The 65154-nt window shown below is 31.8% G+C and overlaps 6 protein-coding genes across 6 annotated transcripts in view; 4 read left to right on the top strand and 2 right to left on the bottom strand.

Annotated features, from left to right (window-relative positions):
- Positions 1-11316: 11316 nt before the first annotated feature.
- On the top strand, positions 11317-15797 carry LOC132946613 (uncharacterized). The gene is made up of 4 exons (XM_061016663.1): positions 11317-11768; positions 11989-12081; positions 13245-15699; positions 15770-15797. The coding sequence occupies exons 1-4, from the start codon at positions 11411-11413 to the stop codon at positions 15795-15797; spliced, it is 2934 nt and encodes a 977-aa protein (XP_060872646.1). The 5' UTR covers positions 11317-11410.
- On the top strand, positions 15720-17329 carry LOC132947485 (uncharacterized). The gene is made up of 3 exons (XM_061017791.1): positions 15720-16202; positions 16274-16378; positions 16452-17329. Exons 1-3 carry the CDS (start codon positions 15806-15808, stop codon positions 16943-16945), a joined length of 996 nt encoding a protein of 331 aa, XP_060873774.1. The 5' UTR covers positions 15720-15805; the 3' UTR covers positions 16946-17329.
- Positions 17330-18814: 1485 nt separating this feature from the next.
- LOC132946612 (uncharacterized) lies at positions 18815-24839 on the bottom strand. Its single transcript, XM_061016662.1, has 5 exons — positions 24388-24839; positions 24075-24167; positions 19951-22911; positions 19775-19879; positions 18815-19702 (listed from the first exon to the last, which is right to left on the bottom strand). The coding sequence occupies exons 1-5, from the start codon at positions 24743-24745 to the stop codon at positions 19209-19211; spliced, it is 4011 nt and encodes a 1336-aa protein (XP_060872645.1). The 5' UTR covers positions 24746-24839; the 3' UTR covers positions 18815-19208.
- Positions 24840-31608: 6769 nt separating this feature from the next.
- LOC132947149 (enhancer of split mgamma protein-like) lies at positions 31609-33639 on the top strand. The gene is made up of 2 exons (XM_061017356.1): positions 31609-32002; positions 32598-33639. The coding sequence occupies exons 1-2, from the start codon at positions 31943-31945 to the stop codon at positions 33237-33239; spliced, it is 702 nt and encodes a 233-aa protein (XP_060873339.1). The 5' UTR covers positions 31609-31942; the 3' UTR covers positions 33240-33639.
- Positions 33640-38742: 5103 nt separating this feature from the next.
- LOC132947214 (uncharacterized) lies at positions 38743-42433 on the bottom strand. Its single transcript, XM_061017456.1, has 7 exons — positions 42266-42433; positions 41333-41553; positions 41062-41237; positions 39501-39898; positions 39366-39416; positions 39165-39296; positions 38743-39073 (listed from the first exon to the last, which is right to left on the bottom strand). The coding sequence occupies exons 2-7, from the start codon at positions 41505-41507 to the stop codon at positions 38914-38916; spliced, it is 1092 nt and encodes a 363-aa protein (XP_060873439.1). The 5' UTR covers positions 41508-41553; positions 42266-42433; the 3' UTR covers positions 38743-38913.
- A 22385-nt stretch (positions 42434-64818) lies between these two features.
- LOC132946609 (uncharacterized) overlaps positions 64819-65154 on the top strand; it is a 1587-nt gene continuing 1251 nt past the window's right edge. The window contains exon 1 of the mRNA XM_061016659.1: positions 64819-65154. This exon is cut by the window's right edge and continues 1251 nt beyond it. Coding sequence (XP_060872642.1) covers positions 64819-65154 — 336 coding nt within the window.

Genomic DNA, 65154 nt, shown 5'->3' with positions numbered 1-65154 from the left:
ATGTCCGATATCTGCAATTGGCCAAATCCTACACTCCACTACTTCAAAAATTAAATCTTATTCAAAACCGTGTTAAAAAGTCGTCGATAATTCGATCAATCGAAACACGGCGAGTGAGTTAGGAATTTAAAACGTGTAACCAAACAATTAATATAGGCTACATTTATAGATATTATGTATTCATCGCATAACATGATATTATTATTATTATCGCACACGCATAAATATACAAATATATACAAATAATTTATACAAAAAACCTAATTTAAAAAAATTATATAATATCTAATATAGTATATTGATGACAACGTCTACTAAAAATTAATCGTTGATACATTTGTTTGACTGTACCAGGTACATACATATTTTATAATATTAAACTTATTTATACTGAAGTCATAATCGAATATAAATATATAATACACAATATAATCAATATCAATGTTATTGTATATTAATATTTTATATTGCTTACGTCAATATGTTAATATTATAATAAATGTGAAACCAGAAACTGGACGTGGGCTTAAATAGCGACAACAAATATTATACGTCCGTTATTATAATATTATTCCTTTTTTTTTTTTTGTAATTCGGTCTCTTATCCAATTCGAAATACTCGGTATGTCGGGATGTTATCTTCGTTTTATATTTTGTTTCATAAAAAGGTTAAAAAAAAAACACGCACTAGACCGGAGCGGTGACGACGATAATAATAATAATACGTATGACAACAGCAGCTATACCTATGTTATATGTGTGCCAAGGTATCGCCGTCAATGAAATTCGGGCAGGAAACCTTTCAGCGAATTTCACGACTGTAAAAAAAAATAAAACCTCGGTTGTCCTTGACTATAAAAGAAAACACGCGCGTATAATGGTATTATACCTACAACTGAAGCACATTATTTCGAGCCCGAAAAATCTGAAATCGTGTTTACCATTATAATATATTTTATTCGGACGGAAAAAAATAAATAAGATTCGGAATAAATTATTAGTTTTTTTTCTATATACCTACCACCTATATGCTATATCGGCGGCATATAATAATCATTATAGAACCAGAGTATAAACACCACACGTGAACTACAACAGTGTGGTACCAACACGTTATGATGACGTATATTATATAATAATAATAATATATACGCGGCGGCGGCGTCTATTTAATCGTTGGCGTTCTGCGGTTTTCGTTCCGGAACATTTGGCGTCGGCTGTCGAGCAGAAAATATAAAAAAAAATTCGCCCGGCGGCCAACCCGTGCGCGTTTCTGTATGGCGGCCGAACGGATAAAATCAAACCTATTGTCTCCTCGCGGGTCTCTAAGCACGCGTGCACAATGCGTCGCTATTTATTACCTATACATAACTTGTAAGTATATAATATAGCGCACCTATGTATATTAGCATGCCCCGCTGCAGTGGTCGCGTATTGTATCATACCTACACCTGTATAAAATTATGAGTTAAATTATATGATAACATTATCGACGAGACAGAAAAAGAAGATTTGCACGTGATCTCTATGTATGTATGTTGTATACTATAGCTGTCCTATACCTACTATAATATATACTATATTATTATACCCTAACCTTTATATAGAGTCATAGCAGAGACCCGACGAGCTAAGAGTACCCAAATACAATTTCACGCACCAATCGAACACTTTCAATTACAAATTTTCTTTGCAAATGCAAGATACATTTTTTGAGGTAGGTAATACATATACGATGAATAATTAATTTTACTTTTCCACACGAATATGATAAAATGATAATTATAATGGACATGGTATAATGATATATATTTTATACTATATAATGTACTACTTATACATATTATATATATATACTGTGTTTATATAACTACATGTATACCGTAGTAACTAATAATATAGTATATAAGTATATATACCTGTATGTGGTTTTTATAACTCTTTACAACAAAAAAAATTGTACTGCAACCGGTAAATTTAATAATATTTCCTTATATAATGTTCAATTTTTTTTACTAACACCGGTTATCGGGAATGAGAACTGTCAATTTACTTTTTTCAGTTGATGAGCTAAAATTGTCTATAGATTAATAATATTTGATTTTTTTAAAACTGTTACACATAACTAGTTAGGTGGTTTTCTATTCAACTTAATAATTCAACTAGTAGTAGATTGCGTCTTTAACAAAATATTAAGTTATTTAAAAATAAAATTAAAAGTTGCTAAGCAGTCATGATTATTACGCTATAATATTATGTGACTTAGGTGATGATTATAAAAACAATTAATTGACTTATTTCTCGTGGAGCCAAGTTGATATTATGTTCTACCTAATATACCTAATATAGACTTGAAATTTTTCGAGTTAAATATTATATCGTTTGTTAACCACATTAACAACTATTAACGTTCTTAACGTTGACTCGTGTCTCGCGTAGAACATATTATTATGCACTATAGATTTAAGTTAATCCGCCTATATACACATCATAATATCCAATATAATATATTAGGTGGGTAGTGTAGTTGTTGCCACTGCATATCGCGGACCCGACGACGCGTAGGCGATACATACCCGTAGGAAAAATCGAGAACGTGCGCCGAGCGGAAAAAAAATCCGAGAAAATAAAGTCGCGGGGGGATCGACAGGGGCACGCGTGCCCTCCGGGGCGCTACGATAATCATTATCGTAACGTATACACAGCACAACAATAATATAAACACACACGCACGCGATACACGTATATGGAGTAACGGAGCGACGGAGGGAGAGAGATACGCACTCGGATAACGCGCAGGGAAAGAGACGGGTAGACAGTGGTGGACAGAGAGGAACAGGTATGGACAGAGAGAGAGAGAGAGAGAGAGAGAGACGTAGAAAGAGAGAGAGAGAGAGACGCAGAGAGAGAGAGAGAGAGTGAGAGAGAGAGACAGGAGAGGAGAAATCACGAAGAAAATAATAATAACACACAACATTATGTATGTGGTGTGCGGTGTGCCGCCGGCTCGTCGTCGTCGTCGTGATCTCAGTGAAGGGCGGCGGCGAGAAGAGAGAAACGGCTGCTGCCGGTGTGTGTGTGTGTGTGTGCTCCTGCTGCTGCTGCTGCTGCTGCTCGTTGCTTCTGGTCGGCGGCAGCGTGGGAAACGTTTTCGGAAAGAGAACCGGTGCCCCGTGCCGTCGTCGTGTAGTCGTTACCGTGGGAATGCAGCGGGCTCCTTATAATAATCGTACACCTTCCCGCCACCCCACCCGGCCCGCATAGCGCGACCGCTCGCGCGCGCGCGCGCGCAATCTCCTTCGCATAATATTATATTATTATATACATTATATTATTATTATTATTATTATTGTGTGTGTGCCAGATGTGCACGTACCTATATTACGGTGTACACGTTAAGCGCGTGTGTGTGTGCTCACACGAGTGAGACGAAGACAAGAGTTGTTTTTTTTTTTGTTCAGCGCACGTACCGCGCGTGTATAATATATTACGACGTGCTTGTGTGTGTGTGCGATGTGTATACAACAAGCGCGTGCGAGACCGACTAAGATTCACACGACCCGACGACGCCGACGGTCCTTTTAAGCCTTTTCACTTTTTTTTTCACCGCTACACATATATAGAGAGGATATTATATTATATTATTATATTATCATATTATATAGGATTTTCTTCTTTCTCTCTTCCGTGCTATATATAATATATATTATACTATTTTCCGTTCTTTATTTCGATTGTTTGCATATATTGTTTAATATGCCTATATTATGTGCGTGTGTGTAGGTTGTGTGTAATAACAACCCGCAAGTCTTATTTCCACCCAAGCCGAAAACACTATAATATTACGCATCTTGCACACGGATTTCTTTATTTATATCTGCAGTTTATTGCACTTCTGCGCAGCTGTGTTATGCGTTTCCAACAAAACTCTGCGATCTAATCGATTATATTATATAATACAATGGTGCTAATTAGACACTATAATTGTGTATTATATGGATGAGGAACAACGGTTTTCGATCGTATCTCCACTAACTTCTCTATAAGCATAGTACATATTATAGTCACGTAGGAGGGGTCTATTTTTTTGTATTACACGGATTTACTACAGCCCTGCACAAGAACGTATGGGGGGGGGGGGGGATTCGCCCTTTTTATTTAGATAAAAATGACCATACATATTTTTGTAACCTGTAGCCTTGCTTACATTTTTAAATGATTTAAATTAGGTACACGTATACACCGTTGTTAGAATTAATTATCGGATAGTGCAGTGGTCTCAGCCATATAACTAATAAATTACTCTCATATATCACGGCCATCGAATAAACTTAAAAATATGTTATCAAATATTATTTATGTTATCGAATTATCATATTTTTGTTATTTATTAAAATTGTGTGAATATTGTCTGCAGAAATTAAATTAGTCGTTACACACTATCCGTACTACCCATTACGAACTCCGTAAATGTTACTCGCATAGAAGTAAGCCCCGATTTATTAATATTCATACATAGGTACGCTATTTTAATATAACATTTTGTGGGGGTCGTGGAAACGTACCTATATGGTACCTACTTCATATTTTGTAATCATATTTGTATATTAAAACCGGACTCCCCTCTCCGGACCGTTTTTCTTTTCGAAAAATACGATTACAATATTCTATGTTCGCTGCTGCCGCTTTCGGATTTAATGTCACTGCGAAAAACCACACTGAAACCCGTAAACGCAAGCGGGAGACGAGCGCCATAGTGACTCGGTGTATTCTTGTCCGTAGCGACTCCACTCGATAATCGCTCGGTATATTATTATAATATATTGTGACGTGTGTGCGCGCATAACGTCCTGTCTGGCTATTTATTTTTTTTTTTGGCCGTCGTGCAGCGACGACGGACGCGAATCGGTGAAAACTACCACGGCGGCACGGTCGGTAATTATGATAATATTATACTATATTCAGCGACGCGCGTATCTCGTTAAAACATTATTACCGATTATATTTCACGACGTGCAAACGGCGTTTGAGCGTACAGCGAACGGTTCGCCGCCAAATAATATCTAGTTTCGTGACTATATACATACAATAGCGCGCTATTCTCGTCGCCTTATCTATATAGTAATATTATTATGTGGGGTATACGCGTCATGTACTCATGTACATGGTATAATATTATGTATATAATATAATATTTTAACTGGGTCACGGTCGACGATATATATATAATATATATATATATAGTGTCCGAGCCGCGAGCTAACCGCAAGACCGCGAAAAAAGGAATTACACGCGTCGTTGACATTTTTATAACACAGTAACATCCATATCATAATATAGTAACAAAATATTAATTGTATATATATATATATTATATTGAAGACATACGCCTGTGTCGTAGATAAAATTTTGCTTTTTTCAGGGGGGGAGGGGGCTCTACACGAGGGCTGATGATTTGTTATACATGGGAGGCTTGTGTTAAGCCGCTTAACTAGGATATACTGATTCCATGGATATACATACTATTATTTTAATAATATAACATTTAGAAATTTTGCAGTAACCTTCAGTGGCACAGATATTTACAAAGGGAGGTTATATAAAAAAAAATTATATTAATTTTATTTTTTATACATATACATTCTACATTAATTAAAATGTCAAGGGGGAGGGTTGGACACCCTCTCCCCCGTGTTTTTACTCCATTGATAACCTTCATGCAATTTTAATACATATATATATAGTTACGTCATATTACGTTACATATACCTACGTTCACAGATCTGCACTGGAAGCATTTTTAAACTTTTTCAGACATTTCTGGGAAGGCTACAATCCTCTCGGTCTTCCCCTGCAGGTTACACCCCTGAGTTATATAAGCGTTACGAATGTATAGCCATATAAATAATAAGTTTTACGCCAGTGGTTCACAACGATCGCGATTCATTTGACTATGACGTGGACGATAATAATAAAATATTAATAGTGCGTGCGAGTCTCTAGTCGTACGTTAATACAATATAATCAATCACATTATTATTATTATTGTTATTTGTTATATATATATCATTACGATAGGTACAGTAGTCAATTATTGTAATATACCTTTAGGCAAAACTATACTACAAAAAAACTAGTTTGCGTATCCCATATATATATTGTAAGTATGGTAATAAATAATAATAACATAGCATAAACTCAATATTTCAAACATCGCGCATCGTAATGATTCGAAAGTTTTATTTGTTTTCAAATTATAAGACAGTACAGACACCAACATTATTTTCATATACGAAAAATTAACAATATTTTCTAGAGCGTCGCTTTTTTTTTCTATATACCTACTGTTTAATGTTGACTCTCGGTTATCGTTTTATTATGCTCATATATTACTATTTATTAGTTTATTACTAATAAAAGATAGGTTGCTATTAAATATATAATTCATCAGAACTACAAAGTATACTATTGATTGTTATTTATAAATTACAAGTGATATAAGTCTATTTTTCGAAAGAAATTAGTATCGATTTGTTCATGTAAACGTCAAATATAATATATATAATATAAAAAAGCGTAGGCATGTAAATATTACTAAATAATAAAAAAATGTTTTGCCGGTCATGACTATTTCATAATCTATATTGATTATATTATATATTAATCTAAATACACATTTTTATTTTATATATTATATTATTGTTAATCAAAAAATGTTAAAGAGTAGGCTTTGTTTCTGCAACAATTTTTTTTTGTCGTTATTTTGTAAGTCCTGTGAACACCCACGAAACGTGCAAAATAAAACGCCCACCGCGAATATGTGCCAACTGTATATAATTGTGCTACAACGATAATCCCCATACATGATACACGTATAATATTCCGTTAGTATAATGAGCAACATTGCAAAATTCCACTACGTAAAATCGAATTTAAGGCGTTCATGTTGTTTGTTTAAGCAGTGAACACTATTGTATAATATTGTGATCTTTGCAGTCCACTTTATTCTTGAATATGCAGCTCTGTCGCATGGAAAATATAAACAGCGCAAGACTGTATATTCGATTAGAACGTGTTCAACATACACTTTTTTATGATTCGTTGGATTCATATTAAATATTTAAAATCCACCCCACAACTATATATTAATAAATATATTATGATTCAGTCACAGCGAGAGACTTACACGACTGATTCATTGGTCGAACGTATATAGACCATACTATAACGTCGAACGTAGATGCGCGTTTCCCAAGTCATCGTTTACACATTCTATATTATTCTATTCATAGTACTATACGTGCACCTCAAATGATTTGAAAAAAATGAGCCAGCTAGACGTTCGCGACAGGTGACCATGGTTATGTCAATACTGGACCCCTAGCTCTTTCACCGTCTAATCGTTGAATTTAACGGGTAATTATATTTTTTCCTATGGGCCGGTCCCGTTAATGATATAAATATCAATAGTATGATTGAAATAAAAAATATAAAACATTGAAAATGTGGCATTATTAGGGGGTGCAGTGTGTCAAAAAAAAACAACTCCAAACTCCGCACACGACGGTTACTTTGATGCATAAGGGCTGTGTAGTGCATATTAAAATTTATATGATTACAGTAGATCGTATAAACTATAACGATCGAGCACAATAATGCCGTCGACAAACACACACACACACACACCGTCGTCGTGTCGTCATCGCACGCGCGCCCGCAAAACCGTCACGATAAAAACAAATTATTGTCGCGGCCGGTTCGGAAGTATAGAGGAGTGCCGCGGCGGCGCGCAGATCTACGCCGGCGATGCGCGCGGGGCGAGGCACTCGCGTCGAGTGTCCGTTGACGTCAAAACGGTCGCGGAAACCCGAGTGCCGGAGCGTGCTGGACACGTGCAGGACGCGAGTGAAGCAACAAGTACTTATCGCTTTACGTCATACTTACGCCGCCGCCGTCGAGTGCTCCTCGGTATATTATAATAATATATTATATTATGTTTATGTATAATATATTATGTTTATGTATAATATGTATATATATTATATAATATTAAATTATTATTATTATACTGCCGTGAAGAGTACGTACGTGTATATTAACGGGCGCGCACATAATAATAATGTATTATACACTATAGTTGATCCTGCGCGGCGTTGCCCGTGACAAATTGAATAATGCCAGTGGATTTACCCTGTCTCATGCTCCGTTAAATGTATAAATTGATTTTCATATTCTGCACAGTTTATTAACACTGCAATTGTTTGGCCGTTTAGGTTGTTTTTGAAAAACACAAAATACCTACAGGTCTATAATAATATCCAATCAAAATAACTATTTTATATTCTATATAACCAATATCTGGGAAAAATATATAAATTTAAAAAAATTATGGTTTTTCGCGAGTCGACTGTGTACTCAAAATGTATGTATTAAAAAGTGAAAAGTATAAATAAAAAGTAGCTTATGACACTGAATTTTTCCGAATCTGTTGACGAAAATCGGTGGAAAACTGTAAATTTTCATAAGGCTCATCTGATTTAGATTTTAGGTTTTTGATTTTAGAATATAGCAGATATATTCATTAACTATAGCTGATTTTGCAGCATGGTGTTGCCCATGACAATTTAAATAATACCAATGGAGCTACCTTGTATTAATCTCCGTTAAATGTAAAATACACATATCTTAAACTCAGTAATTTCAGTGGTTTTGACCAAGTATAAAATACTACATTCATGTCAAATTATAATCGTATTTTTCATAACCAATGGAAACTCAATAATTCAAACAAATAAATATTCGTTTTTCGTGAGCCAACCTAATTCCTGTGTAAGACCATTTTTTAAAATGCAAAATTAGCTTCGAGGTGCACAGGATAAGTATTATGTACTAAATTTCAGAACCACGAATGAGATAGACTCGACTATGGATACACAGACACAAACATTTCCTTTTATTAATATAGATATGTAATAATGTTATGAATAATATTAAAACAGTGAATAATAATATCATCACATTGTCATCACATTACGGACGTCGCCAGTTGACACAGTTCACTGCACAAATAACAATAATAATAATATAATATTATTGTGACGCGCGTTACCCTCACCTCGCAGTGTTTATACGCAATAGGTAAGTACGTATAATAATATACCATGTGCGATATATTATGAATTATAATGAATAATATTGTCACTGCGACACTCCCATATAATTCAGTTTAAAATTACTATAAGGTATGCGTTTAGCCGTTTAGGTATTGGATTACCTATCTGGAGTGTATTTTGCGTATTATAAGATGTCATATTTTATATCCAGTGGGAGATTTACCGTCGGGCAAAGTAAATTTTGTATTAAAATTATATTTTAAATTACTAGGTTGAAGTCATATATTTTCATAATCCAAAATTGTATTGTAGGTTTTAATTAGTTATTATATTATAGGTAAACCTACCATAAATACTACTATAATATACCCACTCGCATGTTAGTTACATATTATAATATATTATGCAACATTTTTATTGGGTATTAATATTATAAATTCGTCTCAAACAAATGCATGTACACATATTATATAGTATATAATATACTCGTCTTACTTGCGCTAAACTCACCAGACACATCTCCTTCCAGTATATTCTCTCACCAAACACCGCCCATTATGAATTATAGTTATAATTATAAAATTATTTTACGTATATTTGCTTATAGAATCGAAAATATGTTATCATTACAACACTATGTATACTAATCATTTTTAGGTCCTACCCAGGTACTCTTTTGCATTAAAAAAAAATCGTAAAAGGCGCATTGCACGTCTGCGCATACGAAATGTCAAATGATTTGTCGTAGAATAATAGATTATAATATACTATCGTCGCCGTATATAGATGCGGGTATACTTAAGTATATTGACAACAGTTGAAATTCATTCAACAAATAGAGGGACCGAACACATCGTCTGTACACTGAAATATTTCATAAACGCGTGTTGTTTGTTTGGTTTTCGTCCAAGTATTCACTTGCAGTATTATATATTATATAATAAGTAGTATATTTATGTAGGTTCTGGAGCACCTCCCCCTTAAATTTTACATGTAAAAGCATAGGCACCTCTGTATAGGCAATTCGAAGTACACGCACCTCCCAAACTTGTATTAATTACTCGATATAGGCAACCCGCAACACACATACACTCGTCACATACTACCCGATCCGACACGTGACCGACATATATTTTACCCCTTCCCCTTCAAATACATTACCTCCCCTTAAAAAAAGTATGTATAATATTCTGATGTACATTTGTATCGACTATATCGAACACTTGTCTGACATATATTTTACCCCTTCCCCTTCAAATACATTACCTCCCCTTAAAAAAAGTATGTATAATATTCTGATGTACATTTGTATCGACTATATCGAACACTTGTCTGACATATATTTTACCCCTTCCCCTTCAAATACATTACCTCCCCTTAAAAAAAGTATGTATAATATTCTGATGTACATTTGTATCGACTATATCGAACACTTGTCTGACATATTATATTTTACCCCTTCCCCTTCAAATACATTACCTCCCCTTAAAAAAAAGTATGTATAATATTCTGATGTACATTTGTATCGACTATATCGAACACTTATCCGACATATATTTTACCCCTTCCCCTTCAAATACAAGACAGCCCCTTTAAAAAAAAAAATATATATATAAAATATTCTGATGTACCTACATTTGTATCATACATACACATACATACACACAACACACATACATACCTATACATACACACACATACATACATACAACACACATACATACATACATACATACATACATACATACATACATACATACATACATACATACATACATACATACATATACATACATACATACGAACAAACATACTCATATAATATGAGATCATCATACATAATATCCAAAAATATTATACCTACAATTTTCAGATTATAATCACATTCGGAAAAAATGACTCGCTAAAGCATACGTTATACATCGGAATATATCACACACACACACACACACACACACACACGGAAACTCACACATAGTCACAATTATAAATATTGAAACATTCCAATCCAACAGAGTACCATCCTAAATTATATTTTACACCCCGCCACCCGTCCTCACGCCCTAACAATATCATCCGACTACAGACCTGTACAAGCCTGTAGTGACACGTCCGAGTATTGTCGATGAATTTCAGGCAGAAAGTAGTGCACACAGAGCAAAATTAAATCAGTCTGTTAACTACAGTTCAAGAAGTTCAAGTGTCAAGTCGTGTTATTTCAGAGTTCTTATGTGTTTTTAAAGTGTATACAAATATTTTACAAGTTTTATAAAAATCAAATTATTTATTTTACTTTAATGAACACCATAGTTCATTTTTTCACCACTAGTTCCGATATTAGCGCATACGTTAATATTCGCTTAGATAAAACTATTTCACACTGTTATTTAAAGTACAATATATTTTTCTATAATTCATTACCCATCTATTCGTTGAAGGTAAAGTCTTGTTTCGCGAGTTCGACTAGTGTTCTTCAGTTTTCATCAGACGTAATCATGTTCCCCTGTAGTATATGTGGTAAAACCTTTACTCGAATCAGTAGTTTACACAGACATGCCAAGTCACATGATGTTTCCAAAAAGATTTCATGCAATATATGCTCAGAAATATTCACGCGAAAAGATAACCTCATCAGACATACCAAGGATAAACACCGTAAGTATTTTTTAACTATTTACAGATTTATTAGATAAAAAATACATATATATATATATAATCAAGGCTACGTATATCATGTTTAATTATTTAATACAAGATATTATATACATTATACTACCTAAAGGCAATATATAATAATAAAGGTGTTAAATGAAATGTAATTTATTCAATGAATCATTTTTTTTAAGGATCTAATTAATAATAATACTATTTTCAGCTTCAAATATTGTAGTTCAACAACAACCAACCATAACCAAGCAAGAAATTCAAGATTTTTTTACACCAGCTGAACACATTTACGATTATAATGGTAAATATATTATTCATAACTTTATATGTACATATATATATATAACTTACTTAGGTAATTATAGTTAATATATTAGGTACTTATTTTATAAAAAATAGAACACTTCATGTAGAAATATTACTTTATCGATGAATTAAAATAAATATTGATTTATACCTTTCAAAATATTTAAAATAAAAAATGCTATTAGTTTTTTTTTCTTCAAAATCGCATAAAACAATACCCGTAAAAATATAAGCATCTTAGTGAAAGTATATAAAAACATACGGAAACATCATAATTTCTTAACAAAAATAGGAAAAAATATTCTAAGTTGTATAAAATCATGGAAAACATAAAATAATTTAGATACATTCCTGATAAATCCTATAATTATCATAGTTAAACCCGTTAAGATCATAATATGTATATATACATTAAAAATGTTCGTAAAATTGTTCAATAATTTTGATAAATTCATGTAATAATATATTAATTGAAAATATTTCCATACGATTATTGTCGTAACGCTATTAAAAACATATATAAATAATTTTTAATTTTTATATATATTTTTAAGTATAAACAGAAATTTTAATAAATATATTTGACCATATTATACAATATACATATATAACAATACAATATGAATATCTTATTTTTCTATGAAAAACATATTATACATATTTAATATAATACCAATAAAAACATAAATAGGCATACTATTTATCTAAAGATCTTAATAAATTATTACGAACGCTAGCGTATATACATCGTACTGTTACTATTGTTTCATGCTACACAAAAGAACGTTGTATATTATTACTATAACTGAGAGCTCTATATCATATTTGTTTTTGCTTTTACATATATAATATATATATATATATATATATATATATACCTACATTACATATACATGTGTGTAATACTAGAGCTTGATACCTACCTCATTTTATTGATGCATATTTTTAAAAATCGTATTTTCTATACGATAAACACATCACTAAAATTTTTTTAAATTCTTAATTTTTCTTCAGGTACCTACTTTTACTAAAAAACGTTTATATTTATAACAACAATTTATCTTTTCTATCTCATTAAAATTTTTTATAGATTTTCAAGCTGTAACATGCATTTCTATAATGTTTAGCAATACAATAGTAAAATTATTTTTTTTTCAGTTCAATCTCGCAATGGTCATAAGCGCTCATATCATACGGAAAATTCGAATGAAGCAGCAAATGCTAAAAAGACACGCATGAGAATCGTCAAGACACGAGGGTTCATTAAGACAGGCACATCGTTGTCGAATAAAATCAATTGGTATTACGTGAAAAATACAGATAACTTGACCAACTACAGAACATTTTTAGAATCAACAAAAAAAGACTTAATAGAACTACTCAAGTCACTATCAGCAAAACAACCAATTAAATATAATCTTAAATTAGAAGCAACATATGAACGCCCGAACGTAGAAAATTCAGCAGAGAATAGAGCATTTAAGACCTCAGCTAAGGAAATGTTTATAGATACAGATATTGAAGCTAAAATTAATCAAGATTTTGTCAACCTTTTGCTTGAAGAAGAAATGTATACTTCTAAAGGAAGTGGATTTACACTACAATCAATAGATGGTTTACTGTTAGGAGTATATAGTTATTTCCCTATGGGTGGTTCGTCTTATATTACACTTCCAGAGGACATAAAAAATAAAAAAGCAATTATCAATCCCCAAAACTCAGACCAACAGTGCTTCAAGTGGGCAATCATAGCGAGACACGTTTCGGGTAATGCCAAAAATCAAGTGGCTGAAAATTATACATCGCTCGAGGACAAATATAATTTTTCTGGTTTAACATTCCCAACACCTGTGAGGGAAATAAAAACATTTGAAAAAAATAATCCGAAAATATCAGTCAACGTTTATGGATTAAAAAAAGAAAAGAATAAGAAACATATTGTTTATCCACTTAAGGTTGCGGATGAAGAAAAAAAATATCATTTTGATCTCTTACTAATTACTGATGGTAATAAAAGCCACTACACCTACATTTCTAACCTTTCGAGGCTTGTGAGATCACAAAAAACATTACACGCCGAAAATGTTGTATTTTGCAAACGATGTTTTACCAGTTTTGACAATATACATACAAAATATAAGTTAAAAGGTCAGGCGGGACTTGAACAACACAAGTTGATATGTGGAGCACATAAGCCAATTCTGCCTAAGATGCCTGAGCCCGGTACATTGTTAGAGTTCGATGGGTGGAGTAACACTGAAAGACATCCGTTCGCGATATATGCCGATTTCGAGGCACTCCTTGTTAAATGCGAAGAAAAAAAAGGCAAAAAAACAGCAGCTTTTCAAAAGCACGAGCCAATGAGCTATGGAGTTTTCGTAAAGGCTTCAGAAAACGTCCCCATTGAGTTGCTTGAGAAATATGACATACCAACATCACCTATTATTTATCGTGGAAGCGAGTCACATCAGGATGTAGCCAAGCGTTTCGTTAATGAAGTAACAGAGATCGCGAGAAGAGTTCAAGATTTACTTAAAACAAATAAACCCATCATAATGACAGAAAAAGAGCAAATAGCACATGTCTCGAAAAGTACATGCAATCTATGTGAATGTAATTTTTCTATCAAAAACCAAAAGGTGGCAGATCACTGCCATCTATCAGGGACATTTAGGCAAACTTTATGCAATACTTGCAACCTGAAACTCCAAAAACCTAACTTTATACCGTGCTTTCTACACAATTTGTCTAATTACGATGCACATTTCATCGTAACCGAACTCGGAAATGACACTAAATCAATCTCAGTAATTCCAAACAGTGAAGAAAAATACATTTCATTTTCAAAACACGTTACCAACAACTTTTCAATTCGATTCATAGACTCTTGTCGATTCATGGCATCAAAGTTATCAACACTCGCAGAAAATTTATTAACACCAGGGTTCAAGAAGTTCAGAGAAACCGCAAAAGCATTCGCACCCAGAGATATGAATCTCGTCACACGTAAGGGTGTATACCCTTACGAGTTTACCGATAGTTGGGACAAGTTAGAAGAAACGATTTTGCCTCGGAAAGAAGATTTTTATAGCACATTAACGGAAGAACATATAGACGATGAGGAATACGAACACGCAGTCACAGTATGGAACCATTTCAAATGCAAAACCCTAGGAGAATATAGCGATTTGTATCTAAAAATTGACGTGCTGCTGTTGGCTGACGTGTTTGAAAATTTCAGAGACATGTGCATTTCTACATACAATTTAGACCCTGTTTACTACTTTACAGCTCCAGGTTTTAGTTTTGACTGTATGTTGAAATATACCAAAGTCAAACTAGAATTACTCTCTGATTTTGACACCCACTTATTTTTCGAAAATTCAATCCGCGGCGGCCTCACACAAGCAAGTATGAGGTACGCTAAAGCTAATAATGAAAAAACCCAAGATTATGACCCAACAAAGTCAAAATCGTGGATAGTTTACCAAGATTGTAACAATTTGTACGGGTGGGCAATGTCACAGCACATGCCATACGGTGACTTTAAATGGGTGGAGCCTAAGTTAGATGGATTAGATGCTTTGACGCCGACGTCAGATATAGGCAGAGTGTATGAGGTAGACATATCATACCCTAATGAACTCCATGACTTACACAACGATCTTCCATTTTTACCTGAGAACAAAATTCCTCCTGGTTCAAAAGTGAAAAAACTTATGGCGACACTTCATTCAAAAAAAAATTACGTAATCCATTATCGAAACCTGCAGCAAGCCATAGCAAATGGTTTAATTGTAGAAAAAGTACACAGAGTTTTAGAGTTCAAACAATCGGATTGGCTTGCAAAATACATTAAATTAAATACCGAAATGAGGAAGAACGCAAAGAATGAATTCGAAAAGGATTTCTTCAAACTCTTAAACAATGCAGTTTTTGGGAAAACTATGGAATCTTTACGGAAACGTTTTAAGATGGAACTAGTTTCATGTCCACAAAGATTACAAAAACTAATCAACAAGCAAACATTTAAACATTGTACGACATACAGTGAAAATCTTGCTGCTGTCTCATTGGAAAACAAAATTATCATGTTTAACAAGCCAATATATATAGGTAACAATTTATTTTACTTGCATAAAAAAATGTCATATTTTAGTATTTATAATTTTTAATTATTTGTATAGGTTTCGCAGTATTAGATATCAGTAAAACCATGATGTACGATTACCATTTTAATGTAATGAAGGCGCATTATGGTGATAATATCAACCTCATGTATACAGATACAGGTAAATTATTATTATTATTCAATTTTTCTATTACAAACATTATATTTATTTTTTTTTATTAATTTATTTCTAGATTCACTGATATATCACATTAAGACTGACGATTTTTACAAAGATTTGAAGTGCAATTCAAACTTACTTGACCGGATGGATACTTCAGATTTACCGATAGACCATCCATGCTACATTTCCGAACGAAAGAAAATTCCAGGATTGTTCTCCGATGAGGGAAAGGGACAGCTAATTACCCAGTTTATCGCGCTTCGAGCAAAGTCATACGCTTACATTTTGAACGACAAGGAGAAAATTAAGGCAAAAGGCGTACGAGGGCACGTAGTTAAAAATCACATGACTTTCAATGATCATTTCGATTGCCTTTTCGCCGATGACGAAAAAGAGAACTCTAAACTGTATACTAGGGAAAATGTATCCATCAGATCATTCAACCATAAGATACGAACAATCAAATCCAAAAAATTATGCTTCAACCGACAAGATGATAAGCGGATAGCAAAGACCGATAGAATACATACCTACGCTCATGGACATTTTAAACTCGATTGTTAATTGTATTTAAAAAAAAAAAAAAAAACTATAAACATACATATATATTTGTAAATTATATTTAATTTTATAAATGTTTAGGTTAATTTAATTTTTATTTTGTGAAATATCTCTGTAGATATTAATTAGTTTATTATTTTTGTAAAATAGCTGTGTAGATATTATTGTGTTTTGTTTTTTATTTTGTAAAATATCTCTATATATATATTAAATTGTTTTTTTTTTTGTAATAAAGTCACTTATCATAATTCAAATCTTTTTATTATTTTTGATATATTATTTCCTTTTCTCGCATGTATAATTCTTTACATCTGAACATACATTGTAAAGGTACATGTATGCTAGAACAATATAAGTATACTATCATGGCTTCATATTATTTAATGCTAAATGTTGGTGTTTGTATCAACATTAACTCACCATGGAATGCTGAGATGTGTCTTGTTCATAGTTACAGCTATAGATTTGTTAAAAATAAAACAGCCTGAGTTAATTGAATATAAGTTTTATAGTATGATTCGATAGTAAAAATAATATTAATGAAAACACGGGTACTTAAATTTCATAAATTCATTAAAAATATGTAAAAATATCATAATTATTTTAATAAAAACATCTATAATCAACAATAATTTTGTCAAATTTGCATGAAAATATCTTAAATTCATTGACAAATAACAAATATTAGCTATATTGTTATCAAATGTACATAAATAATTTGACTTGATTAAATATATTTATAAATATGTAAAATAATCTGCTCTAATACAAATATTTTAAACATAGCTAACAAAATTCGAAATATAAGCAAAAATAAATATCTCGCCAACAAAACCAGTCTAATGTGCACAGTTAAAATTGTTTTTTATTTAAATTTATAAAGTCATTTAGAATCATCGATAGATAATATATGCAATATAACTGAGTATGGCGAATTCACACGGTTTTTGTTTATCTCGAGCTACATTAAAGATCATACAATACATCAACACAACCACTCACAAACGTGCACGACTATATCCCCCCCCCCCTCACCATCCACCTGGATTAAGTTAGTTTTATGTAGGTTAGGTTAAGTTAGTTTCCCGTAGGTTCAAAAAAAAAAAGAAAGGTTACTTCATCTTCACCATGTGAAGATGTAGTCATGATGGATCATGACCTTTCTTTTTTTTTTGAACCTACGGGAAACTAACTTAACCTAACCTACATAAAACTAACTTAATCCAGGTGGATGGTGAGGGGGGGGGGGATATAGTCGTGCACGTTTGTGAGTGGTTGTGTTGATGTATTGTATGATCTTTAATGTAGCTCGAGATAAACAAAAACCGTGTGAATTCGCCATACTCAGTTATATTGCATATATTATCTATCGATGATTCTAAATGACTTTATAAATTTAAATAAAAAACAATTTTAACTGTGCACATTAGACTGGTTTTGTTGGCGAGATATTTATTTTTGCTTATATTTCGAATTTTGTTAGCTATGTTTAAAATATTTGTATTAGAGCAGATTATTTTACATATTTATAAATATATTTAATCAAGTCAAATTATTTATGTACATTTGATAACAATATAGCTAATATTTGTTATTTGTCAATGAATTTAAGATATTTTCATGCAAATTTGACAAAATTATTGTTGATTATAGATGTTTTTATTAAAATAATTATGATATTTTTACATATTTTTAATGAATTTATGAAATTTAAGTACCCGTGTTTTCATTAATATTATTTTTACTATCGAATCATACTATAAAACTTATATTCAATTAACTCAGGCTGTTTTATTTTTAACAAATCTATAGCTGTAACTATGAACAAGACACATCTCAGCATTCCATGGTGAGTTAATGTTGATACAAACACCAACATTTAGCATTAAATAATATGAAGCCATGATAGTATACTTATATTGTTCTAGCATACATGTACCTTTACAATGTATGTTCAGATGTAAAGAATTATACATGCGAGAAAAGGAAATAATATATCAAAAATAATAAAAAGATTTGAATTATGATAAGTGACTTTATTACAAAAAAAAAAACAATTTAATATATATATAGAGATATTTTACAAAATAAAAAACAAAACACAATAATATCTACACAGCTATTTTACAAAAATAATAAACTAATTAATATCTACAGAGATATTTCACAAAATAAAAATTAAATTAACCTAAACATTTATAAAATTAAATATAATTTACAAATATATATGTATGTTTATAGTTTTTTTTTTTTTTTTTAAATACAATTAACAATCGAGTTTAAAATGTCCATGAGCGTAGGTATGTATTCTATCGGTCTTTGCTATCCGCTTATCATCTTGTCGGTTGAAGCATAATTTTTTGGATTTGATTGTTCGTATCTTATGGTTGAATGATCTGATGGATACATTTTCCCTAGTATACAGTTTAGAGTTCTCTTTTTCGTCATCGGCGAAAAGGCAATCGAAATGATCATTGAAAGTCATGTGATTTTTAACTACGTGCCCTCGTACGCCTTTTGCCTTAATTTTCTCCTTGTCGTTCAAAATGTAAGCGTATGACTTTGCTCGAAGCGCGATAAACTGGGTAATTAGCTGTCCCTTTCCCTCATCGGAGAACAATCCTGGAATTTTCTTTCGTTCGGAAATGTAGCATGGATGGTCTATCGGTAAATCTGAAGTATCCATCCGGTCAAGTAAGTTTGAATTGCACTTCAAATCTTTGTAAAAATCGTCAGTCTTAATGTGATATATCAGTGAATCTAGAAATAAATTAATAAAAAAAATAAATATAATGTTTGTAATAGAAAAATTGAATAATAATAATAATTTACCTGTATCTGTATACATGAGGTTGATATTATCACCATAATGCGCCTTCATTACATTAAAATGGTAATCGTACATCATGGTTTTACTGATATCTAATACTGCGAAACCTATACAAATAATTAAAAATTATAAATACTAAAATATGACATTTTTTTATGCAAGTAAAATAAATTGTTACCTATATATATTGGCTTGTTAAACATGATAATTTTGTTTTCCAATGAGACAGCAGCAAGATTTTCACTGTATGTCGTACAATGTTTAAATGTTTGCTTGTTGATTAGTTTTTGTAATCTTTGTGGACATGAAACTAGTTCCATCTTAAAACGTTTCCGTAAAGATTCCATAGTTTTCCCAAAAACTGCATTGTTTAAGAGTTTGAAGAAATCCTTTTCGAATTCATTCTTTGCGTTCTTCCTCATTTCGGTATTTAATTTAATGTATTTTGCAAGCCAATCCGATTGTTTGAACTCTAAAACTCTGTGTACTTTTTCTACAATTAAACCATTTGCTATGGCTTGCTGCAGGTTTCGATAATGGATTACGTAATTTTTTTTTGAATGAAGTGTCGCCATAAGTTTTTTCACTTTTGAACCAGGAGGAATTTTGTTCTCAGGTAAAAATGGAAGATCGTTGTGTAAGTCATGGAGTTCATTAGGGTATGATATGTCTACCTCATACACTCTGCCTATATCTGACGTCGGCGTCAAAGCATCTAATCCATCTAACTTAGGCTCCACCCATTTAAAGTCACCGTATGGCATGTGCTGTGACATTGCCCACCCGTACAAATTGTTACAATCTTGGTAAACTATCCACGATTTTGACTTTGTTGGGTCATAATCTTGGGTTTTTTCATTATTAGCTTTAGCGTACCTCATACTTGCTTGTGTGAGGCCGCCGCGGATTGAATTTTCGAAAAATAAGTGGGTGTCAAAATCAGAGAGTAATTCTAGTTTGACTTTGGTATATTTCAACATACAGTCAAAACTAAAACCTGGAGCTGTAAAGTAGTAAACAGGGTCTAAATTGTATGTAGAAATGCACATGTCTCTGAAATTTTCAAACACGTCAGCCAACAGCAGCACGTCAATTTTTAGATACAAATCGCTATATTCTCCTAGGGTTTTGCATTTGAAATGGTTCCATACTGTGACTGCGTGTTCGTATTCCTCATCGTCTATATGTTCTTCCGTTAATGTGCTATAAAAATCTTCTTTCCGAGGCAAAATCGTTTCTTCTAACTTGTCCCAACTATCGGTAAACTCGTAAGGGTATACACCCTTACGTGTGACGAGATTCATATCTCTGGGTGCGAATGCTTTTGCGGTTTCTCTGAACTTCTTGAACCCTGGTGTTAATAAATTTTCTGCGAGTGTTGATAACTTTGATGCCATGAATCGACAAGAGTCTATGAAGAATCGAATTGAAAAGTTGTTGGTAACGTGTTTTGAAAATGAAATGTATTTTTCTTCACTGTTTGGAATTACTGAGATTGATTTAGTGTCATTTCCGAGTTCGGTTACGATGAAATGTGCATCGTAATTAGACAAATTGTGTAGAAAGCACGGTATAAAGTTAGGTTTTTGGAGTTTCAGGTTGCAAGTATTGCATAAAGTTTGCCTAAATGTCCCTGATAGATGGCAGTGATCTGCCACCTTTTGGTTTTTGATAGAAAAATTACATTCACATAGATTGCATGTACTTTTCGAGACATGTGCTATTTGCTCTTTTTCTGTCATTATGATGGGTTTATTTGTTTTAAGTAAATCTTGAACTCTTCTCGCGATCTCTGTTACTTCATTAACGAAACGCTTGGCTACATCCTGATGTGACTCGCTTCCACGATAAATAATAGGTGATGTTGGTATGTCATATTTCTCAAGCAACTCAATGGGGACGTTTTCTGAAGCCTTTACGAAAACTCCATAGCTCATTGGCTCGTGCTTTTGAAAAGCTGCTGTTTTTTTGCCTTTTTTTTCTTCGCATTTAACAAGGAGTGCCTCGAAATCGGCATATATCGCGAACGGATGTCTTTCAGTGTTACTCCACCCATCGAACTCTAACAATGTACCGGGCTCAGGCATCTTAGGCAGAATTGGCTTATGTGCTCCACATATCAACTTGTGTTGTTCAAGTCCCGCCTGACCTTTTAACTTATATTTTGTATGTATATTGTCAAAACTGGTAAAACATCGTTTGCAAAATACAACATTTTCGGCGTGTAATGTTTTTTGTGATCTCACAAGCCTCGAAAGGTTAGAAATGTAGGTGTAGTGGCTTTTATTACCATCAGTAATTAGTAAGAGATCAAAATGATATTTTTTTTCTTCATCCGCAACCTTAAGTGGATAAACAATATGTTTCTTATTCTTTTCTTTTTTTAATCCATAAACGTTGACTGATATTTTCGGATTATTTTTTTCAAATGTTTTTATTTCCCTCACAGGTGTTGGGAATGTTAAACCAGAAAAATTATATTTGTCCTCGAGCGATGTATAATTTTCAGCCACTTGATTTTTGGCATTACCCGAAACGTGTCTCGCTATGATTGCCCACTTGAAGCACTGTTGGTCTGAGTTTTGGGGATTGATAATTGCTTTTTTATTTTTTATGTCCTCTGGAAGTGTAATATAAGACGAACCACCCATAGGGAAATAACTATATACTCCTAACAGTAAACCATCTATTGATTGTAGTGTAAATCCACTTCCTTTAGAAGTATACATTTCTTCTTCAAGCAAAAGGTTGACAAAATCTTGATTAATTTTAGCTTCAATATCTGTATCTATAAACATTTCCTTAGCTGAGGTCTTAAATGCTCTATTCTCTGCTGAATTTTCTACGTTCGGGCGTTCATATGTTGCTTCTAATTTAAGATTATATTTAATTGGTTGTTTTGCTGATAGTGACTTGAGTAGTTCTATTAAGTCTTTTTTTGTTGATTCTAAAAATGTTCTGTAGTTGGTCAAGTTATCTGTATTTTTCACGTAATACCAATTGATTTTATTCGACAACGATGTGCCTGTCTTAATGAACCCTCGTGTCTTGACGATTCTCATGCGTGTCTTTTTAGCATTTGCTGCTTCATTCGAATTTTCCGTATGATATGAGCGCTTATGACCATTGCGAGATTGAACTGAAAAAAAAATAATTTTACTATTGTATTGCTAAACATTATAGAAATGCATGTTACAGCTTGAAAATCTATAAAAAATTTTAATGAGATAGAAAAGATAAATTGTTGTTATAAATATAAACGTTTTTTAGTAAAAGTAGGTACCTGAAGAAAAATTAAGAATTTAAAAAAATTTTAGTGATGTGTTTATCGTATAGAAAATACGATTTTTAAAAATATGCATCAATAAAATGAGGTAGGTATCAAGCTCTAGTATTACACACATGTATATGTAATGTAGGTATATATATATATATATATATATATATATTATATATGTAAAAGCAAAAACAAATATGATATAGAGCTCTCAGTTATAGTAATAATATACAACGTTCTTTTGTGTAGCATGAAACAATAGTAACAGTACGATGTATATACGCTAGCGTTCGTAATAATTTATTAAGATCTTTAGATAAATAGTATGCCTATTTATGTTTTTATTGGTATTATATTAAATATGTATAATATGTTTTTCATAGAAAAATAAGATATTCATATTGTATTGTTATATATGTATATTGTATAATATGGTCAAATATATTTATTAAAATTTCTGTTTATACTTAAAAATATATATAAAAATTAAAAATTATTTATATATGTTTTTAATAGCGTTACGACAATAATCGTATGGAAATATTTTCAATTAATATATTATTACATGAATTTATCAAAATTATTGAACAATTTTACGAACATTTTTAATGTATATATACATATTATGATCTTAACGGGTTTAACTATGATAATTATAGGATTTATCAGGAATGTATCTAAATTATTTTATGTTTTCCATGATTTTATACAACTTAGAATATTTTTTCCTATTTTTGTTAAGAAATTATGATGTTTCCGTATGTTTTTATATACTTTCACTAAGATGCTTATATTTTTACGGGTATTGTTTTATGCGATTTTGAAGAAAAAAAAACTAATAGCATTTTTTATTTTAAATATTTTGAAAGGTATAAATCAATATTTATTTTAATTCATCGATAAAGTAATATTTCTACATGAAGTGTTCTATTTTTTATAAAATAAGTACCTAATATATTAACTATAATTACCTAAGTAAGTTATATATATATATGTACATATAAAGTTATGAATAATATATTTACCATTATAATCGTAAATGTGTTCAGCTGGTGTAAAAAAATCTTGAATTTCTTGCTTGGTTATGGTTGGTTGTTGTTGAACTACAATATTTGAAGCTGAAAATAGTATTATTATTAATTAGATCCTTAAAAAAAATGATTCATTGAATAAATTACATTTCATTTAACACCTTTATTATTATATATTGCCTTTAGGTAGTATAATGTATATAATATCTTGTATTAAATAATTAAACATGATATACGTAGCCTTGATTATATATATATATATGTATTTTTTATCTAATAAATCTGTAAATAGTTAAAAAATACTTACGGTGTTTATCCTTGGTATGTCTGATGAGGTTATCTTTTCGCGTGAATATTTCTGAGCATATATTGCATGAAATCTTTTTGGAAACATCATGTGACTTGGCATGTCTGTGTAAACTACTGATTCGAGTAAAGGTTTTACCACATATACTACAGGGGAACATGATTACGTCTGATGAAAACTGAAGAACACTAGTCGAACTCGCGAAACAAGACTTTACCTTCAACGAATAGATGGGTAATGAATTATAGAAAAATATATTGTACTTTAAATAACAGTGTGAAATAGTTTTATCTAAGCGAATATTAACGTATGCGCTAATATCGGAACTAGTGGTGAAAAAATGAACTATGGTGTTCATTAAAGTAAAATAAATAATTTGATTTTTATAAAACTTGTAAAATATTTGTATACACTTTAAAAACACATAAGAACTCTGAAATAACACGACTTGACACTTGAACTTCTTGAACTGTAGTTAACAGACTGATTTAATTTTGCTCTGTGTGCACTACTTTCTGCCTGAAATTCATCGACAATACTCGGACGTGTCACTACAGGCTTGTACAGGTCTGTAGTCGGATGATATTGTTAGGGCGTGAGGACGGGTGGCGGGGTGTAAAATATAATTTAGGATGGTACTCTGTTGGATTGGAATGTTTCAATATTTATAATTGTGACTATGTGTGAGTTTCCGTGTGTGTGTGTGTGTGTGTGTGTGTGTGATATATTCCGATGTATAACGTATGCTTTAGCGAGTCATTTTTTCCGAATGTGATTATAATCTGAAAATTGTAGGTATAATATTTTTGGATATTATGTATGATGATCTCATATTATATGAGTATGTTTGTTCGTATGTATGTATGTATATGTATGTATGTATGTATGTATGTATGTATGTATGTATGTATGTATGTGTGTTGTATGTATGTATGTGTGTGTATGTATAGGTATGTATGTGTGTTGTGTGTATGTATGTGTATGTATGATACAAATGTAGGTACATCAGAATATTTTATATATATATTTTTTTTTTTAAAGGGGCTGTCTTGTATTTGAAGGGGAAGGGGTAAAATATATGTCGGATAAGTGTTCGATATAGTCGATACAAATGTACATCAGAATATTATACATACTTTTTTTTAAGGGGAGGTAATGTATTTGAAGGGGAAGGGGTAAAATATAATATGTCAGACAAGTGTTCGATATAGTCGATACAAATGTACATCAGAATATTATACATACTTTTTTTAAGGGGAGGTAATGTATTTGAAGGGGAAGGGGTAAAATATATGTCAGACAAGTGTTCGATATAGTCGATACAAATGTACATCAGAATATTATACATACTTTTTTTAAGGGGAGGTAATGTATTTGAAGGGGAAGGGGTAAAATATATGTCAGACAAGTGTTCGATATAGTCGATACAAATGTACATCAGAATATTATACATACTTTTTTTAAGGGGAGGTAATGTATTTGAAGGGGAAGGGGTAAAATATATGTCGGTCACGTGTCGGATCGGGTAGTATGTGACGAGTGTATGTGTGTTGCGGGTTGCCTATATCGAGTAATTAATACAAGTTTGGGAGGTGCGTGTACTTCGAATTGCCTATACAGAGGTGCCTATGCTTTTACATGTAAAATTTAAGGGGGAGGTGCTCCAGAACCTACATAAATATACTACTATAATATAGGTGCAGTGCGTCATGTCAATATTTGTATTATGGTTTATTAACCCTTTTTTTTCGTACAGGTATTTTCTATTGTTTCTTGTGACAATATAATATATAGTTGCCTGTTGTAGCCGTAAACGCTATGCATTATTATACTATACAAATTACCTACCATAGTACGAGAACCATGATCATGATTAGAGACCGTATTTATTTTATATGCGTTTAAAAGTAAGATGTTCATAAAAATAACCTTTTATATGGAAAAATATTCTTTTTCATAAAAATGTATTAAATACTGAAAAAACAAATAAAAGCAGCAGCTTATAACAATAATTATAAGATAGTTAAATTAAACCTAATCTTTTTTTTTAAAAACCGTTAGATTATACCGACCGACTCGTTTCGATAACTCAAATGTCGAGGGGTATAAAAATAAATCTGACTTGTGCATTTTTTCGACGAGTAGTAGTCATATTATGATATAGGCACATAGCACATATTGAGTTGTACTGCGGTCTGCAGCGTTCAGTGCGTATATATTATTATATAATATATACATTTTCAAGGGACATGAGAAAAACATGTCAGTTATCGAGACGCGACGGTTACATTATAATATACTGTACCATATATATATATATATATATATATGCATAACAATATTAATACGTTGTACGTATAAAACAATTTATACAATAAACGACACAACGGCATGTCACTGAATAATAGACGACGTATCTCGCATGTGTGCGGTGGTGACAAAGTGTAATAAAAATTAAAATATATATAGAGTAGCACGCTTATTATTAAACTCTTTTTTGTACTCGCTTTTTTCTTTCCATTCTGAAGAGAGGCGCGAACGTATACGGAAAAGAAAAGACACAGAAAAAAACGTGGTTAACATCCCCGTCGCCGTCGTCGCGCTCGGAGGGTTTGGTGTGAGAAATTTTTCCTCGAAAAATATAAGGTATGCGACGTATTATAATATATCATACGATGTACTGCACGTGTGCGAGAGACGCGTATCTGTGCAGCAGTATATATAATATTATAAATTATGTGTATATTACGTGTTGTATATATACTATACATATATATGGTTTATGTTATATACACACACACACACACACACACACACCGCAACTCACTCGTATATTATATTATTATACATAATATGTATACCTAATAGCCAATAGGACGTATATGGCCGCCGTACCCTTCAACGTGCAACACGTGCTCGTTTTTCGAAAATGATATTATGCGGCACATTAGGGGTCGACGTCGGTGGTTTTACTCGCTTTATTTTATTATTTTTTTTTTCCCGGGGAGGTTTTGACGGCCGAAAAAATATATTTTAATATATACACGAGTAGGTAATATAATAACCGTCGCCCCGTTAAACGCGTATACCTATATATCACTATACTTACTACATAATATATTATTATTATATATTATATTTGGTTTTTATTTTTCCGGCGGCACCGGCTGCTGTCCCACGTCACTCGTCGGGTCGCCGTGCATTACAACACCATATTATTATTATTATGAATACCTAATATAATATACACTGCGCAGTGTGCATATGTGTGATGTGTCGACTCGTTAATAATTGAATTTACGAGTGTCGTCCCGTCGACCGCATTGGCACTTGGCAGACCATATACTCGATGTGGTGTGGTGTATATACTTATAATTTATAAATACATATTATGGCACGCCGGTACCGCATATAACCTCCGTAAACAAATCGAAAAAATATTATTACAATACCTATATAATATGTTATACGAATTCGATGTGCACTCTGCACGCGTGACATCGACATTATTATTATTATCATTATAATTGTTATTATTCAGTATTATCATTACGTAATAATTATCGTGTGTCGTGTACATAGTGCACGCGAGCGCGATGTAGGCACACACAAACTTCTCCTCAAGCCACAACCACAATATACTTGAGATACTTATTATATAACAATACAATATATTACGCTACTACCGTATTTTGTATGAACCCGTGTCGGATATTTAAATTTGTTTTCGATTACAAGTTTTTCGCATAATTTTGATTTATTTCAAGACATCCGTTACCGCTTTGAACACACGGCGAGATAGTTGAATATTTTCAACTATATATTTGGTGGTAGCGTGTTAACCGAATTTGGTTACAAATAAAATTGGCCAGTTCAACGGGGACCACACGCGGTCTACACGGAGTATAAATTATAATGGTACCTCTATATAATATTATAATATATTATAATATATCTCAGTCCTTAAATAATTATAATATATTATACTCTCCAATTATATACGTATAATGGTAGGATCACTAGCCGCCGCCACGGTTCCACTGCCCGCCTACCGCATTTATTCGCATTTGTTCGATCGACACTCGAATGAGAACACTTTCAACTCGAACGGCAAACACCTCGTCGGATTTAAAATTTTGTTTGTTTGTTTTAACGCTTCTCGACATCATAATCGCCTCTCGTCCGCATAAGCGTCGATAATCGCGTCGGCTTATAATATACCGCACCCCCGCGGCCGACTCGACTCTTTCGTCACATATTATTTTCAGGACACCATACATAATATGATTCTATAATATTATACTCTTATCACTGAAGTGTCGGGATACTGATTTTGAATGAGAATTTCTGCTCGAGATATTTTTTGCGTTTCTCGATTTTAATTTGACATAATTTCGGCATCATTATTATCACAACGGCCACGGGACAGGCACAAAATACAAAAACGTGACTGCAGTACACTACCTTAACATTATATATAATATCCATGCCACCCCATTATCAATTTATCTTAATTCTTATCGGAATCAAAATCACTCAGCGTAGGTGCCCTTAGCAAACAATGTAAATAATATGTAAAAATCGGTTATTAAATATTGCAAGTATCAACAATAGTCTAAGCAATTAATTTTTTATTGTACAAAAAACATTTTAACTATAGGTGGCCTATTATAATAAATATTATAATATACCGTCCCGACGTCCCGTATAAGTGTATAACCTTACAGTATAATAATATGATATTATTATAAAGGGCTAGGTTAGGCATATAATATTATAATAATGACATTTAGATTGATGCAATAATGTATGGGCGCCGAGAAGGACTTAGATCGGGTCTAATATCGTAAATAATATACTTGCAATATGATATAGTTATGGTCATTATCTGTTTGAAAACATTTCACTTGCACTCATATATTATAAATTAACATTATGATATAGTCATATTGTCGTGCCGTTGTGTCGACGAAGATAATGACGATAATGTGTTTCCGTTTAAAACGTCTTAATAGTACCTAATAATTATTATTACTAAATTATAAACGCGATTGGCAAAACCGTACAACGTACATTAAAACAATTATCGCGATACGCTGATCGACTTTTGCCTTCGTCTACGTTTTTTTCTCTTCTCACTTACTATACTAACCTTGTGAAAATTGGTTTTTTTTTTCGCTCCACCGGGTAATTAATTATTTTTTTTATCTATTTAATCGGTTTCTCAATTCACGCGCCGAGAAAACAAACCTATTATGCCGACGACGTGCACGCATTTAATACACATATAGGGCGTATATTATTATTATTATCGATCGTTTAAACTCGACGATGCGTAGAAAACGAAAACGAGCCAATTTGTCGGCCAGCCACGGAGCCTGCGAACCACTCTACATACGTTGGACATGAGTTGGTAGTTATATAATTTAATAGGTACCCATCACACCACACATCGTCGAAAAAAACGCACCACGCCGACAATCTCGTGTTCCGATAAAGACGTGTATGCCGTATGAACGTACGGTAATAATAATTAATAAAAAATATTGGATTTATCGACACCGAGCGGATTCATTCACGAAAACCGTAAAAAAAAATCAAAAATGCCTACCATACAACAACAACAACAACAACAACAACAATATTAATAATAATAATAATTGTTCTTAGATTAATCATAATTATGAGTTGTGTAACGGCGTAATAGTAGTAGCGGAAAAAAATCGAGAGTATCAGCTATATAGAATATATTATTAAAATATTATAATCGCTATAATTATTGTTATACGATAACGAACAATCCAAGTATTATGTTATTGTTATAATAATAACATTACTTACCATGCTTTTCTGAAAAATCATTGTCGTCACCGTTATTACACCGTCATTATAAAAACAATTACCGCGGTATATTGTTACCATACAGTAATATAGTATGATATTATTATTGTTCTAATGTAATAGCAAGTATAGTGTGTAGTGTGTACCCACTACAATAGCATAATGTATAATTGTTGTCGTCGTCGTCATCGTATATTATATTATACATTATAATATCGTAACGCGCCTATGCAATATTAGTATGTACAACGGGTAGGTGTAGTTAGGTGTTAAAATAATAATAATAATAATAATAATAATATCATACGAATTACCGCACGTGTTTTATACGACAAAAATTATAGTATTATAATAATTATTTTTATAGGTTTACCTCTATAAATTCTTAACGACGATCGATGACGTACCTACGCACTCGCAGTTGAGTTGAAGTAATTACCGGGGGCATATGCTGGGTGTATTATGCTGGTTAATATAAAATTTATATAAAATTTAACAATGGAAAAAATTCAATCTATGTCTACGATTAAAATAAATTGTTCTGCGTTGCTTTTGTATTTGTATTTGATTTTGCAATATATTGTATATTAATTATAGTAAGATATGTTTTCAATTATTATTGTTATAATATCGTTATAGTGTTCCACATTTAAGTGTTGAAGAATTAAATGAATCATGTACCTACAATCTACATATTATAATTTCACTGAAATTTATCGAGTTATTACCGCACGGTCGTCCAGGAAATTTGATGAAAATGTTGATTTCCGTATCCCTCCCGCGGTGTTGGGATGATCAACCAACACCACTCAAGACATTACTATACCTAGTGATGATATAATATTATGAGAAAAAATGATTAAAAACGCGACACCTATAATAACGATAATATTATTAATATACCAAACAATAATGTAATAAATAAACGATTAGTAAATCGTTTATCATAATAATTATTTAAGTATTAAGTCGCAGGTAACGCATAGCTAATATTATTATTATTATTATTATTATTTACCGGCGAACGCGCGCGGTAGGTCTTGGACAAAAAGGAGTGGCGGCGGCGGTAGTCGTGCGGTCGGCCAGAAGGAATGGTAGTGGCGGCGGCAGTGGTGTCCGTCGCACGTGCACACGTACCTGTACGTCCCTATTCCGCGCGCGCGAGTGTGCGTGTGTGTGTGTACCAGCGCGCGCGCAAACGCGTGTAAACTCGTGTGTGCGTGTGCGTGAGTACATTACAATATACACGCGCGCGCGCACACGCACACACACACGCGCGCGCGCCCGCCGCGTAATAATATAATACGGTTGAAAAATGCCTATGGCCTGGCAGCTGGCCGGCTGCATCGTCATCCGTGTCCGCCGCCGCCGCCGCGTGTGTGGGAACGTCGCGCTGTCCCGAGTTCCCACGGGCCGCGCGCCTATAAAACGCCCCACCCGGCGCCCAGCACACCGCATTCCGACACCGTCCGCCGGCACGCACACGTCTCTCGCGCTCTGTCGCTGCGTACCGCTCTTTGCTACTGCTGCTCCTGCACTCGTCGTCGTCAACGATAATAATTTTTATATTTTATTATTGTGACTATTATTTTTTTAAATTTAAATTGTTCGTGTTACGATCAGTGCGATTTCGTTTTGGATCTACAACAGTGGTTCATTACAATAATACACTATATTATTATACTCTACGTCCGCAAACACGCAAACAGTCGTCATGTCTTCTGTCGCCACTGAAATGCAACAACCCGTCTCCAGGACTTACCAGTACAGAAAGGTAATTACGATTTTCCTATATTATACCGCTGTTTATTGTTATATATCGCTCCGCTGCGAAGATCAAATTTCAATTTTTTTTTTATTTTTACTCGCTTCTCCTCGCCGCCGGAGATTTGAACGTTTTAAATTCAGAACAAATTGACATTTTTTTACACCTTAACGTGTTTTTTAAAAAAAATTCTAACGCTTCAGTTTATAAACAATTATTATAAGTAAAAAATAATCGTATGTGTCCGGTCTTGTTTTATTTTTTAATTTCAAAAAAACATCAGCGCAATCATCGAATGCAATATATAATAATAACCAAAAAAAAAAACTACTAACATTTATTTTATTAGCTAAGAACGGGTCTATGCGCGCAAATATTAATAATAAAAAAAATAGCTTAAATTATTTGAAATAACCGTCGTTAACGAGAAACCGTGTAGTGCCGACCGCGGCGGCGCACGTGTATAGGCAACACAACGTGCGGACGGGCACTCCGTTAAACTGACGGTCGTCGCCCCCAAAAAAAATTTTGTTAATATATAATATCTTAACACTTTTTAAACGAACATTTTAACTAACGGCATTTTTTAATTTTTTTTAATCAGGTCATGAAACCCATGTTGGAACGCAAACGCCGTGCCCGCATCAACCGGTGCCTGGATGAACTTAAAGAATTGATGGTGGTCGCCCTGCAATCCGAGGGCGAGAACGTCAGCAAACTGGAAAAGGCCGATATACTCGAGCTGACTGTCCGTCATCTGCACAAGCTACGCCGGCAACAGCGGCTTTCCGGCAACCCGGTGACCGAGATGGACCGGTTCCGCGCAGGTTACACGCGCTGCGCCTCCGAAGTGTCCCGGTGCCTGGCCGCCACGCCCGGCTTGGACGTCACTCTGGGCGCCAACCTCATGACCCACCTGGGCCACAGGCTCAACTCGATCCAACCAACCGGGCCGGCAACGGCCGCGGCCACATCACCGGCCACGCCATTGTCGCTCAACACCGACACATCCTCGTCCTCGTCGTCGGCGTCCTCCTCGTCATCATCCTCGGCGTCGTCGTCCTGTTCGTCGCCACCACCACCCCAGTCGCCTACCGGCAGCACCACCTCGTCGTATCCGATGCCACTGACGCCAAACTCAATGATCAGCACCGGATGCAGCGTGGACGGCACTTCCACCGGACTCCTGCAAGTCGTTGACATGTCCCTGAAAAACGACAACGCCTCAGTATGGAGGCCTTGGTAAAACGGCCGCCGTGTAACTCACACCACCCACCCACACGCACACGGGCGCGCGATATTACCAATTATTTTATACATTACGATAGAATTATTTGTCTCGATTTGAATTTTTTTTTTTTTGTTATTGTCTACAATTTATATTGTATCGTTTTTCTTGTTATGTTATACATTCTCTGGAAAAATCAACCAAACGCCTGTATAACAGGACGCGGACGCAAACGGGTTTTATCGAACTTTTTACGCTTATATGAACTAAAAGATTTTGACATACGTAATATAATATTATATTATTAAATATTATTGTCTATGTATAGTTTTTGATAAATTATTATAAGGCATTTTTTTATTCGCACGCGTTCATATATATAATTACTATATTTAAATATATTTATAAACATGTTTAATTTTTTTTTTAATTTTTTAAAAATATGACCCTGTGATATACCATCGTTTAGATATAGACTATAATATATTATTATATTATGACGACTATATAAAAAAAAAAAACAAAACAAAAAATGGTATAATAATTAATATAATTTGTTCTCATATAATATAATATAATATTGTAATCGGTAGTCCTCCTACCTCATCATATTATCATTGTATGTGTATTATAGTATATTGTATGCTATTATTTATTATTTTGATTTGTGACAAAATACTGTGTACCAACACGCATTCATAATATTACAATGTGCGTATATGGTTATTTTTTTTATATAGACTGTGATATAATGATATAATATGTTTTAGTAAATACTATGATTATTTACCCATAACACCTGTTTGTTTTAATTTGAAAAACGTCGTATCCATTCCTATTCACCATACCTTAATAAATATAATGATTTATGTAGCAATAGGTGAGTTTATCGAGGTGGTTAAGTATATTATTATAGGCACTGCACTCGATTATGGTATACTATAATATAAGATATAGTAGATATAAGGTAGAGAAAACCAATGGCTCTGTTTTGGAATATACTAAGTATGAAAATAGATACTTACAACTTACACATTTTTGGGTATGAATTTGTAAAATAAAGTGTCATCTACAGCTGCAGTACTCGCCAGCGCTTGTATATGACGGGTAAAATAATTGGCGAAATCGACCAGATCAATTTATTACAATAATAGTATTATTTTTTCTTTCTCGTCGTCTGCACTGTGTGTAAATTAGAAATAATATTCCATTAAAATGTATATAACATATAGACATAGAACAATATAATTCTATTATATGAATCAATATTGATGTGCTGACTGCTGGCGGCGGCCGCTAATTCGATTCGGAATAATTTTAATCCGTTTATACGATTCCACCGCCGTCGTTATTGTGTACTTACATTATTTCACTATACAATTCATCGTATAGTACCTTAGTAGTTAGTACCTATGAGCACATAAATATTGAATCGAAATTATTTGCGAATTACGAAGATTTTTAATGACGGCTATGATTATATATTATTGTAGCTGACGTGTGTTCGTTATTCAGACTTCTCGTATCTACAGTCAATTAAAATAAAACCGAAGAATAATTAAAACATAAAATAACAAGTACGATAACTTATAATAACAACTGTCAATAATCCGATAGCGAAATTGTAGTTTGCAATTTATTTAAATAATTTTAAAACATGTAAGCCAAAAACACGATAATATTATTGTTTTCTCGAGTCGATTCATTAAATTTATTAATGTAAAAAGACATGCGATAAAGACGTCATATCTATAATAAATTATTTATCTACCGCCGAGAAGGCATTTCAGAGACAGAAAAAATAATAGCGTTTACGAATTTTGTTGAGCGTATAATATATTATGTGGATATTAATATTATTGTAAACAAAACAAAAAAATTAAAATATAATAAGAAAAAGGTCTTACTCGTACCTAATTGTTAAATAATTATATTGTAAGCGCATTTTATACAAATAAAATAAAATAATAATATTACTTAACTTTATATATGAACGGTACGTATAATATTTTTTAAATAAAACGAAATGATATTTTGTTTTTAAGAAAGTGTGTTGCGCATAAATAAAATCCTGCGTTGGTGTAATACATATAGTACATATAAGCTCACACATATTATTCTGACACATTTAATATTTATAGGACATAGCTGTCTGCGATTGCAAATTTTTGTAATCCACCGCCATTGCTCGCGGGTACAATCGATGGCCATTTTACGGTCAATATAATATTATATGCAAAACGCAATATATTATATTATGATATTATTAGATCCGCGCCGACTGCTGTAAAGTAATCACAGGAAAAAATGCTTACAGACGTCAAAAAAATATTGCGTTCAAACAAAACAATCAAAAAAACAACATACGAAATTATAAGCTCTATGTATTCAAGTAGATACAAATAGATTCTTTTAGAGGTACCTAAACACTAATTCTCTCGAAAAGTATTAAAGTTTTAGGGAATATTTTTTATAAGTGCTTGATGAATAATAAAGCACTCATTTTAAAATCAGAATTATCAAAAATAATCGAATTTTTTATTCTAACTATCTAATGTATTATTGTTCTCGTTGTTATAGTTATTAGTTTTTTCTATAATGGGAAACATTTTAAATTTCATATTGCTATTTTTCTGAGAATTCCAACTTGGTTTAAGTTTTAATAAGAGGAGTGGAGTTGTGCAACGGATCCAGCAAAATGATTTCCCACTATACCTACTCCACTAATCTAAACTTAAAATACGTGTAGCTTATAAGTTACATTCATAGGTGTGACTAATTTACGCGTTTTTATGCATTCAAATTTTCAGGAAAATGTTCTACTTACAGGAATATGATATTAAAAATTATAAGCCATGAAAAATAATAAAATTTATTATATTTTTTACAACGATTTTGTTTTGTCAAGACTTCAAACTATCGGTAGGTATGTAAAAAAGTTAAAACCTATACCACCACAACCTATTTTCAGTACCTAGCTCTATAAGGGTGTTTATCAAACGCACAAACACAAATTATTATGCATTAGGACAGATAAGGTATGTATAGGTTATGTAGGTATAATAATATAATGTGCGACCGCTAATGATTCAATTAATGATAATAAAATGAAAATCGAAATCAAAGACAACCGACCGAAACGCCGACGAGATTTTCCGACACCGCAATAAACATAATACTATATCGTATTATTGTTTCACTTTCCCGCAATCCGCGCGTATTGCCATGTACGTGTATAATAACATAATATAGTAGGTATTAAGTATTTAATAGATTAGTATGTTAAATAATATGTACATGCTTCATTATGTACATAGTGTTGTTTTATTATTGACGTAAAAAATGTGTTCCTGTTAGAAAACCGATGGTAATATTTACTTACATAGTGACATATACCTACTACAACTTAATCGCGGGTATTAATAATTATTATAGGTAATCTACGACGGTTGTGCGCGCTCGCAGACGATAAATATTATTATGTACTTCGTAGACATCAAACGAGTGGGTATAAATGTATAAAGGCAACGTACCTATACATGTAGTAACATTGTAGTTATATACTTATATATATATATATATATATATAATATATAGGTGTCTTGCACAAATATTGAAATATTCGTTGTGTATATACTCGACGTGCTTATACTATGTATATATATATATATATATATGTATGTATACGTTACGTAGGTAGGTATTATATAAATCTACACCTGCAGCACATTTTAACACTCTGTGTGGACATTCAAAATTATCCTTAAACCTAAGTAAATTCGATTAATAACAGGAGACCGTCTACATTACAATGTCGTATACCTATATAGGTATTCATAATATTATGTAAATGAGTCCAATCTTAATAATTGCCGTTTGTCGTATGTGTATACGCGTATTATGTATGACGCGCTTAACGTGTTTTATCGACATAATATTGTATTATATTATATCCACCTATACCTATGGATAATACAAGTTACAACACACCACGTGCATGCGCCTATAGATACTTTTGTAGCCATTCGATTGGCCGAATTAATTCCAAAACGTGAATCTAATACTTTAATAAAACAACGTTAAAACCAATCGACGTATTTTTCGACGAATCAAAAATAAACGATAAACACAAACTTCAAGAAAATAATTAGTTAGGCAAACTACTTATGAAAATATACCTGCAGCGGTATATAGGCGCGCCACACGTCAACCCAATAATCAACATTTATAACTATTTCTTCGTATATTATATACATATATAAATATAAGTATAATGCAATAACACAATTTGAAGTATATGAACAGTTTTTTTTTTTTTTATACATAAGTAGTATATAATATGTAGGTACCTGCTGCTGATCCAATACGTTTTATCAATAATATACTACCTGTATACTTATGTACCTACCTATGTGTTATATAACTAAAATAATATTGATAGTTCAAAACGCGACAAACACATTAATATAATATGTAGGTATTATTAATTTCTATAGGTACCTATATATAATGTCCTAATCCTTATTTAAGTATACAATCAGAAACGCCTTGTCGCAAAGGACCGTGCGTATTTTAATTATTTAAAAACGGTCGTTCGTATTTCATATATATGTATTATATTATTAGGAAATTAAATATAACGGTGCAATCCATTTGTGCTCGAACCCATATTTAATCATTAAATCATTTAAGACAAGTGAAAATCGTGCAACGTTGCCATTTATTGGGTAACTATAAAACCTTATATAATATTTTATCACTGCTATCGTTAGAAAATCGAAATTGTAAAATCCCAATTAATAAAGATAATTTTATGATAAGCTTAATAATATCTGTGCCTATTGCATCAGCACTCGATTAGTGACTATTGAGTACCAGAATACTACTAAGTAATAATGAAATTCAATACAACTATTTCAAGTAAAATAAACATAAGTTTGAGTCGTCACAGGACGTTTTGACCGTCGTTAATATTTCATTATGTTACTTGTGTTAAAACAGCCTATGTCTCTGATGCAGTATGATCAAATTAATTCAGGTTTTAGAGTGGGTACTTTTCGATACATAGAAATCGAATATTAGAGTTAATGAGTTATAACTTACAAGTTATAAGTTATAACTACTATAGTCGTTTAGGGCAGAGGTCAATAACCGTTTCCAACAAATGAGCTATGACAAGGTAATAGATGAGCAGAGTGAACATAGGTACCCGCAAAATGTTAGAACACTACTCCCGCTCCTCTAAACTTTAATACCATTAATTTATATGCTACTAGTCCGAAGTTGTATTTTTATATATTCTGATATTCAGATAAAAATACCTACTCTAAATATCATACTCTGAATAATATTCTGCATCTGAATATGAAATAAAGAATGTCTGTACTGTTATTCAAAATAGTAAAAAACTAGTAAAAAATATAATTTTTTTTTCCAAAAAAGTTGTTTTATAATAACTTAAAATATTACTATAATATCAAATATGTAAAAGAAATATTTTCAAAAACGTTTGTGCGTGTTCTGGATAATGTTAGCAATGAGTGTCTTACGTCGTTTTGGTATTATAACACTTGGGTATATAAGGAAGAATAACTACTGTCGAATGAAGCATAGATTATAAGCTGCCTAGAATCCCGGTGCCGACTATCTGTTTTTTTTTTTTGTATACGTCTTTGCGGTATCATCCTAGTCGTCACGATTGTCGTCGGTCAGGTGGGTCTGTAGTACCGACCACCTCAGCGATAAGACGTGGATCGACGACGATTTGAACACGTTCTGGATATATTTTGTTCGTCACGTTAATGGCTCGTTCGTCCAATTCTGGTTGGTTTTTCCCTTGACCACATACGTCCCTATAATTAACGAAATTATAGTCATATATACTATAATATAGATATAATGTATTACAAGTATAACAGTTTAGTATGACCGTTTTGTACGTACTTATCGGTACAAAATTCAGGCATAGGTCTCAAGCTGCCGTCCAACCGGCTGTGCTCGTACCACCGAAATGCGTTGCCCTCGGGTGACATTTGCTCCGACATTAAACCACGACATTTTTGTTCCATCGGAGTCCTAGAAGTAACGATTAAGATATTATAGACGTGATGATGGTAATTATTGTTATATATTTCATTTATTTACAGATCGGCTTCGCTGGTATTCCATTTCGGTGTTTGCCACGGTTTACCTTCACTATATATATATAATATGGAATGTACAGCACAAAATTAATGATATAATAGACGACAGTATTTAATCTATCGAGGAGAAACTTACTCTGGTAAGAAGACAGGCAAATCCCATTCTTTTTTGGCGTTTTTCTGCGCAGTTCTAGTGGAATCGGCCGTCCGGGCAGTCAGCGGGCAGTCGGTCGTCAGCGCCTTCTCCCATCGGGACGCCGAACGGCTGTGCACCGGAAACCGGACGCTGTCGGGCAGACGCCACGTGTTCACCGCGTGGTCGGACCTGGCGTAGAACGCTTGCACGCCACGGTTGTCGGTGAACGCTGTGGCGATGCTGGTCATGTCCGGCGACACGGCTGCGGTGTTCGTGCACACTGTTCGGCGGCGAGGGCGACGGGAGCGGGAACCTAACGGTGACCCACAGTCTGCTTCGTCGTCGCCGTCCGAGTCGGAGTCGAAGTTTGTCAACATGTCGTCGACCAATTCTCTGAGCTGCGCGCGCGATTTCGCGTGAAGGATCATCATAATAATAATATATATTATATAAGTAATAATTAATTATTATATTAGTAACTGTTTTATTTTAACCTAGGCTTTTTCATTTTTCAACGCCCTAACTACAACCATAACCATAAACTTTCAGATCAGGACTAAAAAAACGTAATTCAAACCTAAGAATTTAATAACACTAAAACGTTATTGAACATTTTTAAAACCCGTTTAAAAATTCCAAACTAAAACCTATAACATTAAAAAACCGGAACCGTATAAATATTTGAATCGGTTTCGAGGCCCTTCAGTTAATAGCACAAGTCGGCAGTGAAGCCAGTGATTAAAACCCAAGAGATAGGGGTATATCACCTATTGTTTATCCCAGTCGATAGCTCATATAATACCTATAATATACATTTACTACTCATTATCCATACCTATATTTAGTATTTTTGAAACATATTTATATTAAAATGTATCATATTTGTATTTGTTTAATCGAACTCAAAACGAATAAAAACAAAAATCGTTGTTTTCACGTTTAGTACTTACCACAACGAAGGTACCCCGCCTCTCGTTTTTAGGACAAAACCATGCCTCAAACTCTTAAGCCTCAGAAAATTATGTAATTCAAATTTCTTTTTTATATATTATTAGTTAATTTTTGTACAAGTTGCACTGAACTCCGATTTTCAAAATTCTTTGAAATTGAAAAAAACATATAAACAATATTTATATTATAATGTATTGTACATCATTATAATATCAGTTTATCACTATACAATATAGTATAAAACAAACAGCAGTTAGTATGTCAAAATATTTAACACGACCGCAACGACAGTACATTATTATACCATTTATACCTGTTTACTAGTTGGAAGATAAGGGAACAGTTTTATATTATTATCTATATTCAACGCATAAACTAATCGTGGTTAATAATATCAAATCGAACAGAGCCAAGATTATTTAACCAATTGTTTTTTTGGTGAATTATTATGAATCATAATATAAAAGTTTTTAAAAATTGTCTAGTACGACGAATAGTCGCTTTTGAGTTTTGACGAACTGTTTGGATACCGGAACATTTTATGTAAATATAGGAACTATTGTATTATAATATGTAGGTATTGGGTACAAATACGGATATTGGTACTCACGTAATTCGGGGTGTTTATCAGATATGGTAGGTTTTTCGGGGCCGAGTGTCTGAATAATTTCATGTTACCGCTGGGGTGCTGAAGCGACACCAGCATCAGTTTGATGATCCCGCATTTTAACGACTTGTCACGTTCCTCGTCGCATCTGCACAACCAAGTCGAAATCGCTCGTTGGTCTGCGTCAAATGACGTACGCCGTCACACAAAAACAAAATAATAGTTTAATAATATCATCGCGGTGAACATATAAATTGTATTGTGCCTGCTGTACCCGAGACGTTAGTCAATTGAAATATGTTGTTTTTGACCAACGTTCGAAAAAACTGATAATCGTTTTCCAAATCGTCCGATCCATGGGAGCTCTGAAGTCTCGGGTCTACAACGATTTTGGGCTGTCGTCCCTCGCTCTGAATCTTTTCAGGCGATTCATTGAGCTGTTCAGTCATGATATTCAACCATTGATTTGGTCTTCAAATAAATCGTAATTTTGAACTGTAAGTATTTAAGTCAATCTTTAAACGATCGTTATTTACCAAAAACTGTTTAGCTTGTTGTATGGAAACGCGTCTTATACGTGTATTAATTTTGTCTTTAGCCTGCAATATTATATAACAGTCAACGAATATTACTATAAAGTGTTCAACAGTCACGTTTCGATATAGATCGTACATTACATATTTCATACATAATTATAATTTTGAATTGAGAAGATAAATATACAAATTTGAAAATAAACTATATAAAATATAAATTAAATAATAATTAATACAATAAATATTACTTATAATTGCCTATGTCTAAGCCCAATAGATAAGGTATGTCTACACCAGCCGCATCAGTGTTTATAAATACTTCATATCAAATAAATTAATTTACACGTGAAACACATAGAATTGTTCGTAATTTTAATACAAACTCATTGTATATAATAACAGTAGGTACTTATAACATTATTAGATTTGTAATAATGTTTATAATTTTGGGTATACATTTAAAACATTTTATCTCATGCCAGGACTATTTAGATAGACTTATTTACATTAAAAAAATGTCAATACGCTAAATAATATTATGGTAAGTAAAATTTTACAATATATGGTATAAATAATTAAAAACTTAAATGATAAACATTTAACAAATTCTAATCGAGTTATTATATTATTAGTATATTTCATCATTTGTTCTCTTAAGTATTTTTCTTTACCGATCGTGATTTTCTTTTTTTGTATTGTACTTCGTAGTTTAATATGTGTCTCAGACTGTATTTGTAATAGTTTGTCCACAAAATTGAAAATATTAGGATGGGGACTATAAAATCAATCTTCTATAAAACAATAACTGTAAAATTGTGTAACTGTATATATAGCTGTAAGACACGATATAGTCACAAGTTGACGTTCAGCAGGCTACTAAAAATATAATGAAATAGCCCAGATATCGTACGTGTATCTGTACGTAATCATCATCAAAATCGATAATAACTACTAACTGATACGAATAATACTAACACTTGTATACGCTCGTATACTCGTATGTCTCGTATTAGGTTTAATCAAAGTTACGAGTTTACGACATTACGGTATTTATTTTTTGGAGAAAAGTGGCTACGGCCAGTGTAATAAAATCCGCGATAAGAATACCTGTATATACACACATTAACATCATGCGTAGAATTAATTGGTGTCCAGGCGGTGTACCACTGTATGCAATATGACGTATTATTGTAACATAATTTTTCAAAAGTAAATTACATAAGTATGAAATATTTAAGTTTTAAGTTTTGAATATTTTAGACCTAATTGCGCCAATGGTTTATAGCCGGGACCCAACTTACCTATTACCTTTTTATACCCGGCACTTAACTTACAGCTTTCAAAACGAACCCAAATTATCGCGGACCCAATTTACCTAGGTCCCTGAATAGGTAGGTAAGTGAGTTTATAGCTGGGACCCAACTTACCTACTACTTTTTTTTTACCCGGGACTCAACAACTTACCGCTTTCAAAATGTACCCAACTTATCGTGGACTCGATTTACCTAGCACCGTTTCTCAATATACGATACATTTTCGAACGTAATTAAAAATTTGTTGTAGTTCCGTATAGCTTATACTATACAATCTAGGGGTATAACTTGGTAGTTGGTATGTAATATGTGGAAATGTAATATCCACCCGGATTCGGGTGACGCCTAAGAATTTATCGTAATAAAATATTTGAAAAAATCAATTGGCTAATTGTGCAATATGATAGCATGCCATACTATTTAAATAACTCATTTATTTATATATATGATAAAAATTTCAATATAATACATTCTATGCAGAATTCCGTGTGCTGATTTAATTTCGGGTTTTGTAAAAGAGCTGTTGAAAGATTTACAGCTGGTGTTATAACTTATAATATTATCAATATTATTACTATCGTAATACATACAGTGAAGACGGCGCTTTGAGTAGGCAATTTAGGGGCACAAATATATTTTATTTTATAGAATATTATTTTTGTGTTAATATACATTTTTTTACTGAATAATAGTAGACCAACATAATATTTAACTGTTTTTATCTTCTAAAGTTTATCTTTTTCCACACCAAGTAAGATATTTACCACGTTTCCACAAAAACAATTTCGTTACTATTATAAGCTTTTAATAAATTCAGGGCTATATTTAAAATTTTGTCACCCCCGAGGTTGCTTATGATTTAATTTTTCCAATTTCAGTATATAATAATATTAAATATTATAAATATGTAATACATTTTATAAAATAAAATAATAAAGATAGTATAGCATACTCCTATACATGGTATAAGCCCCAAGGTATAATTATAGGGACTTGTAATATCCAATTTAGTATTTTGTAAAAAAAGAGATAATTTAAAAAAAAATGTTCACTCCGCTGAAAAGATATTCCACGGTTGTGGATTAGGAACCAATATTACACATATGTACCACATATGTACGTCTTATATAATATGTATTAATAATTTGTAATTCCCCGATGACAATAACAAAGACTACGACCATCGCCGTCGTGAGATTGTCTGATTCACGAAATATTTACTAAAACTACATTTTGTTTTCATATTTGAGTTTATTAACTATAACTTAATGTGTTCAACATTTAGATAAGTTTGCACATATTCAGTTAATACGATTGACCTTATCAAAGGTAAAAAGGTGGGTAAGTGGACGTCGCTCTGCTGTACAATAGGTGACAAGTGGGTCACTGTAATGTATGGTGTTAAATTTGAATTCAATGATACGTATAATATCATTGTATAAGAAAAACGATTCTGAGCGAAAACGGTCAGTCAGCCTATGATATTACCAAGTATATTTGATGATATTATTGTGAATAAAGTAATTTATATTATATAACCTATTTACGTGGAACCTTGTTTTAAATTTTCAATTCTTAGCTATAAAATTTGAACATTTTATAAATTTTTAACTACAAAATAATTATTACATTTTAAATTCGATACATTTTGTCAAAATTTGAACTTTTAATCCTTATAAAAAAAAATTGTGCATATGTATTTTTAATATTTTTCAACTGCTATTGTAAAAATATATCAGGAGCCTTGCATTAAATTTTCACGCTTTTTTACCCAACAAATAAAATGTTATTGATATAGGAAAAAAAACAAAAAAATTGAAAACTGACAATGTCCATAAGCATCTCAAAAAAATCAAAATATTTTAAAAATTTGATAGTGTATAGCAAATGAAAATATAAACATTCAGTAAAATGTTCATGTATCTACAGTTATTCATTTTTGAATAACAATAAAATAACAAAACCGCTACATGAGGAAACGAGTGAATATCCAATATTGTGAAAATATGAACTTCAAACGCTCGTAAAAATTTAATTTTACTTTCTTAAAGACATTTTTTTTTTGATAAAGGTAGATTATCTTATAAGAAATTTTGTATTACATTTTAAAATCTTAGGTTTTTTTTTTTATTAAACGAATAATTACAATCTATACAAACATTTTATACAATAAGTAATTTTTTTGATGGAGAATAGCGTTGATATAACAGAGAGGGAAGGTACTCAGTAGTACCGCCCGACAGATCAAGCAAGGAAATCTCTAGGCCAAGATCATTTTAGTCTTCTTCTAGAATTATCGGGAATTGTACAAGAAGACAGGCGTTTAATTAATGGATTAGTATGGTGATTTAGCTTAGAATGGAATGAGAGGAAGTGGGATTTGGTTAGCTGAGAAAGTGTGGGAACGTTTAAGTCTTTGTGAAGATTGGCGTTTTTTATATACCAAGGGGCAGAAACGATTTGACGGAGACATATTGTAAAATCTTAGATTTAAAAAGAAAATTCTTTATGAATTCTTAACTCAAAATAATTTGGTAATTTTCGTGATTTTTCCATAGTTTATCAATTTTTGAACTTTAAATGCTTATAAAAAAAAACTGTGACTTAAGATTTTTAATATTTTTCAAATTTCATTGTAACAATATAGTAGGAGCCTTGTATTAAGTTTTCAAACGTTTTTACCCAACTAATAAAGTTTTATTGACATCCTTAGAAAAAAAGACTAATACAATTGGAAACTGAAAATGTCCGTAAACAGCTCAAAATAAGTCAAAATATTTGGAAAATGTTATGGTGTATAGAAAATGCTAATATACACATTCAGTCAAAATTTCATGTATCCACGGTCTATAAATATCAATAAAATTTTATTTGTTGGTTAAAAAAGCTTGAAAATTTAATAGAAGACTTCTAGTATACTGTTTCAAAGCAGATGAAAAAAATTAAAAATCTTTAGTCACAGTTTTTTTTATAAGCATTTAAAGTTCAAATATTGACAAAATACGTAAAAATTACGAAAATTTGCAAATTATTTCAAGTTAGAAATTCATAAAAAAATGTCTTTTTAAATCTAAGATTTTAAAATGTAGTACAAGATTTTTCATAAGTTTTTCTACCTTTATCAAAAAAAAATTTCTTGAAGAAAGTCAAATTAAATTTTTATGAGCGTTTGAAATTCATATTTTTACAACATTTGATATTCACTCGCTTTCTCATGTTTAAAATAACATAAATACAATAAAAGTTATTTGCTTCTAAACATTTAATTTTTTTGTTTTTTTCATTTGCTTATAAAAAATGATTTTATAGTGCTATTACAAAAATATAAATTTTCACAGATAAAGTTCTTTATAACGTGTTGTGAAAATTTGGTAGTTATAAAACAAATATGGTGCGAGAAAAGTTGTCCCGCGCAAAACTGTATTTGCTATGTTGTACATTTGTAAGACGGGGACAACACATGTGGGTGTGACGTCCTCTTAAGCTATATTGCAGTATTTTTATATATAATAATAAATTATATTACTAATAACTTGTAAATATGTGTATACATTATTATTTAATTTATAAAGTTTTAAAAAACCTAAACATTTTATAATTACCTGTTTTTTTATCTAGATAAAAAGGAGATTATCTTATCTAGATAATTTTAGAGTAATTACTTAATTACAGGGTCATCAAGCTCATTGGATAATCTTTTATTATATCCTATATAAATCGTATACATTTTCTTTGTACTCTTTCAATTTTCTCTGAGAGATAATTGCAGCGTAAAAAGGACGAAACACTGATGAGTGCCATCGTTGAGCAATTTACAGAAAAAAATCTCAAAATATAAGACAATGTTTTTTGTAGATTTCTCAAAATTGTAAAAAAAAAAAAATACAAAATATACATACATAATATATCCTTTTATTTTTTTATAAACACTTAACATTGAATAGCATACTTTTAACAATGAGCATTTTGTTTAGTATTAAATCATAATCACAATTTTAAATCATAGTATAAATTGTTCCCATTCTACACCATGTACATCAAGATATTTTCTGGCAGTTCATTCGCTTCACGTGAAGAGTTCCTCAATCGATCTGTGGTTATAGCAACAAACAGCAGTATTCCTTGGAATATAAATTAAAATGTTTTTGAAAAGAAAAACTATATGTCTATACATTTTTCTAAACTTTGGTTTAGAATTTTTTTATAATAATACTACTTGAATATTTTCGATAACTAAAAGTTACAAGTTATAGATATGAAAAAAATAGTAAACCAATCTACACCAATGTTGTAAAACATATATAAAATAAAAAAAAAACAATGAACTCACAAATATTGCCATGATACATAGAGGGTTAAATAAAACAAAAATGTATTTTTTTAGAATAACGGTACATTTAAATTTGCATATTATTAGTATACCTACGTATATTTTTTGTTATATAAAATAGTCTATAGAAGATTTATTTACTTAAGAGCATATATTTTCGTGCTTTTAGATACAGAATACAATATAATATAGAAAATTACTTTATTCATTTCGATACTTATGTTTGTAGTTAATACTAAATAGGTACTGAACAAATATTTGATTGAACTCTGTATTCATTTTTGAACATTTAGGAACAGTTTACTAAAATCATAAATCGTAAATAAATGCACTAAAATATTTCCCCACGTCACTTTTCTGATCCATTTAAATTTAAAACACTTAGAAGTTAGAAGTTACTTGCCTATAGCCCTCTTTACATCATGTACATTACATAGAAAATTAAACTAAGTATTTTTTTTGTTATAGTCGAATTTTTTGTCATGATTTTCACAAATTTGTATTATTACCCTATAGGTACCACACATGTATAAAGCTGTATTGGTGTTATACTGTTCCTTGGGAAGTCGCCATTAATGTATGTAAAATAAAATAATATTTGTCGTCTTATAGATAAAAAATCAGCCCTCCCCCTTCAATTTTATACATCCGCGCCTGTCACTAAGATATTATTTTGAATCATATAAATAATACCTATATTATAATAGGTATTTATAAGTTATAACCAGTAAAATAATTAAATAAATATCAATAATATGTTATGAAAAATATCTGACAAACACTTTTCTTACCAACGAACACTCCTATCCACGCACACGCACTAATGATTGATATTAGATCCATACGACGTACTGAAAAATGATTTAAAAATAATTATTATTGTAATAGGTCTGATAACTATTAAAAAATGCATACGTTCAATCATCAAATAACATGCCCACTTAGAAACACCGTTCATAATATTATCAATTATTTTCATGAACTGATCTAAAAAATTATTTAAAAATAATTATTACCTATTGTATGTACTAATAATTATTAAAACATTCATACTTTTGATCGTCGAAGTGTAAGATATCCAACTAAAAACACCGTTTAACATAGTATCGATCATTCCTGTAGAATGTTCTGAAAAATTATTTAAAAATAACTGTTATTGTACAACTGATATAGTTATTAAAAATTCATACTTTCGACCATCACATAAGGTTTGGATAACTTTATAACATGATCAACTATTTCCGTAGAATGTTCTGAAAAATTATTTAAAAATAATAATTATTTTATTGATAATTAGGTATTAAAAAATCCATGTGTTTCATAATGATATACTCATTTAATGTTGACTTAATAAAGTGTAGCATTTTTTTTATTTCATTAGAATTTTCTGAAAAATAATTATAATCATATTGATTACTGATAATTATTAAAATATGCATACTTCTAATCGTCACATAGTCTGGCAATGTACACAAAATGTATAACACATTATATAATTTACTGTTGTAACTTACATCAGGTAAGAGGATCATTAGACAAGCAAATACTGCTGATGGTCTCTTGACAAAGGCCAACTTAACAAAGTCGCCTCATGACGTCTATAATAATACAATTAACTCAACAGCTTCAATACAACTCAATTTCAAAACAACTAGAACATTTTATAATAATATATTATAAGCACCTAATTATTATTTTAATTTTTAATGTTATTACTTATTAGTATACCTACCTAAATGAGTTTGTCGCTACGACAGTTGTCATGGCACAATATTTTTCATGATTAATCTGAACGAAATAACAAATTGTAAAAAGCAAAAGACAAACATTTTAACTTAAAGTTTACCTGTCTGCAACTAAAAACCCATATACTATAATAAGTAATAACATTACAAATCAAAATAATAATTATTTATAATATATTATTATAAAATGTTATAGTTATTTTGAAATTGAGTTGTATTGAAGCTGTTGAGTTAATTGTATTATTATAGACGTCATGAGGCGACTTTGTTAAGTTGGCCTTTGTCAAGAGACCATCAGCAGTATTTGCTTGTCTAATGATCCTCTTACCAGTATTCGGGTCTGGTATTTGGGTCGAAGTCTCATAAAGGATCAGTGGTGCAACTGTACTTTTATTGACTATAAATTTATGATCAAGCGGTTTATTTGGAATGTCCAACATTTTAATCGATGGATCAAAAAATGAAATTAGATTATCCATCGGAATTAATTTTGTCCCAACAGAAAGGACAACAAAATCAAAATTTTCTTCAATTTTTCCATTCTTCAATTTCAAACCAATCTCATTCGTTAAGCCATGACAACAAAACAAAGCTATAAATAACACATATTATTCATAATGATTAATAAATATACATAATATAGAAAAGCTTCAAAATGAACAATATTGTAAATAAAAATTATATTGTAATTACCTATCAATGATTAGTTTTTAAATTAAATAATAATCAATTGGACCAAAATGTGTAGTTAATTATAATTATAATTTTAACTCTATAATTTCTACGTACAATATATGTAATTAAATGATTAATTAACCCCAAATAGGTCGATTATTATATTCAAAACATTATAAGATAAATAAAATACAATATTATGGTTACATATATTTGTCATTGTCACCTTAAAGGAATATTTGCCCATTCCAGTCGTTTAAAGTAGGTATTTAAAATTTAAACATAGCATCACGAGAACTGTGAAGCTGTTCTGAATAAATCCTATTATATAATTGTAAATAATTGAGATAAATACTAATAATAACGCATTAAATTATATAGTCCAAAGTTTATACAAACATAAAATATAAAAAATAAATACTATTATAGTGTTATATTTATTTGAAAAATTGAATGACCTTCTTTCACTTAACTGTGGAGTGTCATGGCCCGTAAGTAGGTACCCATCGATGCGCGTTAACATTCCTTATAGTTGTTACTAGTTACCTACTTATTAAGTTACGAACCATTAAAAACTAAACAAAATGATTTATAAAAAATGAATAAATAATAATAATTATAATTAATAGGGAAGAGTGAATATATATAATTTATAATTGTATTGCCTACTCTGAAAAATATTAAGCCAAATTGGATTCAACCCCTCCCTCCATTGGTCGTATTTTTTGTGCATCGATAGCCCCCCTACATATGTTTTTTTAGAAATTATCCACAACCCCCTCCTCCTATTGAAAATTCCTGAGAACGCCACTGTACCTAATAAGCCGCGTAGACGCGTAGTTTACTATAAATAATAAGTATACATATGATTTTACTTACTGACGAGAACAAGCGAAATTCTGTTAACCACAATAGTCTTCATTTTAATAATGAACGATCAGCAAAAGTGAACAGCAAAATACAAAAGTTTTTACTTTAATAATCGTAAAAAACGTTTTAGAATGCAAGACACGATGTATACTGAAGTACTGTAACGTTTATAGTAGATATATAGAATATTCGAATGAATAAGGTTTAATATTTAGTTTACAAAATGGTCGTTATGGGAAAACAATATAGCCAATAGGTATCCTCCGCATAAATACATAATATATGTTATTTATTCGGGAAAAATACTAAATAGTAAGTAGATAATATTTCAATTGGTACGATGTTAAATGATTTTATAATGAAGTACTTATACGTGCTTACTTCACGGCGGTGATCTTGGTAAAAACTGCGTCTGTTGAGATCCAACCGATATTTTTGAACGGCTGTCGGTTATAAAAATATGGTTAAAATATCGGAATTTTGTAAATCTAAATTATTCTTAAATTCCTTATTTCCTCACCTCACTAAAAACAGTCAAAACCGAAATTAACTAAATAAGTATACCTACTATACACGTCTACACTTAATATTTTACTATTCCTCTTATTGAGACATGGGTGATGGGTCATACTGAGGCGCAAAAAAGAACTCTGAGACAGTTAATGTCATATTGTCATCAAAAGATTGTTTTCCCCTATTAAATAATCAAATGCGCTATTTTATTTTTATTTCTATGAAATGATACTTTTGAGCATTTGGTTACATTAAGACTCAAACCATTTTCGGTACATAATTGGGAGGGTCTATCCAGATCGTCTTTCAGCATTAAGCAGCATAGGCGCAACTAGCCGTATATTTTTGAGGGTGCACAAATTATAAAGAATTCTCAGACCCCCATACCCACACTCTTTATACATTATACAGTATATAATAGGAAGATCTGCCAAAAAAAAATTACGCTACTTAAACATATGATAAAAATTGTGAAAAAATATTTTGAAAAAAAGTTATTACATTCTAAATTAATTTTTTAATAAACTCAAAAAAAATATTGATATCTTAAAATGTTCTAAAAAATTAATTACTTGACTAAGATAAAGGTTTTAACCATTAAAATTATTCTTATAATCACTATTTTGAATTTTTCCAAAAAATTTTAGTTAAATTTGAAATTTTTTATTCTCTATATTAAAAATATAAAACTGAACAAAATTTATATTTAAAGCTGGAAAGTCTAGATTGTCAATTTCTTGTATTTTCTTTTATTTTTAAATAATATACGTTCTATAGGTCTTATTATTTGTTTAATATTATAAATAATTGAATAAACATTGATATATTTAATTTTCATAAAATAACACCATGACAGTTTTTTGAACAACACAAATTAACTGAAATATTATTGGCTATTTTACGCACTCCCGCTTGTTTTATAAATTATAACAAATTATAAACAAGTAAACAATATAAACGCGCTCACATTCATGAATCATGGTCTTGCTAAAGATAAAGATAAATATCGTTATCCTGTTTTCTAATTTATTTTGTTGATTTATAAGAAAATATTATTAGGTATGATCATTGTTACATAAATAAGTAATAACGACGTAACTGTGACCTGTTCTATACAACATCAAATACCTACCTAGCTTAAATTTTATAATACTTAGGTATTTTTACTCTAGAACCAAAATTGAGCGATTTATACTCAGACTGCGTAAACGCGTTTGTCTACATCGTATACGTGTGTAAGGCGGAGACAACCACATGCGGGTGTGACATCCTCTTAATTGTTAAACCCTTAACTTTAGAGTGTGTACCAGAGTTGGCCCAAAAAGTACCAGGTAAATTGAAGTCAGTAATTATGTTATTACTTATTACTTACCTACAACAATTAAAAATATTAAATATATACCTTCATAAGCACGATTTTTTTTTTATAAGCATTTGAAATTCAAATTTTGCCGTCATCCGAAGTTTTTTGTAATTAAAAATATACACGTTAAATTTGTATGGCTAATGCTTGAAAATTAAATACAAGATTCGTTGTCAGGAGCTTATACTGAAACCAAAAAACCCTAAAACCTAAAATATACAACTATAATAATATATTGTATCGTTGAATGTAATTATTTGTTTGCTAAATAAATAATATATTATTATTATATGCGTAATTATTATGGTATTATTGGTGTATTGTTTTTGGGTGTTCGCGTAACAATACTTAAAGGACTAATTAGTATACACATTGTTGATCGCCGCACAAACGGACATAATGATATGAAGAAAAATAATATCGGCAAATCTAGGATCCATTTCTTAGATTTACAAATTAAGATATTTAAACATGAAAAATAATAAATACCCCACGAAATTATTAATAACTATCCAAGTTCTCTAACTGCAGATAATCGATAGGTTCGAAAAAACCAGCAATGATAACAAAGAATATATTGACACCTTTTAAAAGTACCAATTAAATGCAAATGCTATTAGAAATCGGCCGAAAACTCGAAGTCCGAACTACTATAAAACGTGTACGCACGTACTCAAAAAAAAACACGTCGTTGTAAAACAATTGATACATTCATCGTTCCGCCCAGTGAATGTAAAAGACTTCACCTAAAAGTATAAGACGAGCACAAATACAATTCGAAAGACGAATCCTCGTTAAAATAATATTATATTATAGGTACTTACCCGTAGGCATAAGTACGTATCGATAATAATGATGTTTGGGAAAATAAGCTGTTAAATAAACGACGTGGTCGTACTCACGCTGGCTAGCAATAAACGACGTCGTAACCGTCGTCTGGGCAATGTTTGTATTTTTCGGTGACTGCTTAGACCGAAAATGTTTTTTATAACTCACTTACAATTTTGTCTCCAACAGTATTAGATACTTGTTTCATACTATACCGGAAAAAACACTGTAAATAAAATAACATGGCCACGACGGAGATCGATATAGACGCAATCCTGAGGGAGATGATTAACAGGCTTATTGACGAATTTTTCGTCGACGAAAATCAAGAGCATATCGATGAAGAGCAAGTCCCAGAGGATATAAACGACAGAAAAGACCCAGCTTTAGATGACGTCGTGAACACCCTTTTGGGTGAGATAGTCGAAGCTGTCTGCGTCAAAGTCGACGAAGGGCAACATTTGGATTACGACAAAAATCAAGGAGATATTGAAATCGAGAACCATCAAGAGCCTATGGACGAAAAGGAAGTTCCAGGGGATATCGATAACAAAGAAGACCCAGATGACGTCGTGAACACCCTTTTGGGTGAGATTGTTGAAGCTGTCTGCGACGAAGACTCATCGGAGGCTATGGCCAGCGGAGACGCAGAGACAGTTACAGTTCCGAAACAGATGATAGAGACACCGGCCGAGGGCAAAGAGAGGGATGGAAATGGACTGGCCAGGACAACTGAATTGGAAGTACCAAAGCCAGCAGACCCCACACCTCCACGTGGACGCGCAAGGCGAATAGTGGCCACCACGTGGAAGGGTGTGAGGCGGGTCACACGCCTGATGCTGTGCGGATGCTTCCGAGGAGAGTGAAGCCGCAGTCCACCCCTCCCTCCTCCTCGGACCGAAGAACACCAGACAAGACGGCGGCGACATGAGGGATTGATACGTGACAGAGCACTTTACGGTGTACGGCGGTAAGTCACCCTGTACGTTTTCCGGCCACCCGCGGAAAGACGAGGTCGTGGTCGATGGCGTCGCGAGCTCGCGGTTTCTGACACGCGAGACCATCTGTGGCTGCTCGGCGATGACCCAGCAGCGTAGGTCGTGAGAGGAGCGACAGACGGACGACGACGATGACGACGACGACGACATACGACGGCTAGCTAGACCAGCGTGGGCAACGATACCGCCCCGACGGTACTTTGCCGACAGCTGCAGGTTGCACGAAGGCGACTCGCGACGGCGGCGGCGGAGATCTCAGAGCACGATGGGTGAGCGATAGAGCTAAGGTAAGCTATGGGAACACGGACGTCGCTGCATCGCCTGACCCGCAGAAACTGATCATGTTTCAGGGTTCGGCAGTGCGCGACTCCACGGCGGAGGGGCCATCGGCGCGGCAGACACTGTGCCGACGGGACCCCAGGACGAAAATCACGGAGAGGATCAGGACCGCGCTGCGTTGCGGTGTGGTCCGCGGATTCTCTCCCCTTTTCGGCCTATGGTCATCCCGTTGGCCTAGTCTCGGGACTCCAGGACGAAAATCACGGAGTGGATCAGGACCATGGTGCGTTGTGGCGTGGTCCGACGATTCTCTCCCCTTTTCGTCCAGTGGTGGTCCCGCCAGCCGAGTCGGAAAGCCAGGACGAAAATCACGGAGGGTATCAGGACCGCGGTGCGTTGCGCTGTGGTCTGCCGATTCTCTCCCTTTTCGTCCAGTGGTAATCGTCTCCTGGTCGCCGCTGATTCCACAGCCCCAAATAGCTGTCTTTGCTCGCTCAGTGCTTTGGTGTCTCCGTCGTCGCTGTCACAACAGTCGTCTTCAGCATCTGCGCATCGTCGACGCGCATGACATCGCGCACTAGCCGCTCGCCGTCAATCGTCGTCCAATGTCGCTCCCGCGGCCTTCGCAGTCGGGTCCAGCCCGCCGTCACGATGGTCGTCACCCGCGAGCAAACGCGCCAGCGATCACACTCGTCCGCCTTAGGGACCGGCCGCGAAAACGTATGGAGGTGACCAGTGGCCTTTGCATCTGCACGCACCTCGCCATCACGTATCAATCCCCCTGCTTTTGTGTCTTGTCTGGTGTTTTTTTTTTTTTTATATTAATATTTTTTTCATGTTCAAAATTGTTAAATTTTCCGACCATTTTGCGTCAAACCTTATCTTTCGGCTCAAAAAACATAAATTTTTTTGTATACATATTATCATTAATTCAGACCATTTTGCGTCAAACTACTTATCCTTCGGCTCACCAGAAATAAGTTTTTTTTTTATATATGTCATCATTAATTCAGACAATTTTGTGTAAAACTTCTTTCGGCTCAAAAAAAAATAAAAATTATGTGGTTAAAATATTGTTTCTTTTTTCATATTAATTGTGTATTTAAATTTTTATTTATTTAAACAGAATAATAGGTAGAAAAATATTAATATAAAATCGATAGATTACACTAACTTTGAAATTCTACAACTATTAGCTAACTTTTGCTCTTTAAAAATAAATAGGTATACTTATTAAGATTATACATGTACGTTGCATTGAAATTTTGTAAAATCATAAAATTATTTATTGCTGTCTAAGATAACTCAAATACACACATGTATATTAGTTATTACTTATGAGTTATGACAATAAGTATTGTAAACAATTTTGTAATTTAAAAATATTATTCGTGGGTACATTTAACGTATTTTATTATATTTTAATATTTTATACACACGATAACGTTTTCAAATGCAATGTTTTCGGCAAAAATTAATTCAACTTACTGTACTATATACTACCTAATACTTTTTGAGATACTTAACTAGCTGACTACTGAGACGTTGAGACGCTGGTCGCTGATTTACATAATTACTTATTCGGCATTCGCTTATAGTTTTATTACTTATTGTTACTATTCGGCATTCGCCCTATACATGGGTAGGTATGAAAAGATTCAACTGGCATTAATTTAGTTATAATATTTTGTTTATTTCCATCAAATTAATTGTTATGCAAGTTTTTGATAATTTAAATACACTGTTAGTACATTTAGTAATTACTCGAAACTATAGTGATTCATTTATACAATTTGCTTTACTTCAGACGACCGTTCAATTCGTAGGCCCATTTTCACAAAGTCCGATAATGACAATAATTGACAATAGTCGCTTACGCAGTACCAAAGACAAAAAAAAACAATAAAGATTTACTCGTATGTAAATTGAAACATCAGTGTGATTAAATCATTTACCGGAAGCCCGAAGGACTTTCAATCACTCTGCGCGTACGGCAACTGGATCTTCTAGACGAGCCGATGCTTCGGAGCTCCACTGAAATTTATTGAAATAAAATTTAAAAAAAAAAATTACAAGATATAAGCATAATGTGTCAACACAATGTCGTTTACAAATGTTGTACCGTAAGTAATTCGGACTTCCATTTTCCACGCATCAATAATGTACACATATTATATTCCACTTGCGACTTTACCAAGTGCATAATATATTGTGATTTGTGGTAATGTGGTTACATGTAGAACCACGTATAGGTACGTGAGACCTACTAAACATATGTACAGGGCGTCCAGTAAAGAGCAAAGCAAACGTTAACCAAATATTTGAAAATTGACAATTTGAAAGAAAAGTTTAAATGAAAGTTATATATTTGTTTAAAGTTTGGCCATCTCTTTATTGAGCGTTCTGTACAAATATATATTATTATGTACACTTAAAAATGTAAGTCTTGGCTAAATCGTGCTCTGGACCACATAGGTACCAAGTGCAGGATACTGAATAAACTATACGACCTGACAAATAGTGGTGTGTTGATTTGAATAACCTGCACGTACACAATTTAACCTACACAAAATATATGCAGGGCGTCCAGTAAAAAGCAAACACTAACCAAATATTTCAAATTAAAAACTTAGTCGTTATTTTTAAATTATAAGTATTTCTGTATATTTGTTTAGCGTTTGATAATTTTTTAATTGGGCGTCCTGTACATATATATATTTACATAAAAAAGAGAGTCATAAACTTCTAGAAAAACTGAGCACAGGACAAGGTACTAAAAAACTATGCGACCTAACCAATAGTGCATATAGTGTCAGTGTGTTGACTTGAAGAACTGTGTACATAGGTAATAGTTAAACGATGAACCTGCAGAAAATATATACAGGGCATCCAGTAAAGAGTAAACATTAACCTAATATTTATATAGATTAGTTTATTTATTAATCTATTAATATAAATAATTTCGTTTATGTATGAAGATATCAATTTCTTCAGATTTTTCATCTTTACCCACTTTGAGGACTTCCCGCGTCCTCGCTCGGATACCTTATTCGCGTTCCCCACGAACGTCTCTCCAGCACCACCCATTCAAAAATTTTACAATTTTTTTTTACAGGAAATTAGCATGTAATTAGCATGAATTTGCATGACTATCGCCAAAATTTGCATGACAAAATATACAACTCTATGACAAAAAATGATGTGCGGTGCTGGAGAGACGTCTCACCAGCACCGCCCAACGTAAAAAATTAAAAATAATAACAAACTCGATATACCAAAATGTAGCACGCGATTAGCACGAATTTGCACGATATACCCCGAAATTCGCACGTGTCTGGTCCGCGAACAAACCACGTTCGACTATTTCGCGCGTCTCGCCAGCACCGCCCAAAATGGAAATTTTGCGAAAATCAAAAAAATGTTTATGCCAATATTTATTAAATTTTCATTTTCCATTTTTTTTTAGTTTTATTTCTAGAAATGTTAATAAAATTTTATTTGTTGGTTAAAAAAGCTTGAAAATATAAAATAGAAGGCTCCTAGTATATTGTTTCAAAGGTAGATGAAAAATATTAAAAATATTTAGTCACAGTTTTTTTTTATAAGCATTTAAAGTTCAGAAATCACGAAAGTTAGCAAATTATTTTGAGTTGAGGATTCGTAAAAATTTTTCTTTTTAAATCTAAGATTTTAAAATGTAATACAAGATTACTTATAAGATTATCTACCTTTATCAAAAAAAAAATGTGTACGAGAAAGTCAAATTAAAGTTTTATGAGCGTTTGAAATTCAAATTTTTACAACATTTAATATTTACTCGATTTCTCATGTAGCGATTTCCTTATTTTGTTGTAATTCAAAATCGAATAACTGTAGATACATGAAAATTTCACTGAATGTTTATTATATTAGCATTTCCTACACACCATACAATTTTAAAAATATTTTGACTGTTGTGCCAAAAAGTGTAAAAATTGTATACAAGGCTCCTGATATATTGTTACAATAGCAGTTGTAAAATATGAAAAATACATTGGCACAGTTTTTTTTATAAGCATTTAAAGATCAAATCTTGACAAAATTTATCAAAATATCGAAAATTATCAATCATTGTAATTAATAAATTATAAAATGTTCAGTTTTTATAGCTACGGATTCAAAATTTAAAACAAGATTCCATGTAAGTAGTTTATTCTGTTACCAAAAAATCAAAATAATACACAAGCACAGTTTATTTTTATAGTAATTTTAAGTACAAATTTGGACGAAATTACATATTAAAAAACCTAGAATAACTATTTTAGTTATTTTGTTGTGATTGTATAATATTATACGTGGTTACTTGAAACTTCTAAAGTGTACTATTATATATCTATGATAGTATCACGGTTTGTTGTTGATGTATAACGCGTTATAAGTACCTAATGGATATTGTGATATGATTAATTTGGAATTTAGTATAGGTACCTATTATAGGTCAATTTTTTTTTTAATACCATAAATATGTATAATATGTCTTAAACCTAGACTGACATACCGTCTCCGCTCAGAATCGTTTTTCTTATACAATGATATATCATTAAATTAAAATTTAATACCATGCATTATACAGTGACCCACTTGTAACCTTCAGTACAGCAGAGCACCTTTTTATTAATATTTTCACTGTAGATTGAATAATTGTTAAGTTGATAGAGCTAATTATTTAACAGTGGTAGACTTAATATAATGCTCATGTTGGATCCCTTGTTTTTAATTTGGTTAGCTCGTAGGTAGTAAAATATTTGAATGTTTTGATTAAAATAGGATATATTATATCTAAAATAGTTTAACTTGAATCATCTCTAAGGTTTAATACGATCATGTTATTGTTTGGGTGTGATTGTAATATGATTTGTACCGTGGTATGACGGGTGAGCTGGGGAATTCCAAACAGAAGTTCATCGATATCCCATCGTATTATTGTTATTGCTCATTGCCTATTGGCCAATAAAAAATAAACTGCGCTACTAATATTGCTACTGTATTATCATTAACCATTTTTAGTATCCAGGATTTTTTTAATTCATTATTCCGATTTCACCGTTGTTGAAATAAACGTTGTTTCCACGCCGTTATGAGTTTGGTTATTTAGTTTGCACCTAATAGTTAGTTTATGTATAATTTTTCTCTATTAATTCATTACTACCTGAATAATGGCGGGTCGAAAAACAGTTATCCCGTCTCATCAAATTGTGGAAGCAGTTCTTAAGTTTAAAGACCGTATAATAACTGAAGTCAATGGTGAAAAAAGTAAGTAGACCTAAATTTTTATAAAAACTTACAGTAATAATCAATTTAATACTAAATTAAATTAATTGACGTAGTAAATTATAACTTTATTGTGTGTATTCACTAATATGTAGGGCTCGGTAGTTATATAGATGTTAAAAAATTAAAAATATGCTTGAAAAAATGTGAAATATGAAAAACAAATTTAAGTATTTAATATAGAAATTTAAAATTATTCAAAATTCCAAAAATACCACTTTTTGTAATTAATTTTCACTAAAAGAAATAAAAGATTGATAAATAATTAGGTATATAATATTCAAATATTTGAATTTTTAAATTTTTTTGTGCTGAACAAATAGTTTTCATCGTCGTGGCGCGAGCTAACCTTAAGTAAAAAAAAATAAAGCGGCGGCACGACAGTGTATATTATTATCTCGAAGCAGGAGTTGCCCATTTCAACATTGTACATTTTGGTGTTTTTTTTAACCGGACCTAACTAATTATCTACTAAATCAATATATTTCTAATAAATTGGAAAAATTAGAAAAATCGTGCAGATGATCTTTTTGAATAAATCATCAAAATAGTACTGTTAGAAATTACGTTATTAAAGGAAATGTGCAAACTTTTTAATGAGAAATTATAATGAAATCTGGAATCACGGCGGCCGCATCTCGCATTGTCGTGCCGACTGATTCCCCCACTCAATTTCATGTACGCGACGCATTTCATTATTGCTCTTTCACGACTTCACGTATATTTTAACTTAGATTCTCGCCACTACCTATACGTAGCTATGGATTATTTGTTTCAATTCGTTATAAACTATATCGCTTCATTGAATTACATTATAGCTTAAATTTTTTATATTTTATTTAATGTAGTTTGTTAAATTGTAATTAATACTATAGTATTACACTATTACCTAGTGTGTTATACTGTTGATAATTATTCCTATGTTCGTACCTATATTATGTTCGTACGATAATATATTGGTATTATTTAATTATAAATATGCCAAACAAAGTGTACAAAGAAAGAATAAAAAATAAAGAAAAGTACTTATTGAATAAAAAAAAGAATCTTAGTGATAAAATAAATTTCCCAAAAATACTGTTGTTTTGACAATTTTCTAAATTAATGGTTATATCACAACTCAGTGCAAAAAACGGAAGAGTAAAAAAAACAGATCTTTATGTACTGTAACGATGTGATATCATAAATAAATTCTAAGTAAATTGAATAAAAAATATACTTATTTTGTTTCAATAATTTATTTACTCGGTGAGAAACTATATGACGTAAACTTTATACGACACAGCACACGAAATAACGTGAATAAAATAAACAAAATGCATTAGAAAATCAATGTAATTTAAAATATTATATTATAATGGACATTTCTGCTCAAAATAATTTCTCGCCAAGTAAATAAATTATTAAAACAAAATAAGTGTACTTTTTATTAAATTTACTCAGCATTGATTTATGATAGCCGATAGGTATCACATCCTTAAAGTGCTTAAAGATCTATTTTTTTTTACTTATCCGTTTTTTACACTGAGTTCGACGTAATGTATAATTTTATTGTATTCTCTTAACATTTTTTATTCAAATTACCTTTTTCCATATAGTTCGTTCTATAACCAAAAAATACAAATAATATTACCTATATAAACACAGTTATTGTTTACACAAATTTTAAGTTAAATTTGGACGAAATTAGGTAAGTACATGAAAACCTAGAACACTGATTTTAGTTATTTTGTTGTAATTTAAAAATATTATTCGTTGGTAAATGGTAACTATATACTTGAAACTTTTAAAGTATATTATTATATTTCATACTGACATCAAATACAATTTTTTCAGAAAATTAATTTTAACCTACTCGTAAAATAAATTTCTGTTTGACCAATATTAATATACCATCCAATATGGTTAGTGTGATAAAATATTATGTTTCAAATTTTCAACCCTAATATTATTTTAATTTTGTATTTTGTAAATTGAGTTTTTTCCAAAGAATAATCAAATAAAATACATTATTATTAATATGAAATAAAAACAACAAGAATATTGTGATTATAATTATTGTATACAGAATTATCATTTATGCTAATTTATTCTTAAATAATAATAATACAAAATATATATTGTATATTATACTTCGTACCGTGAGTAGGCTATTATTATTGGAGGGTTGTGCAAAAATAAGGATTTAAACAAAATTCATAATTTGACGTAACATTTTACAAATATTCTTTTCAGAAATTATTGTAGCTACTGACACTGTTTGGAGTGATATAAGCATTTATTTAAATAGTCTTATGAGTAAAAGTGCTATTCACACTTTTGTGTATAAGGGACGCCATGGGATAAAAGTAAAGCTCGGATTTTGTTCTAGTCCCAAGATTGATCCACCAGAAGCCATCTTTAATTCTTCCACAGAATATGGTCGGTATTACTTTTTACACGTATTATTCAAATATATTACTTATATAAGTACACTTTTATTTGATTATTTCATAATGATAAGGTATTATTACACAATACATATCATCTAAATAAAGTTTTTTTATTTAACTATATGCACTTACATCATTAAATTATCTGCGTTACAATTGACATATATTAATAACTGTTAACTTTTTTTTATACAGGTAGTTCGGATGAAAATTCCAGCAGTAATCTGGATTTTCCTAGAAGAAAATTTGTGGTAACTTTTTCTTCAGAAGAAAGGAAAAAAATAAAACCTGATGATGTGCAATACAGACTGCATGATAAAAAACGACCATCACAAAGTTTTAAAACGTACTATGCATTAACCAAAAATCAATGGACACCTATTTTGGCTGAACATTTTTGGGTGCATACACAACTTCCATGCTGCTTATCATTCCGCAAAGCAAATGTTCATCCACATGGAACAAACTTTGTGACCGTATTTGGACGATGTAGTGTATGCAGCTCATGCTTTAAAGGGATTATTTCTGAAAAACCATTAGATAATGAAAAGTAATATTTTTATTAAATTTTAAGCAAATTTTTTTCCTAAATTTTGTTATTTCATACAAAGTTGTACATTTTAATTTTATTTTTTACAGGGTATTAATGCAATGCACGTATACGGGGAATTTCGACATGTTGCACGAGCCAAATAAAAAACGCCGTTTGTTGGGAACAGCAAAGGAAAAAGTAATAACAGCCATTGTTCAAAAAAATATGTCTAGCGCCACACATCGTGAAACAGAAGCTGTACGACTGATGAAAACAGGTGATTTTAGTCCGTAATAATAAGTATAAAAAAAATCCTTTTCAGGAGGAGGGTGTTGGAGGGGGAGCGTTAAATTTGAAAAACTACAATTTTATTCACCTCAATCTTTTGTAACGTTAGGTTAGTAAAAAAAATTAAAATCGTTATTTTAGATTAGTAGTGAAGCGATTCATTTTACAATGATGTTTTTTTTACGTCTGTGAACAATTTTTAGAGTTGTTATGCTTGAGTCATCGACTTAGGACTTGTTCTGTTAGAAAAGTGAATGTTTGTTCTTTAAAAAGAACAGAAATGCATCCTAATACCCAAGGATGGGCAAGTTAACGATTTTTTTTAACTTGTTAAGTTAAGTTATTTTAAAACAATAAAGTTGAGTTAAGTTAAAAGTTACTCATATTTTTTTTTCGTTAACTCGTTAAGTTAAGAATTAACTTTGAAAAAAAAGTAACTTAACTTAGTTTAAATTTAAAATTTGCTAATTTACAAAAATAAAAAATTCTAGATACAAAATATAGATTATTAGATAGTTTTTCTTTACGCTCAAGAAAATTACTGGGGAAATTTAAAATGATACATCAAAGCAAAAACCCATTCAAAAATTTGCATTATTCTTCGAACAAAAATTAACTTAATATAGATACTTTTTTTCAAGATTAACGTGTTACCTGTTAATCTTGAAAAAAAGTAACTTATTAAGTTAAAAGTTAATTTGAAAAAAAAAGTAACGCGTTAATTAACTTAATTAAAATTCACTTAACGTTTTAACTTAATTTTAACTTTTAACTCGTTAATGCCCAGCCTTGCAGTAATACCTACATATTCAAAATAATTGGGGGAAAAGTAAGGGTACAACAAACATTTTTACAAGAAAAAAAATGTTCAAACCATCAATCAAATATTTCATATTTTCAGGTTATTCTGAACCACCTATTATACCATCGGGGTTATATAAATCATTGTTTTAAAACGATCTGTCAGCCTAAACATATTTTACTATAGGTATATTGGTACCTATATGGTATTTCTGTAAGTAATTTATTTTTCTATCAGTAGTACCAGGTTGAACTAACTCTTGACAAAAACTAATTTTCTATATTATAAATTATAATATTATTTTATACGATCTTGCTAGATGTTATTATTACCTAGTCAATAGTAAATACAATACAAACATACGGTTTTAATAGATTTGTGGTAGCGAATAGCATAAAATAAATCTAAATATTTTGAAAATATTGTGACGTGCAATAAAGGTGCTTTTAAGTATTCCACTTATATTACTTGTATAATACAAGTATTCATGTTAATATTAATTATGTTGAAATTTACATATGTAATGTCTTTGGAATTAAATTGGCCGTGTATTATATTTTAAATTTTGAACAATATTATATTATTTTGTTGTCATGGAAATATTCGTTTGGATGTTTATTCATACGACCGATTACATATTTTGAATCAGTTTATATTTCGTAACGAACCGCTTAACGAATTATTTTATTTTCTATAACATAAATATAATTTAATAATCAACTTTTGAATGTATTACTTATATCTTATTGTTTAATAATTTTTCTATAACCTTGCGTGAGGTAAAAAAAAAACGCTGAGGAGTCAACCTTATAAAAATCAAAAAAAAGTTTTGCAAAACAACGTCACTACGTCAGGACGAGTGCAGAATAACCCGGCTGTTGGAAATTCGCAGAATTACGAGTTCCGCACCCATAGCGGATATCCGTCGAAAGACAACACTCACATGATGGCAGACGACGGAGCATATACGGCAGACGACCCTACGCTGACCGTGGGGCCGAAAATTGTCTGTACCACTGAGCTCTGTGACCAACAACCGTCGGCGACGACATCCACATTGCAGGTGGAGGCCGATCAGAGGACGTTAGATTTAGCACCACTACTATCCCTGTGTCCAAATGACGAACTGTTGGAAGCTCCTGTTGGAATCTTGCAGGAGTGCGATTATCCATCGACAGACAACGTATATATGGTGGACGACAATAAATACACGACGAAAGATGACGCGGTAGACGACCCTACACTGACCGTGAGGCCAAAAATTGTATGTGCTATCAGTGAG

Source organism: Metopolophium dirhodum, chromosome 6, assembly GCF_019925205.1.
Source record: "Metopolophium dirhodum isolate CAU chromosome 6, ASM1992520v1, whole genome shotgun sequence".
NCBI lineage: Eukaryota > Metazoa > Arthropoda > Insecta > Hemiptera > Aphididae > Metopolophium > Metopolophium dirhodum.
The sequence above is the reverse complement of the archived record's forward strand: the minus strand, read 5'-3'. Positions and strand labels throughout refer to the sequence as shown.

Coding starts and splice junctions, on each gene's coding strand:
- LOC132946613 (XM_061016663.1), top strand. CDS start 11,411: ATGAACACCATAGTTCATTTTTTCACCACTAGTTCCGATATTAGCGCA. Junction 11,769..11,988: donor ACATACCAAGGATAAACACC/GTAAGTATTTTT, acceptor TACTATTTTCAG/CTTCAAATATTGTAGTTCAA. Junction 15,700..15,769: donor ACGTCAGATATAGGCAGAGT/GTATGAGGTAGA, acceptor TTTTTACCTGAG/AACAAAATTCCTCCTGGTTC.
- LOC132947149 (XM_061017356.1), top strand. CDS start 31,943: ATGTCTTCTGTCGCCACTGAAATGCAACAACCCGTCTCCAGGACTTAC. Junction 32,003..32,597: donor GGACTTACCAGTACAGAAAG/GTAATTACGATT, acceptor TTTTTTAATCAG/GTCATGAAACCCATGTTGGA.
- LOC132947214 (XM_061017456.1), bottom strand. CDS start 41,507: ATGACTGAACAGCTCAATGAATCGCCTGAAAAGATTCAGAGCGAGGGA. Junction 39,899..41,061: donor TGATAAACACCCCGAATTAC/GTGAGTACCAAT, acceptor TCGCGCGCGCAG/CTCAGAGAATTGGTCGACGA. Junction 39,074..39,164: donor CCTGAATTTTGTACCGATAA/GTACGTACAAAA, acceptor CGTTAATTATAG/GGACGTATGTGGTCAAGGGA.
- LOC132946612 (XM_061016662.1), bottom strand. CDS start 24,745: ATGAACACCATAGTTCATTTTTTCACCACTAGTTCCGATATTAGCGCA. Junction 24,168..24,387: donor ACATACCAAGGATAAACACC/GTAAGTATTTTT, acceptor TACTATTTTCAG/CTTCAAATATTGTAGTTCAA. Junction 19,703..19,774: donor CCTCATGTATACAGATACAG/GTAAATTATTAT, acceptor ATTTATTTCTAG/ATTCACTGATATATCACATT.
- LOC132947485 (XM_061017791.1), top strand. CDS start 15,806: ATGGCGACACTTCATTCAAAAAAAAATTACGTAATCCATTATCGAAAC. Junction 16,203..16,273: donor TAACAAGCCAATATATATAG/GTAACAATTTAT, acceptor TTATTTGTATAG/GTTTCGCAGTATTAGATATC. Junction 16,379..16,451: donor CCTCATGTATACAGATACAG/GTAAATTATTAT, acceptor ATTTATTTCTAG/ATTCACTGATATATCACATT.